Below are 72089 nucleotides of genomic sequence, written 5' to 3'. Positions count from 1 at the left end.
AGCCACTCCACTCCTGTAAAGAGTACAGCCTAGGAATCCTATGGGGCAGTTCAACTCTGTTGTATTGAGGTCACTATGAGTCAAATCCAACTCAATGGCATCTACCAACAACCTTTAATTTTAATTTCCCATTTTATGCTTTATGTTCAATGAACAAGGGCTTTCTTTTTTTTAGAGGCAAACACCTGACCCAGTGATCTGTGCAAGACACTTTATGCTTATAGCTGATGTGCTCTAAGTTCAAATTTCACTAAAGATTTTTAGAGGCAAAAATGATCTGGCCCCATTAAATGCTCCATTATCTGGAGGATATAGGATGGAAAAATGCTGAAGAACAAGTGAGGCAAGCGATGGGCAGTGCGATCAGACTGTATTCTAGAAAAAAGGGTGAAATAAATACAGAAAATCATCTAAAAGGAATATCTCCAACATGTAATAAAATGAGATGCACATGTAGCTTGATAAAACAGCAAATTTAGAATTATTTGTATCAGTTTTAAGGTGTCTGTTGTATTGGAAATATTCCTAGCTGGAAAAGATCTAGTTGACAGCATTAGTCTGGCATGCTTGGTTTCCAAGTTAGGGAGCCACTCAGCACCAGAAAAGTCAAATGAATGCTAACTCAGTATTTTTCTAATTTTTTTTTACTGTGACTCAGAATAAGTAATGCATTTTACATCATGACACAGTATACACACACACACACACACTTGGGCAAAAAACTTCACAAAAAAATGCTTATGATTACCATGAGAAATCTATTTTTTTTTATTGTACCTTAGATGAAGGCTTACACAACAAACTAGCTTTTCATTAAAAAAAAAAAAAAAAACAGTACATATATTGTTTTTCCCCCAAGTGTCTGCCAGTTTGTCAAACTGTGGGGGCTTCTGTGTTGCCGTGATGCTGGAAGCTATGCCGTCGGTATTCAAATACCAGCAGGGTCATCCATGGCCCACACGTTTCAGCTGAGTTTCCAGATTAGGAGGAAGGACCTGGCGGTCTACTTCTGAAAAGCATTAGCCAGTGAAAACCTTATGAATAGCAGCGCAACGTTGTCTGATATAGTGCTGGAAGATGAACCCCTCAGATTGGAAGGCACTCAAAAGACAACTGAGGAAGAACTGCCTCCTCAAAGTAAAGTTGACCTTAATGACATGGTTGGAGTTATGCTTTCGAGACCTTCATTTACTGATGTGGCATGACTCAAAATGAAAAGAAAGAGCTGCACGCATCCATTAATAATCAGAATGTGGAATGTACAATGTATGAATCTAGGAAAATTGGAAATCATCAAAAATGAAATGGAATGCATAAACATTGATATCCTAGGCATTAGTGAGCTGAAATGGACTGGTGCTGGTCATTTTGAACTGGACGATCATATGGTCTACTACGCCAGGAATGACAACTTGAAGAGGATGGCGTTGCATTCATCATTAAAAAGAACATTTCAAGATCTATCCTGAGGTACAATGCTGTCAGCGATAGGATAATATCCATACACCTACAAGGAAGGCCAGTTAATATGACTATTGTTTAAATTTATGCAACAACCACTAAGGCCAAAGATGAAGAAATCGAAGATTTTTACCAACCTCTGCAGTCTGAAATTGATCTAACATGCAATCAAGATGTGCTGATAATTACTGGTTATTGGAATGTGGAACTTGGAAACAAAGAAGGATTGGTAGTTGGAAAATATGGCCTTGATGATAGAAATGATGCCGGAGATTGCATGACAGAATTTTGCAAAACCAATGACTTCTTCAGTGCAAATACCTTTTCTCACCAACATAACTTGCAACTGTACACATGGACCTCACCGGGTGGAATTCACAATAATCAAATCGACTACTTCTGTGGAAACAGATGATGGAAAATCTCACTATCATCAGTAAGAACAAGGCCAGCAGCCAACTGTGGATGAGACCATCAATTACTCATATGCAAGTTCAAGTTCAAAATGAAGAAAATTAGAAGAAGTCAATGAGGGCCAAAGTACGACCTTGAGTATATCCCACCTGAATTTAGAGACCATCCCAAAAATACATTTGATGTGTTGAACACTAATTACCAAAGACCGAGCTGTGGAATGACATCAAGGACATCATCCATGAAGAAAGCAAGAGGTCATCAAAAGACAGGAAAGAAAGAAAAGACCAAAATGGACGTCAGAAGAGACTATGAAACTTGCTCTTGAATGTTGACTAGCTAAAGCAAAAGGAAAAAATGATGAAGTAAAAGAGCTGAACAGAAGATTTCAAAGGGTGGCTCGAGAAGATGAAATAAAGTATTATGATGACATGTTCAAAGACCTGGAGATAGAAAACCAAAAAGGAAGAACATGCTCTGCATTTCTGAAGCTGAAAGAACTGAAGAAAAATTCAAGTCTCAAGATGTAATACTGAATGATTCTATGGGAAAAATATTAAATGACACGAGAAATATCAAAAGAAGATGGAAGGAATACACAGAGTCATTATACCAAAAAGAATTGGTTGATGTCCAACCATTTCAGGAAGTAACATGATCAGGAACCGATGGTACTGAAGGAAGAAGTCCAACCTGCTCTGAAGGCATTGGTGAAAAACAAGGCTCCGAGAATTGACGGAACACCAATTGAGCTGTTTCAACAAAGGAATGCAGCACTGGAAATGCTCACTTACCTATGCCAAGAAATTTGGAAGACAACTACCTGACCAGCCAACTCGAAGAGATTCATATTTATGCCATTCCCAAGAAAAATGATCCAATCAAATTTGGAAATATTGAATAATATCTTTAATACCACATTCAAGCAAAATTTTGCTGAAGATCATTGAAAAGAGGTTGCAGCAGAACATAGACAGGGAACTGTCAGAAAATTCAAGCTGGATTTGGAAGAGGATGGTGGAACCAGGGATATCATTGCTGTTGTCAGATGGATCCTGGCTGAAAACAGAATACCAGAAAGATGTTTACCTGTGTTTTATTGACTATGCTAAGGCATTTGACTGTGTAGATCATAACAAATTATGGATAACATTGCAAAGAATGGGAATTCCAGAGCATTTAATTGTGCTCTTGAGGAATCTGTACATGGATCAAGAGGCAGTCATTAGAACAGAACAAGCAGATACTGCATCATTTAATGTCAAGAAATGAGTGCATCAGAGTTGTATCCTCTCACCATACCTATTCAATCTGTATGCTGACCAAATAATCTGAGAAGCTGGACTATATGAAGAAGAACTGGGCATCAGGATTGGAGGGAGTTTCATTATCAACCTGCAATATGCAGATGACGTAACCTTGCTTGTTGAATTGAAGAGGATTTGAAGCACTTACTGATAAAGATCAAAGACTACAGCCTTCAGTATGGCTTACGCCTCAACATAAAGAAAACAGAAATCCTCACAACTGGACCAATAAGCAACATCATGATAAATGGAGAAAAGATCGAAGTTGTCAAGGATTTTATTTTACTTGTGTCCACAATCAACACCCATGGAAGCAGAAGTCAAGAAATCAATAGATGCATTGCATTGGGCAAATAGGCTGCAAGAGATCTCTTCAAAGTGTTAAAAAGCAAAGATGTCACCTTGAGAACTAATTGCGCCTTACCCAAGCCACGGTGTTTTCAGTTGCCTCATACGTATGTGAAAGCTGGACGATGAATAAGGAAGACCGAAGAAGAATTGATGCCTTTCAATTGTGGTGTTGGCGAAGAATATTGAATATACAGTGAACTGCCAAAAGAATGAACAAATCTGTCTTAGAGGAAGTGCAACCAGAGTGCTCCTTAGAAGCAAGGATGGCGAGACTTCATCTTACATGCTTTGGACATGTTATCAGGAGGGATCAGTCCCTGGAGAATGACATCATGCTTGGTAAAGTTCAGGGTCAGTGAAAAAAAGGAAGACCCTCAATGAGATGGATTGACACAGTGGCTGCAACAATAGGCTCAAGCATAGCAAGGATTGTGAGGATGGTGCAGGCCCAGGCAGTGTTCTGTTCTCTTGTATGTAGTGCTGCTATGAGTTGGAACCAACTCAATGGCACCTAACAATAACAACAACACATACTGTTTTATAACATTTGTTAACAACTCAGCAGCATGTCAACAGTCTCCCTTCTCCACCTTGGGTTCCCTATTACCAGCTTTCCTTTCCCCTCCTGCCTTCTAGGCCTTGCACCTGTGCTGGTGTGCCCCCTTAGTCTCATTTTCTTTTCTGTGGGTCCGTCTAATCTTTGGCTGAAGGGTGAATCTCAGGAGTGACTTCATTACTGAGCTAAAATTGTATCTGGGGGCCATCCATACAATCGGGGAATCTCCAATCTCTGTCAGAATTTTGTGAGTTAGAATTTTGTTGTACATTTTTCTCCAGCTCTGTCCAGGACCCTCTATGGTGATCCCTGTCAGAACAGTCAGTGGTAGTAGCCAGGCACCATCTAGTTGTACTGGACTCAGTCTTGTGGAGGCTGTGGTAATTGTGGTCCATTAGTCCTTTGGACTGATCTTTTCCTTGTGTCTTTATTTGTCTTCATTCTTGCTTGCTCTTGAAGGGGTGAAACCAGTGTAGTATCTTAGATGGCCACTCACAGGCTTTTAAGACCCTAGAGGCTACTCACCAAAGTAGAATGTAGAAGATTTTCTTTATAAACTATGCTATGTAAATTGAGCTAGACATTCCCCAAGACCATGGTCCCTACAGCCCTCAGCCCAATAATTCGGTCCCGCAGGGAGTTTGGATACGTTTATGGAGCTTCCATGACTTTGGCTTGCACAAGCTGTGCTGGATTCCCTAGTACTGTGTACTGTCTCACTCTTCACCAAAGTTACCGATTATCTATTGTTTATTTAGTGTTTCCGAGAAATCTATTTTGTTATATTTTATTCCATTTCATTATATTCTACATTAAATTTTTTTATTTGACCATTTTTAAGTAAACAATTCAATGACAAGAATTACATTCACTATGCTGTGCCACCATCACCATTATGTATTTCCAAAAGTTTTTCATCACTCCAAACAGAAACTCATTACCTCATAAGCAATAACTCCCCATCCTCCATCCCCTCAGTTTCTTCTGTATGTTTAAACACTGATCATAACTACGAGTAGGTTGAAGACTGCAGTTTGAAAAGCACTGGTCTAGAGGGAAAGGCTGGGTTATAAGTTTGAGTACTCTGAAGATAGGAATGGACTAAACCAAGAGGCAAGGACCAAAGGCCGAAGTTGGTGTCAGTAACTCCTTAATAAAGTGTGAACAGCAGGCAACAAATAAATCAAGGTAGGACAGAGAGGAAACAAAGCTCAAGGAAGCAATATGATGTGCACATTCAGAGATAAAATCCTAGTGGGAGGCCAGGTGAGGCCCCTTGCAAGTAGGTGGGCCCTAATTCTATGCACACTGGCATTGTGTTCATGCATCATAGCCCAAAAAAGGGCTGGCTGACCTGACTTTGCTTTCATCTTCCCTGCTGGGTTTTCCGGGGACCGAGAGTTCATTTGAGAGATTTGCTGAAGACCTTAGAAACTGCTTGAGGTGGTAGAGGAGAATCTAGGAAAGTTCGACTGGCTAATGCAGAAAGACTAGGGAAGGAAGATGATATATAGCCTCCCCATTGAGGGAAGTTTCAGCAGTTGGGGCATCTAAAAGAAAGAAGCCACTTGGTTTATAGAAAAGCTTCCTCCAGTGTAGGATGCAGCATTGGAGGGCAGGGGCCAATGAAGGCTTATTTCCTAAAGGAGAAAAAATATACAAGTGTCCTAAGATTAATTATGTCTCTGATATAGCACAGGTGGACAAGGGGACTTACAGTACAGGGACCATCTGCAAAAGTATGAAGGATGCTATTTAATCTCTCTATGCCTCAGTTTCCTCAACTACAAAGTGTGGGTAATAATAGAATCTTCCCCATAGGATAATTAGAAGGATTAAATGAATTTCTATAAGAGTTTGGAAGAGTGCCTGGTACATGATAAGCACCAAGTAAGTGTTCTTGCTATGGTTATTACAGCAAAATTCAAAGTAGTAGAAAATCTTGATTCAAAATTTCCAGAAGTCTTTGGGACTCTTAGAAGATTGGGGTTCCTGAGAAATTTCAGCAATTTAGGCTTCAAACTCTAGTAACAACCTTGGCTTTTTCCCAACCCCTCACTCTTGGAGAAGAGGCATGTCTTGCCTAATTAGTGAGCTGGGAAAAAACAGCTCACTTAATGGGCCACCATGGCCCATCTCCTCTCTTTAACTTGTAGGGCCAGCTTGCCTTCAGGAAGCATGAACTCTCTGCTCCTCCATGTTATAGACCTGAAGGATTAGGCCTATGGTAGTCCGACTGGCTAGCTACTGGCTGGGGACATTTGTTGTGCTGGTTAATGTTATGTGTCAACTTGGCTAGGCTATGGTACCCAGTTTGATCAAACATTAGTCTAGACTCTGTTACAAAGTAGCTAAAAACCTAACCCATTGTCATTGAGTCAATTCCGACTCATAGCGCCCCTATAGGACATGGTAGAACTGTTCCATAAGGTTTCCAAGGAGCAGCTGGTAGATTCAAACCGCCAATCTTTTGGTTAGCAGACAAAGCTCTTAACTACTGTGTCATCAGGCTTCCATGAAGTAGTTACATGTGATTAAATCAATTGGCCTTAAGTAAAGCAGATTAAATTCCACAATGTGGGCTGATCTCAACCAATCAGTTAAAGATCTGAAGAGTAAAAATGGAGTTTTCCCTAGGTGTGCTTTTCCTTCAGACTATAAAAAGACATTTTGCCAGAACTTCCTCACTTGATCTAGGGATTTTGGGACACAAGGTAGCAGGAATCTCCAGCCTTCTGACTACAGATTTTGAACATGAATTTGCCAGCCCCACACAATCATGTGGGTCAATTACTTAAAATCACTTAATCTTTCTCTCTTTATCTCTATACATACATACATACATACATAGATGATAGACAGATAGATAGATGATAGATAGATAGATAGATAGATGATAGATAGATAGATGATAGATAGATAGATAGATAGATAGATGGATAGATAGATAGATAGATAGATAGATAGATAGATAGATAGATAGATAGATAGATAGATAGATAGATAGATAGATAGATAGATAGATGATAGATGGATGATAGCAGAGAAGTAGAGTGGTGCCGTGGGAGGAATGGTTGGTGTCAGAATTGATAAAGACGGCAGAGAGAGGAGGCTTGTCTGGCCTCCGACTCATGGGAGTCAGCATCATGCTGTTGATTTTGGCTATCTTTCCTCCTTGTGGTGTTGGAGGAGGTCAGAGATCTCTCCACCGTTTTTACATGTTTTGATCCTTTTGGATGTTTATATTTTTATTTCTTCGTTACACTGTATAGCTGACTAAGCCATTAGCAACTTTAATAAAGTGTTCTATTTTTACAAAGGTTGTTTTCTTAGCATGTGCTCTGTTCATGCCAATGAGTACTTGATAAAAAAAATAAATAAATTTTTTTTCCCAAAATTTGAGCCAATTTTAATAGCAGTCATTAACGACAACAGAACCATTTCTATCACATTCAACCCTATGTCTCAATTAATACCCCGACATATGGCGGCTTAATGAATCACTTGTTTCCATTAGAATGGTGTATCTGCCAAACCAGTGGTTCTCCACTAGAAGAGTATATCTGAGTCGCATTGGGAGCTTTCACAATCTACACAAGCACATGCTTCTCTGCTCTAGCACAAGGTTCTGGTAATGTTACAGTCAAAGTAATCTCCAATTAAGTCAGAAAACAGCCTGGTGGATTCTTAATTTGTCTGCTTTATTTACGTTTCCTGTGCTTGAACATGACTTCTAAATTTTAAACCTTTAAACTTGAGTTAATTATTATTTTATTCTGGCCTATTTCCTATTGCCAAATATATAGCAGACTGGGCTTTTGCTTGTAGGCATTGATACGTAACAACTAAGAGCTTAAAGAAGTCCCTGAGTGGTGCAAATGCTTGACGTGCTTGGCAGCTAACCAAAAGGCTGGAAGTTCAAGTCCACCCAGAGGCATCTCAGAAGATCTACTGATCATCTCCGTCTAAAAAATCAGCCACTGAAAACCCTATGGAACACAGTTTTACTCTGACACACATGGGGTCTCCATAAGTCAGAATCAAATCAATGGCAACTGGTACTGGTAAAAGTGTGACATTTTATAGTATTTGTGAGATGTGACAAAGCCTCTGCCGCGCCTCAAACATTCTCTTAATCAATCTTAACCCCCAATTTCCCAATCCAGATATGGGCACAATATCCCTCTCATAGGGGTATTTTGAGGAAGAGACCAAAAGAGATGATGCATATAAAATACTTAGCAAAATATGCAACCCAAATGTGTGAACTATAGGAGTGTTCAATAAAATGCTAGTTATTATTATTTTTATTATCTTGTGTTAATTGGAAGAAGAAAGAGTTTATTCTTTTTCTTTGGTGATTACCTTTATTATGTCTTTATTTCTATGATGCTGTCCAAACTTCAAGGGGATTTAAATGACAATTTCCATTTCTTGCTAGGAAAAATACTACTCTATCAGTCTTAATCGGAATTAATTAGTAACCTGTCAGCTATATGATAATGAATAATTCATTTCATATAATTCTTTCAATAATTATCTATAAGTGTCTGGTGATAGAGCTAGGTTCTATAAGACTCCTTTCCTTAAATTGTATTATTTATTTTTAAATATTTTACTATTTCAGACTGGCCTTCCTCTGTTATTCTGAATATTTCTCTCTGTATATTAAAAAAAAAATGTTTATTATTTTTTTTATTCTGAATATTTCTCTCTGTATAGAAAAAAATAAACTAACCTCATTAGAGCTATGATGAGTCATAGCATGGGAGAAGTTAGTGCCAATTTATTCATCCAAAAATTAATACTCCATATGAAATGTCACCCCTTTCCATTTCACATGCTTTACTAAGAATTAAGATTGCCAGAGAAAATATAAAAACCCAGTTAAATTTAAATTTCTGCTGAACAATGAATAATATTTCAGTATAATTATGTCCCAAATATTGCATGGGGCACATACTTCTGTTAGGTTGTTGTTGATAGGTGCCGTCAAGTCGGTTCCGACTCATTGAGACCCTATGCACAACAGAACAAAACACTGCCAGTGCTGTGCCATCCTTACAATCGTTGTTATGCTTGAGATCATTGTTGCAGCCACTGTGTCAATCCACCTTGTTGAGGGTCTTCCTCTTTTCCACTGACCCTGTACTCTGCCAAGCATGATGTCTTTCTACAGGGACTGATCCCTCCTGACAACATGTCCAAAGTATGTAAGACGCAGTCTCGCCATCCTTGCTTCTAGGACCATTCTGGTTGTACTTCTTCTAAGATAGATTTGTTTGTTCTTTTCACAGCCATGGTATATTCAATATTCTTTGCCGGCACCACAATTCAAAGGTGTCAATTCTTCTTCGGTCTTCCTTATTCATTGTCCAGCTTTCACATGCATATGATGTGAATGAAAAGCCATAACTTGGGTCAGGCGCACCTTAGTCTTCAAGGTGACATCTTTGCTCTTCAACACGTCAAAGATGTCCTTTGCAGCAGATTTACCCAATGTAATGCATCTCTTGATTTCTTGACTACTGCTTCCATGATTGTGGATCCAAGTAAAATGAAATCTTTGACAACTTCAATCTTTTCTCTGTTTATCATGTTGTTGCTCATTGGTCCAGTTGTAAGGATTTTTGTTTTCTTTATGTTGAGGTGCAATCCATAGTGAAGGCTGTGGTCTTTGATGTTCATTAGTAAGTGCTTCAAGTCCTCTTCACTTTCAGCAAGCAAGGTTGTGTCATCTGCATAATGCAGGTTGTTAACGAGTCTTCCTCCAATCCTGATGCCCCATTATTCTTCCTATAGTCCAGCTTCTTAGATTATTTGGTCAGCATACAGATTAAATAGGTATGGTGAAAGAATACAACCCTGACACACACCTTTCCTGACTTTAAACCAATCAGTATCCCCTTGTTCTGTACAAACAACCACCTCTTGATCTATGTAAAGGTTCCTCATGAACACAATTAAGTGTTCTGGAATTCTCATTCTTTGCAATGTTATCCATAGTTTGTTATGATCCACACAGACGAATGCCTTTGCATAGTCAATAAAATACAGGTAAACATCCTTCTGGTATTCTCTGCTTTCATCGAGGCTCCATCTGACATCAGCAATGATATTCCTGGTTCCACGTCCTCTTCTGAAACTGGCCTGAATTTCTGGCAGTTCCCTGTTAATATGCTGCTATAGCCGTTTTTGAATGATCTTCAGCAAAATTTTGCTTGCATGAGATATTAATGATATTGTTCTATAATTTCCACATTCGGTTGGATCACGTTTCTTGGGAATAGGCATAAACATGGCTCTTTTCCAGTCAGGTGGCCAGGAAGCTGTCTTCCATGTTCCTTGGCATAGACAAGTGAGCACCTCCAGCGCTGCATCTGTTTGTTGAAACATCTCAAATGACATTCCATTAATTCCTGGAGCCTTGTGTTTTGCCAATGCCTTCAGAGCAGCTTGGACTTTTTCCTTCAGTACCATCGGTTCCTGATCATGTTACTTCCTGAAATGGTTGAATGTCAACCAATTCTTTTTGGTATAATGACTCTGCGTATTCCTTCCATCTTCTTTTGATGTTTCTTGTGTCATTTAATATTTTTCCCATAGAATCATTCAGTATTACAACTTGAGACTTGAATTTTTCTTCAGTCCTTTCAGCTTCAGAAATGCAGAGCATGTTCTTCCCTTTGGATTTCTATCTCCAGGTCTTTGGACATGTCACCATAATACTTTGTCTTCTCGAGCCACCCTTTGAAATCTTCTGTTCAGCTCTTTTACTTCATCATTTTTTCCTTTTGCTTTAGCTAGTCAGCATTCAAGAGCAAGTTTCAGAGTCTCTTCTGACATCCATTTTGGTCTTTTCTTTCTTTCCTGTCTTTCTGATGACCTGTTGCTTTCTTCATGGATGATGTCCTTGATGTCATTCCACAACTCGTCTGGTCTTTGGTCACTAGTGTTCAACGTGTCAAATCTGTTCTTCAGATGGTCTCTAAATTCAGGTGGGATATACTCAAGGTCATATTTTGGCTCTCGTGGACTTGCTCTGATTTTCTTCAATTTCAGCTTGAACTTGCATATGAGCAATTGATGGTCTTTTCCACAGTCGGTCCCTGGCCTTGTTCTGACTGATGATATTGAGCTTTTCCATTGTCTCTTTCCACAGATGTAGTCAATTTGATTTCTGTGCATTCCGTCTGGCGAGGTCCATGTGTATAAAAAAAAAAGTCACCATTTATGTTGGTGAAAGAAGGTATTTGCAATGAAGAAGTTGTTGGCCTTGCAAAACTCTATCATTCGGTCTCCGGCATTATTTCTATTACCAAGACCATATTTTCCAACTACTGAGCCGCCTTCTTTGTTTCCAGTTTTTGCATTCCAATGGCCAGTAATTATCACTGCATCTTGATTGCATGTTTGATCAATTTCAGACTGTAGCAGCTGATAAAAATCTTCTATTTCTTCATCTTTGGCCCTGGTGGTTGGTGTGTAAATTTGAATAACAGCTGTATTAACTGGTCTTCCTTGTAGGCATATGGATATTTTCCTATCACAGACAGCGTTATACTTCAGGATAGATCTTGAAACATTCTTTTTGATGATGAATGCAACACCATTCCTCTTCGAGTTGTCATTTCCCAGCATAGTAGACTATGTGATTGTCCGATTCAAAATGGCCAATACCAGTCCATTTCATCCCACTAATGCCTAGGATATCAATGTTTATGCCTTCCATTTTATTTTTGATGATTTCCAATTTTCCTGGATTCATACTTCATACATTCCAGGTTCTGATTATTAACGGATGTTTGCAGCTGTTTCTTCTCATTTTGTGTTGTGCCACATCAGCAAATGAAGGTCCCCAAAGCTTTACTCCGTCCACATCATTAAGATCTACCCTACTTTGAGGAGGCAGCTCTTCCCCAGTCATCTTTTGAGTGCCTTCCACCTTGGGGAGATCATCTTCCAGCACTATATCAGATAATGTTGCACTGCTATTCATAAGGTTTTCACTGGCTAATGGTTTTCAGAAGCTGACTGCCAGGTCCTTTTTCCTAGTCTGTCTTAGTGTAGAAGCTCAGCTGAAACCTGTCCTCCACGGGTGACCCTGCTGGTATCTGGATACTGGTGGCATAGCTCCCATCACTACAGCAAAATGCAAGCCCCCACAGTGCAACAAACTGACAGACACGTGGGGGCACATACCTCTACTAAAACATTATTCATTGTTTATCTGAAATTCTGCTAACTAAAAAGTTGGAGGTTTGATTCCACCTAGAGTTGCCTTGGAAGAAAGACCTGGTGATTTATTCTTGAAAAATCAATAACTGAAAACCCTATGGATCACAGTAGGAATCGACTTGCTGGCAACTGTTACCTGAAATTCAAATTTAGCTGAGTGTTCTGTATTTTTATTTGCTAAATCTAGCTTTCCTGCTAAGGAGCTAATCAGAAAGGAGATTGAAAAGCTAAAAGAATGGTAATATATTTAAGCTATTGGCTAAACTGAGAGACTGTCAGGCCATTCTATTCTCCTTTGTTTGTCTGCATATTATTTCTTCTAACTTGATCAACCAGTTATTTGCTATCCTTGAAGAAAGCCTGCCTGTGTTCCTTCGCTTTGTGGTTAGAGGATACATAGCTCAGTCAGCACATGTAGGGCAGGAAGATTGTCCACTCTCAGGCTAACCCAAACCAAACCTGTTGCTCCTGAGTAGATCCAATGCATACCGACCCTAGAGGACAGAGTAGAACTGCCCCATAGGGTTTTCCAAGGTTAAAATCTTTATGGAAGCAGGCGGCCACATCTTTCTCTACTGGAGCAACTGGTGAGTGCAAACCACCAAACTTTGGGTTACTGCCTGAGCTCCTTAATCACTGCACCACAAGGGCTCCTTATTGTCATGCTTGTCAGGCTAATGGATGTAAAATCAAAGACCCAATTCAAGCCTGCTGTCCTTCCAGGAGCCATAAGCCCTGCCTGGCTCTCTTACCTTCCTGAACCCTGTCTGTGTACAATTCTTCCATTAATTTCTCAGGCTTTATCTGGAGTTCCACCTGGATAAAGTCAGCAGGATCAGATTAACACATCAAACACAGAAATAGCTCCATGCATAGATTGGAGAGTAAAGGCTATGAGATCAGTACTTAGCAGTAACTTTTGCCTATAATTTGGCTGTCAGCTTCATTTCTGTGAGCTCAGACTTAATGACCATGTAACATAAACCTCAATTTTAGAAGAAATTAATTTGGCTTTGTGCCTGTTTCTGTGAGTGGGAAAACAGAACTCCTTCTCTCCTTTCCGCAATGCAGTTTTGGCTTATATTCAGTAAATACTCACTCATCTTTACTGCCATTAAGGCATCTCTGCTTGGCCTTTAGTTTTGCCATGGAAACTGGTGCAAGGACCAAGTGAATGCATGGAAACTGCACACTGAGCTGGGAGAAAGACAGTAAAAGCCTTATCTCCTGAGTTCTGATAGAACTCTCAGCCAGGAGAACTGATCGGCCCTAAGTAATGGTGGACTACGTATTGTTCTTCTTCAGAAAATTAAGGGCATATTTCCTCTTTAAGTTTTCTATCTGGAGAAAAGGCATAAAAACATTTCCTACTAAAGCATTCTCCTGGAAAATACCTGCATTGCAAAGTGGACATCAATAAATACTCAGCAGTGCATTTGTAAAGGCATACAGACTGATACTGGCCTGCCTCTTGGGCAAAACTCCCGGTGATTCAAACAATACATCCTGAGGATTAGGTGGCTGAACCTGTTTCTACAAAATAATGCTAAAAGGGTGGGCGGGGCCAAGATGGCTGACTAGGCAGACGCTCCCTCAGATCCCTCTTGCAACAAAGACTTGGAAAACAAGTGAACCGATCACATACATGACACTCTACGAACCCTGACCATCAAACACAGATATAAAGAGTTGACCTGAGTGACAGGTGAGCGAAAAGCTGCGCCCTGAACCAGTGACCACTTCTGGAACCCGTGACTCACCCCACAGCCTTCAGCCCCTGAGGTTCCCTGGTGCTGAGTGGCGGGGCTGATTGTGGCTTGCTGAGGCGGGGCAGGCACGGGACACAGCCCTAACCCCTAGCCCCCTGGGGTAACCTCCATAGAGACTCAGCCAGTGCAAGCAGGCTGCACACTGACAGGGCTAACGAGAGAAGGAACGACCGCGGGGAAGCAGCGACTGTTTTCGGAGCCTGAAGCCAGCGTCCCAGTCAGAAAACCTTGGTGCCGGGCTTTGGACTGGGCTCAGGGGAGCTGAGCACGGCATCCTGAGATGGCGCAAACACGGAGCACAGCCCTAGCCCCCTGAAGTGACCCCGGGGGAAGCCCAGCCGGTGCATGCAGGAGAAGTCACCAGGAGGCAGCGACTGATTTTGGAGCCGGGAGTGCGACATCCCAGCCGGGGAACCTTGGCGCTGGGCTTTGGACTGGGAGCAGAGGAACTAACCACGGCTTCTGGGACAGCACAAGCACAGGACATGGGCCTGACCCTTGGGGGCAATCTCTACCCAGCCAGTGCACACAGTAGACACGCCCCTCGGGAATCTCAGATAAAACAGTCATCCCAAGCAAGATAAGTAACTTTGACTATATTTCTGGATGTACTATCTCCTATCTACCTGATCCCTCTCCGCCCCTTCCCATTAACATTGGCTTCATTAACATTGGAATTTCCTGGGCCAGAGAGTGAAGTGCTCTGCGGTTTTTTTTTCTTTGTTTGTTTTGTCTTTTCCTAACCCATTCTTCTGGCCTGAGAGAAGCAGCTACAAAAAACTCAGGGACCAAGAATCCTTCCCTGACTTCCCAAAATTGGACTAAAAATACAGAACCAGCTCCAGCCAAGCATTTGTGATCCACAGTCTTGGGCTTTCATCCCTACAGGGAACAAGGTGGCTATTATAATGCAAAGGCAATTCTGATAGGGATTTGACTGTAATTGTTTTAGCAGATTACTGGAAAGACTAGTTTCCCAGGTCTGATATCTCTGTGTATTCAACAGAGCCCTCACTGACCCACAACGGGGAACTGAGGGCTGAAGCTCCACCCAAAAAAACCTAACCTCTTGCCATAGGGGTCTGAGGATAGTGACATCTACCAGTCTGTAGAGGTACATGCATTGGGTGCCTAAGGTACAGCTGCAGAGCCCACCCACCAAAGTGCTTTAGGAATAGAGACACACCTACCTCACTGGCACTTGGGGGAAGCCTGTCAGCGTCCTGCCCCCTCCCCGAATGTGACCTCCTGCTGCTACTAGAATCTGGTGCACACAACTGTCACCACTACTCCTCTAAGCGAATAGGTGACAGTCTACCCCACACACTTGGTGACCCAAAATCAGATTCTACTCAAGAATAGTGAATAGACTCTTAGGCTTATATTTCTGGTACCGGCCCAAACCAGCTGGTAAGAGGGCATAAGTGATTCAAAGCCTACAACAATCAAGACAGGGTGATCTAGTATCCCATCTACGCACATTGAAAGAAAACAAAACAAGACTCAGTGAGCAAATATAAACTAAATCATTACAATATCTTATAGATGGCTCGGAGACAGCAGTCGATATCAAACCACATAAAGCAGCAGACCATGATTGCTTCTACAACTCCCCAAATTAATGAATCAAAATCATTCCCAAATGAAGATACAATCCTGGAATTGCCAGATGCAGAATATAAAAAACTAATTTACAGAATGTTTCAAGACATCAGGGATGACCTCAAAAATGAAATAAGGCAATCTACACAAAAAGCCAAGAAACACACTGATAAAGCTGTTGAAGAAACCAAAAAGATTATTTAAGAACATAGTGGAAAAATTAATAAGCTATAAGAATCCATAGAGAGACAACATTCAGAAATCCAAAAGATTAAGAGTAAAATTACAGAATTAGACAATGCAATAGGAAGTCAGAGAAGCAGAATCTAGGAATTGCAATGCAGAATGGGGGAGTTGGAGGATAAAGCAATTGACACCAATATAGTTGAAGAAAAATCAGATAAAAGAATTAAAAAAAAAATGAAGAAACCCTAAGAGTCATGTGGGACTCTGTCAGGAAGAATAACTTGCATGTGATTGGAGTTCCAGAACAAGGAGGGATAAGAAAAAATACAGAGAGAATAGTTGAAGATCTGTTGGCAGAAAACTTCTCTGACATCAAGAAAGATAAAAGGATATCTATCCAAGATGCTCATCGAACCCCATATAAGATTGATCCAAAAAGAAAATCACCAAGACATTATCATCAAACTTGCCAAAACCAAAGATAAAGAGAAAATTTTAAAAGCAGTCAGGGATAAAAGAAAGGTCTACTACAAAGGAGAATCAATAAGAACAAGTTCAGACTACTCAGCAGAAACCATGCAGTCAAGAAGGCAATGAGATGACATATATAGAGCACTGAAGGAGAAAAACTGCCAGCCAAGGATCATATATCCAGCAAAACTCTCTCTCAAATATGAAAAAAAAAATTTTTTTTATATGAAGGTGAAATTAAAACATTTACAGATAAACACAAGCTTAGAGAATTTGCAAAAACCAAACCAAAGGTACAAGAAATACTGAAGGAAATTGGTCAGAAAATCAATAACATCAGATAACAACACAACACAAAGACACAGAACAGAACATCCTGATATCAACTCAAATAAGGAAATCACAAAAACAAATTAAGATTAATTTTAAAAAGAAAAAAATGCTCAAAACAAGGAATCATTGAAGTCATTATGTAAAAGATCACAATAATCAAAAAGAGGGACTAAATACAGGAGGCATAGAACTGCCATGTGGAGAGGAAAACAAGGCAATATAGGATGATACAAGTTGGGTTTTTACTTAGAAAAATAGGACTAAATATTAAGGTAACCACAAAGAGGTCTAACAATTCTATAACTCAAAATAAAAACCAGGAAAAACATAGTGACTCAGCAAACATAAATTCGACTACTATGAAAATGAGGAACACACAATTTACAAAGAAAAACAGCACAAGAAAGTAAGTGGAAAAATGAAATTGTCAACAACACACACAAAAAGGCATCAAAATGACAGCACTAAACACATTCTTATCTATAATTACACTGAATGTAAATGGACTAAATGCTCCAATAAAGAGACAGAGAGTCTCAGACTGGATAAAGAAAAACGATCCGTCTATATGCTGCCTACAAGAGACACACCTTAGACTTAAATACACAAATAAACTAAAACTCAAAGGATGGAAAAAAATATATCAAGCAAACAACAATCAAAAAAGAGCAGGAGTAGCAATATTAATTTCTGACAAAATAGACTTCAAAGTTAGATCCACCACAAAGGATAAAGAAGGACACTACATAATAATTAAAGGTACAATTGACCAGGAAGATATAACCATATTAAATATTTATGCACCCAATGACAGGGCTGCAAGATACATAAAATAAACTTTAACAGAACTGAAAAGTGAGATAGACACCTCCACAATTATAGCAGGAGACTTCAACACACCACTTTGGAAGAAGGATAGGACTTCCAGTAAGAAGCTCAATAGAGAACGGAAGACCTAACTGCTACAATCAACCAACTTGACCTCATAGATCTATACAGAACACTCCACCCAACAGCTGCAAAGTATACTTTTTTTTCTAGTGCACATGGAGCATTCTCTAGAATGGATCCCATATTAGGTCATAAAACAAACCTTTGCAGAATCCAAAACATCGAAATATTACAAAGCATCTTCTCAGACCACAAGGCAATAAAACTAGAAATCAATGACAGAAAAACTAGGGAAAAGAAATCAAATACTTGGAAACTGAACAATACCCTCCTGAAAAAAGACTGGGTTATAGAAGACATCAAGGAGGGAATAAGGAAATTCATAGAATGCAACGAGAATGAAAATACTTCCTATCAAAACCTCTGGGACACAGCAAAAGCAGTGCTCAGTGGCCAATTTATATCGATAAATAAAAAGAAGAGCCAAAATCAGAGAACTGTCCCTACAACTTGAACAAATAGAAAGTGAGCAACAAAAGAATCCATCAGGCACGAGAAGAAAACAAATAATAAAAATTAGAGCTGAACTAAATGAAATAGAGAACAGAAAAACAAATGAAAGAATTAACAGAGTCAAAAGCTGGTTCTTTGAAAAAATTAATAAAATTGATAAACCATTGGCCAGACTGACTAAAGAAATACAGGAAAGGAAACAAATAACCCGAATAAGAGACTAGATGGGCCGTATCACAACAGACTCAACTGAAATTAAAAGAATCATATCAGATTATTATGAAAAATTGTACTCTAACAAATTTGCAAACCTAGAAGAAATGGATGAATTCCTAGAAAAACACTACCTATCTAAACTGACACAATCAGAAGTAGAACAACTAAATAGACCCATAACAAAAAAAAAGATTGAAATGGTAATCAAAAAACTCCCAACAAAAAAAAAAGCCCTGGCCCGGGTGTCTTCACTGCAGAGTTCTACCAAACTTTCAGAGAAGAGTTAACACCCCTACTACTAAAGCTATTTCAAAGCATAGAAAATGATGGAATGTTACCTAACTCATTCTATGAAGCCACCATATCCCTGATACCAAAACCAGGTAAAGACACCACAAAAAAAGAAAATTATAGACCTATATCCCTCATGAACATAGATGCAAAAATCCTTAACAAAATTCTAGCCTATAGAATTCAACACCATATCAAAAAAATAATCCACCACGACCAAGTGGGATTTATACCGGCTATGCAAGGTTGGTTTAATATTAGAAAAACCATTAATGTAATCCACCTTATAAATAAAACAAAAGACAAAAGCCACATGATCTTATCAATTGATGCAGAAAAGGCATTTGACAAAGTCCAACACACATTCGTGATGAAAACTCTCAGCAAAACAGGAACTGAAGGAAAATTCCTTAACATAATAAAGGGCATCTATACAAAGCCAATGTAAAAAAAAAAAAAATTTTTTTTTTTTTTTTAATACAAAGCCAACAGCCAACATCATTCTAAATGGAGAGAGCATGAAAGCATTTCCCTTGAGAACAGGAACCAGACAAGGATGCCCTTTATCACCGCTCTTATTCAACATTGTGCTAGAGGTCCTAGCCAGAGCAATTAGGCTAGACAAAGAAATAAAGGGCATCCGGATTGGCAAGGAGGAAGTAAAATTATCTTTACTTGCAGATGACATGATCTTATGCACAGAAAACACTAAGGAATCTTCCAGAAAACTACTGAAACTAATCGAAGAGTTAGGCAGAGTCTCAGGTTACAGGATAAACTTACAAAAATCACTTGGATTCCTCTACATCAACAAAAAGATCATCGAAGAGGAAATCACCAAATCAATACCATTCACAGTAGCTCCCAAGAAGATAAAATACTTAGGAATAAATCTTATCAAAGATGTAAAAGACCTATACAAAGAAAACTACGAAGTACTAGTGCAAGAAATTAAAAGGGACCTACATAAGTGGAAAAACATACCTTGCTCATGGATAGGAAGACTTAACATAGTAAAAATGTCTATTCTACCAAAAGCCATCTATACATATAATGCACTTCCGATCCAAATTCCAATGACATTTTTTAAAGTGATGGAGAAACAAATCACCAACTTCATATGGAAGGGAAGAAGCCCCGGATAAGTAAAGCATTATTGAAAAAGAAGAAGAAAGTGGGAGGCCTCACTCTACCTGATTTTAGAACCTATTATACAGCCACAGTAGTCAAAACAGCCTGGTACTGGTACAAAAACAGGCACACAGACCAATGGAAGTGAACTGAGAACCCAGATATAAATCCATCCACATATGAGCAGCTGATATTTGACAAAGGCCCAGTGTCAGTCAATTGGGGAAAAGATAGTCTTTTTAACAAATGGTGCTGGCATAACTGGATATCCATTTGCAAAAAAATGAAACAGGACCCATACCTCACACCATGCACAAAAACTAACTCCAAGTGGACCAAAGACCTAAACATAAAGACTAAAACGATAAAGATCTTGGAAGAAAAAATAGGGACAACCTTAGGAGCCCTAATACAAGGCATAAACAGAATGCAAAACATTACCAAAAATGACGAAGAGAAACCAGATAACTGGGAGCTTCTAAAAATCAAACACCTATGCTCATCTAAAGACTTCACCAAAAGAGTAAAAAGACCACCCACAGATTGGGAAAGAATTTTCAGTTATGACATCTCCAACCAGCGCCTGATCTCTAAAATCTATATGATTCTGTCAAAACTCAACCACAAAAAGACAAACAACCCAATCAAAAAGTGGGCAAAGGATATGAACACGCACTTCACTAGAGAAGATATTCAGACAGCTAACAAACACATGAGAAAATGCTCTCGATCATGAGCCATTAGAGAAATGCAAATTAAAACTAGGATGAGATTCTATCCAACAAGGCTGGTATTAATCCAAAAAACACAAAATAATAAATGTTGGAGAGGCTGCGGAGAGATTGGAACTCTTATACACTGCTGGTGGGAATGTAAAATGGTACAACCACTTTGGAAATCTATCTGGTGTTTTCTTAAAAAGTTAGAAAAAGAACTACCATACAACCCAGAAATCCCACTCCTTGGAATATACCCTAGAGAAATAAGAGCCTTCACACAAACAGATATATGCACACCCATGTTTATTGCAGCACTGTTTACAATAGCAAAAAGCTGGAAGCAACCAAGGTGTCCATCAACGGATGGATGGTTAAATAAATTATGGTATATTCACACAATGGAATACTACTCATCAATAAAGAACAGTGACAAATCTATGAAACATTTCATAACATGGAGGAACCTGGAAGGCATTATGCTGAGTGAAATTAGTCAGATGCAAAAGGACAAATATTGTATAAGACCACTATTATAAGATCTTGAGAAATAATATAAACTGAGAAGAACACATTCTTTTGTTTTTACGAGAGAGGGGAGGGAGGGAGGGTAGGAGAGGGTTTTTTACTGATTAGTTAGTAGATAAGAACTACTTTAGGTGAAGGGAAGGACAATACTCAATACACGGAAGGTCAGCTCAACTGGACTGGACCAAAAGCAAAGAATTTTCCGGGATAAACTGAATGCTTCAAAGGTCAGCGAAGCAAGGGCAGGGTTTTGGGGACTATGGACTAAGGGGACTTCTAAGTCAGTTGGCAAAATAATTCTATTATGGAAACATTCTGCATCCCACTTTGAAATGTGGCGTCTGGGATCTTAAATGCTAACAAGCGGCCATCTAAGATGCATCAATTGGTCTCAACCCACCTGGATCAAAGGAGAATGAAGAACACCAAGGTCACACGATAACTCTGAGCCCAAGAGACAGAAAGGCCACGTGAACCAGAGACTTACATCATCCTGAGACCAGAGGAACTAGATGGTGCCTGGCCACAACTGATGGCTGCCCTGACACGGAACACAACAGAGAACTCCTGAGGGAGCCGGAGAACAGTGGAATGCAGACCCCAAATTCTCATAAAAAGACCGGACTTAATGGTCTGACTGAGACTAGAAGAATTCTGGTAGTCATGGTCCCCAAACCTTCTGTTGGCCCAGGACAGGAACCATTCCCGAAGACTACTCATCAGACATGGAAGAGACTGTACAATGGGCTGGAGAGAGATGCTGATGAAGAGTGAGCTACTTGTATCAGGTGGACACTTGAAACTATTGGTGTCTCCTGTCTGGAGGGGAGATGGGAGGGTAGAGAGGGTTAGAAACTGGCAAAACGGTCATGAAAAGGAGAGACTGGAAGAAGGGAGCAGGCTGACTCATTAGGGGGAGAGTAAATGGGAGTATGTAAGTAAGCTTATATGTGACAGACTGACTTGACTTGTAAACTTTCACTTAAAGCACGATAAAAATTATTTAAAAAAAATTCTAAAAGTTGAAATTTCACAGAGTTATATTATAGAGGGGAAAAGTGATTGGTTTACATAATTCATACACATCAAATATATCAAACTTGCTGTTTGCATGAAGATCATATAATTAACAAAAAGTGATGATAAAAAGGTCATTGATCAGCAAAATTTGAAGATCATAAGAAAGGAAGGACTGGTGTATATATATAGATATATATGTGGTTGTTGTTAGGTGCTGGCAAGTCAGTTCTGACTCACAGCAACCCTGTGTTGAACAGAACCAACCAACGCCTGGGCCTGTACCATCCTCACAGTCGTTACTCTGCTTGAGCCCATTGTTGTGGGCACTGTGTCAATTCATCCCCGTTGAGGGTCTCCCTCTTTTTCACTGACGATCTACTCAACCAAGCATGATGTCTTTCTCCAGGGACTGGTCCCTCCTGATAACATGTGCAAAGTATGTGAGATGAAGTCTTGCCATCCATACTTCTAAGGAGCGTTCTGGCTCTACTTCTTCGAAGATAGATTTGTTCTTCTGGCAGTCCATGGTTTATTTAGTATTCTTTGTCAACACCATAATTCAAAGGTATGAATTCTTATTCATCGTCCAGCTTTCACATGTGTATGAGGCAATTGAAACACCAGGGCTTGGGTCAGGCCCACCTTAGTCCTTAAAGTGACGTCTTTGCTTTTTAACACTTTAAAGAGGTCTTTTGTAGCAGATTTGCCCAGTGCATTTTGTCTTTTGGTTTATCGACTGTTGCTTCCTGGAAGACTGTTTCCTGTAACTTGTTGGATGTTTTGCAATGCGTGTTTTTGATTGTGGATCCAAGTAAAATGAAGTCCTTTACAACTTAAGTAATTTTCTCCATTTATCATGATGTTGCTTATTGGTTCAGTTGTGAGGATTTTTGTTTTCTTTATGTTGAGGTGTAATCTATACTGAAGGCTGTGGTCTTTGATCTTCGTCATTAAGTTCTCTTCACTTTCAGCAAGAAAGGCTGTGTCATCAGCATAATGAAGGGTGTTAATGCATCTTCCTCCAATCCTGATGCCCCATTCTTCTTCATATAGTCCAGCTTCTATGGGAGCAGTTCTATTCTGTCCTGTAGGGTCGCTATGAGTCCGAATCGACTCGATGGCAGTGGGCTGGGCTCTTGGATTATTAGCTCAGCACAGAGATTGAATAAGTATGGTGAAAGGATACAATCCTGATGCACACTTTTCCTGATTTTAAACCACGCAATATCCCCTTGCTCTGTTTCAGTGACAGCCTCTTGCTCTAAGAACAGGTTCCTCATGAGGACAATTAAATGTTTTGTAATTTCCATTCTTTGCAATGTTATACATAATTTGTTATGATCCACATAGTTGAATGCCTTTGCATAGTCAATATATACTATATATATATATACAGGGTTCAACTACAGAAAAGTGAAGGATGAAGATAATACTATAGTTAAAATTTGCATCATATTTTTATAGATAATTTAATATATACTGAGCCATAAAATGTATATACCCTTTAACACATGAAAGACACATTGTATAACCGAAGCATATTCATGGCACTTTTCATAGAAGTGTGTATGTGCATGTGTATTCAATAGAACATTTTACTTTAAGACAGGGGTCAGCAAACTACAACCCACAGCTGGGTGCCTGTTTTTGTAAATAAAGTTTTATTTGAACACAATGGCACCCATTTATTTATGTATTGCCTGTGGCTCCTTTCGTACTGCATGCCGTGATTAAGTAGTTCCCTCAGAGACCTGTGGCCCACAAAGCCTAAAATATTTACCAATTACTTTACCTAAACTTTACAGAAAAAAGTTGCCAATTCCTGTTCTAAGACACGGTAATGGTATCTATAAAAAGATCATGCCTGGTTTAACAATTTAGTTCTTCAGTGTTGGCAGAGAAAGAGGAAAGAATGCTAGCTGTTGGGTAAAGATTTTAAAGGTGTGCGGAAATAAGCAGAAGAAACTTTCCTATTATCTCTATTTCAGTTTGCTTCTTTTCTTCATAATTTCTTCTTCTCTTCGTAATTTTCCTTGCCTAATTTTTTTCTTCATTTTTATTATTCTCTTATTTTTAATCCATTTTGCACATATATTTATATAGTGGTAATTTTGGTGTTCATATGAAGCATAAGGACTTTCGCATAGAAGAACTCGTCATTCATATCCATATAAGCAATGTTAAAGACTTTTCACTTTCAATGAACAATAACAACAAAAAAATACTGAGTAAGGTTAATAGGAATCTGGATTTTTTTCCTGGAACTTGCTGGATGTTTTGCAATGGCAAAGCAGGAAGAATTCTGTTTGGTTCAACATGCCTGTAATAAGCTTTGACTGTGGCCTAGGTAGTTTTTCAGACACTGGGATTTAAGACTGAGTGTGAAGGATGAGCTGAAGGTAACACTATTGTTTGGTTTCTGTGTATTGGAAAATAGTGCTGGAACTTTCCAAATATGGAAGACAGGGTGGAACCAATTAATGTTGAATGATAAAGGAACCTCCTTTTGGCAGGAAAAAATATGGGTAAATGGTTAAAACACAGATTGGATACGGTTGTTCTTTACAAATGCACTTCAAACTTTAAGTACTTCAAGACTAGGATTTTTGAGCTGGTGAAAGTATCTTAGGCTGGGTTCTCTAGAGAAGCAAAACCAGTAAAGTGAATAAATATATATAGAGAGAGATTTATATGAAGGAAATGGTTCACATGATTGTAGAAGCTGGACTGTCCCAAGTCCATTGGTCAGGATAGAGACTTCTCTTGATTCATGTAACTGCCGGGGCTGGCGAACTCAAGATCAGCAGGTAAGACAGCAGGGAGGGCTCTTGCTCATAGGCTGCAAAGATCGATGAATCACAGGATCGGCAGACGAGACCAAAGGTGAGCTGCTAGCTCAAGCCCCAAGAACTGGAAATCAGATGAACAGCAGCCAGCTGTGGGATCCCGCATGAGCAAAAAGCCCTCAAGCCTTGCCACGATGTCCGCTTATGTTTGATGCAGTCCACAAGCCCAAGGAAACTCCTTTTCAACTGATTGTCTACTACTCACAGCAGATCCAATCGTGGAGGTGATCACAACATCATATGACTGCCAAACCACTGAGGATCATGGCCCTGTCAAGCTGATGCACAACTTTAACTATCACAGAGAGCCAATGTGTTATAAATTACTTGTCATTAATATTCCATTAATACTGAGAAATTGCAATGTTAAGAGTGGGAAATGTCACAGTGAAAAAGAGAAAAATAAGTCTCTTCAATTAAGGGTTTCTTGTTTGAATTGACCATTACACCATAAAATTATCTGCTGAAGTCTTGCAATATTATGCTTCCTAAATACAATGAGTTGCTAGAACAGACATCTGAGTAAATTAAAATCATTTTGTTTCCACATTTGTTGAACCAGGTTATAGACTAAGTGCACTTCAGTGGGGCTTCTTTCTTTTCTTTTAATAAGTTGATAAACTGGATATAATAACATGAATCAAGACACCTAAACACAAATAGAATTCTCAACACAAACAACTCTCTATTTCCTAAGATTATGGGAGAAGAAATATTCCAAATAAAATACACAGATAATTCAAAATCAATACTTAAATTGATAATAAAAGTTTCTTTCTTTGATAAATTTTTTGATAGAACTGGGAATCAAATCAGATTTGAACTTCAACTCTTCAGCCATCAAACAAATAAACATTACCAAAAAACAAATCAAACCTGTTACTGTCCAGTCAATTCTGACTCATAGTGACCCTATAGGACAGAATGGAACTACTCCATAGTGTTCCCAAGGAGCAGCTGGTGGATTCAAACTGCTGATCTTTTGGTTAGCAGCTGAACACTTAAACATTAATATTACCAAAATGCAGAAGGAAGTGGGAAGAGGGAAGAAAAACAAAGTAATTTTACTTGGTAGCATCCTAATATTTAATTTTTCTTTTTCTGTTTTGAAAAAAAGAGTGTTGATCATTTTTGTGTAGCAGAAAACTAGATATTTATGTAATTGCTCAATTTTGGGATATGAAAGTCACAAACCTAGAAATAAATGCCTCTCCAACCCAGTTTGGTTCTTTGCCACACAGTAGTTACCACCATTTCCCTTCCCCTCAGGTGTGCCTCTTGTTCCTTAACTACTAGCCTTGACCCTAATTCCCAGCCCAAATTTGACCTCATCTACTTAAGCAGCTCCAACCTGCTTCTGAGCTTTATCCCAGTTAAGTAATTGGGATTCTGTCTTGTCCTAGAAGCTAGCCCTGTCAATTCACGATACGTACTTTTGGCATCATTACATATTCTGTGGACAAAATGATGAATAAAACTGACACCCTAGCTTGGCACAATCTATAAAGAAAGAAATACTGAAACATTAATAATAATACTTGGTGATAATTGTATTAATAGAAGTGTGTGCCCATAAGAGTGATTACATTTGCGTTATGGGTACTAGAAAGGCTTTATAGAAGAGGTCATATCGAGATTTTGTTTTCCAAGGCTAATTTGAGTTCTTAGGATTCAACAGAAGGGAGTATGGAGAAATTGTTAACGCTGAGGAAATTCTAGGTGGAAGGAATTAAAAAAAGGTATGAAAGAATTAAAAAAGCTTGCCATGTTTCTTATAACTAGACCTCTGTGTTGGTTCCTCTTCCCATGTCCCCATCCTTGTAACTCACCTAAAGTCTCATCCCACTAATGAACTCTGCCTTAATATTGGAATTCTTTTTTCAGAAGGATGGAGTCCTGTATCTGAATATTAGTCTTTTTTGATAGTGGTCATTAGATTTAGATTTTTCTGATGCTGCCTGCCTGCCCCAGGTCCTGATTCTGAATGCCACCCACCCCAGCTCCCCCATTACTGCATCTTACTGCTGCCTTGGATACTTACTTGGCTGAGGTGAGATCTACTGTGGTTTTGATTCTTGGATACTGAGTTTTATCTTTGTTGTAGAGCAAGATCCCTCAGAAATAGAACCTTAGTTTATTCGAGAACATAATGAAAAATTTAATAGGCTGCAAGGATCCATAGAGAGACAGCAGTCAGAAATTCAGAAGATTAACAATAAAAGTTCAAAATTAGACAACTCAATAGAAAGTCAGAGGAGCAGAATTGAGGAAATGGAAGGGAGAATTAGTGAGATTGAACATAAAACAATTGGCATCAATATATTCAAAGAGACACCAGATAAAAGAATTAAAAAAAAATGAAGAAACTCTAAGAATCATGTGGGGCTCTATCAAGAAAACTAACCTATAAGTGATTGGAGTACCAGAACAGGGAGGGATAACAGAAAATTCAGAGAGAATTGTTGAAGAGTTGCTGGCAGAAAACCTCCCTGGTATTGTGAAAAATGAGAAGATATCTATCCAAGATGCTCATCGAACCCCACATAAGGTAGATCTCAAAAGAATGTCACCAAAACATATTATAATCAAACGATGGCACTGGTTTTGGTTTAGGGATAAACAAAAAGTCACCTACAAAGGAGAGTCAATAAGAATAAGCTCGGACTACTTGGCAGAAACCTTGCAGGCAAGAAGGCAATGGGATGACTTACATAAAGCATTGAAGGAAAAAAATTACCAGACAAGAATCATAGATTCAGCAAAATTGTCTCTCAAGTATGAAGGTGAAATTAGGACATTTCCAGATAAACAGAAGTTTAGGGAATTTGTAAAACCCAAACCAAAACTCCAAGAAATACTAAAGGGAGTTCTCTGATTAGAAAATCAATAATATTAGATATCAGCCCAGGACTAGAACACAGGACAGAGCAACCAGATATCAACCCAGATAGGGAAATCACAAAAATAAATCAAGATAAAAAAACGCTCAAAACAGGGTGAGATAAAGCGTCCACTACAGCCTCTCTGACTGAGTTTTCCTGGCTAGCCTAAGGGAAGCAAGAGGCAGGGTCACATTTCCTGGACATCATTCCGTGCCTATGAAAACGATACTGAGTGGGAAGAGATGCTTCAGGTCTCAGAATCTCCTCAGCCTTCTTAGGGCTATAATTAGCTGAGCTCTTCTGTGCCAAGTCTCAACATATAATGTCTGCATTCTGGGAAAGCTATAGACTTATTAAAGATGGAAAAATAAACTGAGAATGTTCTTGCTGCTTAGGAGGCTAGTAGAGTCTCAGATGACCAGAGAGCTCTTGGTTTATATCAAAACATCCTTCCATGTTGAACATAGAATTTGAAACTTTAATTGCACAAAAGAAAAACAAAGTAGAGCTTTGGATTTGAAAAGCATAGGCTGCTTCCCGATCACCAGGATTCAAAGGCAAGAGAAAAGTACTGCCAGGATATTTTGTATTCAAATTTATCAAGATTCAAATTCAATCTTTTTTTATTAGAAGCGTTATAGATTGAATTATGTCCCCCCAAAATATGTGCTGAAATCCTAACTCTTGTACCTCTAAATATAACCTTTTTTGGAAACAGAGGTTTCATTTGTTTTGTTAATGAGGTCATAACAGAGTCCAAACCAAACCAATTACTGTCAAGTCAATTTAGACTCATAGCAAACCTATAGGACAGAGTAGAACTGCCCCATAGGGTTTCTAAGGCTATAAATCTTTACAGAAACAGACTGTCACATCTTTCTTCCACAGAGAGGATGATAGGTTCAAACTGCTGACCTTTTGGTTAGCAGCTGAATTCTTTAACCACTGCATCGCCAGAGCTCTTCACACCAGAGTAGGGGGCCCCAAATCTAATGACTTTTGAGTTATAAAAAGAGCAGAATATGTGTAGAGACATACACTAAGGGAAGTCCGACACCAAGGAAGGCTATGCAATGCCAAGGAATGGCAAGAAACTCTTAATAATGTCAAGAACTCCCAGGAACTCTTGAAGCTACTGGCGAAGAAGGATCCTCCCCTAGAGCTAATGCCCTAATTTGGACTGGTCACCAAAACTTTGAGACAATAAAATCCTATTCTTTAAAGCCATCAACTTATGGTATATTTTGCTATGACAACACTAGGTAACTAAGTTTTATGATTGCTACAATATAAAAGCAAGTGTAGACATAGGTATACTGCTTAGATAATTTTTTCAACTTTCACCAGAATTTTTGAATATTGTAAATGCTGATTCTTACTTGAACTATATGATTAATAATTAGAAGTAATTTAGAAAAAACCAAAAATCTACATGTGCATTTTTCTCTATTATTCTTATTTGGAATTTACCATTACAGTGATTTTCTCTTCTTTTATCCCATTTCTTTGAAATAAAATATTTTAAGAGCTCAAATTATAGAACTTATAAAACGTACATTTGTATATATCTTATGAGGAAGAGAAAAATAGTAATAATGTATTCATATGGCAAACATTTGTTGAAATGAAGAACTATCAGGTCAAATCAGAGAGCTAGCATTAATTCAAACCAGAACCTAACATCACTTCCCACTCCTAAATTATAGCAATTGATATTCATAATTACTACTGTGGCATAGTTACTGTTGTGAACCAAATGAACTAAATTATGCTTACTATTGTATAAATATATTCTATTTTTGCTGTATTTCTTGGAAAATTTGTAATCTATATACAATAATTCTCAGCTAATGAGACTGTTCAATTATCTATTTCCCTGTCATTCTGGAAAAATGGGCACTGGCTATATCTTTGTTTCCATCATACCATGTTTGTGGTGACGTCATACTCCAATTTTAAAGATAATTTTATTTATCACACCAGAATTGACCAATGCCTGGAAAGGTTACATCTGCAAAGTAAACATAAAACACTATGGAGCCAAGTGGAGCCCAAATGATTTGTTTACATTTAACATTGATTTTTTAAAACCTCATTTCCCTGTTTTGTTACAGATGGCAGTGGAAAAAACAATAGAATCTCCGAATAAAAATATCCCCAGATTACTATGTTGTAAAAGGGAGTCCTTGACATTCTTCCTGTTCGTCTAGGGAGATGCTGACATCCACTACGCTATCTTTGCCTCTGGAGGTAGGAGTGAAGGTCACCCATGCCTTGATGCTTACATATTTCTTCAAACACAAAATGCTAGCAAATCAAAGGAAATGACATGTGGAGTTGGCATGGCTGGTAGCTTTCAATGGGAAAAGAGAAGAGTAGTTACCTTAGATTATACTACTTTTATATATTTCGTCTCTGACTATATGTTATTTTCCTCCATGTTCTAGTTGGGTAACTTCATTCAAATAGCAAATAAAAAATTAGCATTTTCCTTTTATTCAAAAATGTTTAAGACATTATTGTGAGGGCAATGCTGCCTTTGACTTGTTACCTTATTCCACTTGAACAATAATAAAAATATAGATGATTATATGAAGTTATCTGGATTTAATATATGATAGTTAATAATTAATGTACGGTGATTACTCACACATATTATCACTTACCTTGGCCATAGAGTATGAGTTAGTTGAGAGACTTTCAAGAAAGGTCTGTGAAGTTTTCTTCATAATCTTGTTGGGTCATCATTCATAGGCTGAGTTCATCAAGTGATTCTTGAGTGAAATGGCCTGAAAATTAAAAAAAAATTAAATACATGGGTGGATATTTTTTATTTATTCTTTTTAGTGGACGGATCTTCATTTGGCCTTTAATATAAAGGGCTACAGAAATGAAGAGAAATGATCCATTTTCCTAGTATTCCTGGACAATGTATTAAAATTTAAATGGAATAGAATTTCACAAAATACCAGACAGTTTTCTTTTGGTTGAATCCAAATGTGGTCCATAGGCGGCGTTTCTTTAGCAGTTATTATGGATATGAGGTTGGATATTGACTTACTGATACATTTTCTTGTTAATGATATCTTCTTTATGTATTTATTCAGAAACATGACATGTTCTAAGAAGGACTCATTGGTACCTGGAGAGCTAGGATTTTAATTTAATTTCTCTACCAAGGGATATGTCCAAGTGAGTCCTTCTGGATCATACTTTGCCTCCCAATCATTTTTGGAATAATTTGAATAGCAAAAGCTCTATTTTAAGCTATTGACATATGACCTCACAGAGGCAAGTCTCAGTGCTAGACTTTACTAGACTTCTTTAGTATTTCTTTAGAGGCAGTTTCCCTGGAAAGTGCTTAAGAGCGCAGATTGTCATTTCCAACAGCCAGTTCATCAGGGATTCTTGTTGACTTCATCTAGAAAATACATCCAGAATCTGACAATTTCTTAGCATTCTTACCACCTTCCTCCAGGACACCATCACGCTCACTTGAATTACTGTCATAGACTCCTGACTGGCTTTCCTGCTTCTATGCTCCTTCCTTTTAGCTTCATTTTCAACACAGCAACAAGAATGAGCTTTTAAAAACATAAGTCAATGTTGCCCTTTGCTTAAAGCCTGCAATGACAGCCTATTTCACCTTGAATGAACCTCAAATCCTTACTACGATCTTCAATGCCCTCCATGACCTGTTCCCCTCCCCTCATTACCTCTCACACATTTTATCCCTTGAGCTCCTCACTTGGCCATGCTCTCTCTTCCACAGATCTACCGGACTCCTCACTCTTCCTGCCCCAGAGCTGTCTCCTGTCTGGAGTCTCTTCTTTCAGATATCTCCATGACCTACTCCCTCATTTCTTTCAGCTCTTTGCTCAAATGTATGTCCTCAGTGAGGCTGCCTCTTATCTTCCTATTTTACTCCACTTTCCTGCTGGATGCTCTTGATCCCCTGATTCTACACTTTTTTCCCCATACCACTTGCTTGTTATTTTTATATCCTCCTCCTCCTCCTCCATTAGAATGAGATCTTCATGAAGACAGGGATTTTATCTTTTGTGTTTACTGATGTATTCTCAGGGCCTAGCACATTTTAGATTCTCGATAGACATTTGTTTAACGAATAAGTGAATAATCTGTTGCTATTTCACAGCAGTGGCAGAAAAGAGTGTTTTGGGCTACCATAACATGAAACACTGCCTTCTGCTGAAATGTGTTGGTATCTTTGAGATGGCACCCAATAAATAGCTCCCTTCCTGCCTGGTCCAGGTCTAAACCAATTGCCAAATAAAACTAAATTTCAACAGACATAGAAAAAAATATTGCCTTATTTCTGAAGCAACTAATTGAAAGATCATGCTTATATCTGTAGACAAGTCAGTTACCTGATAGTGAACTCCCAAATTAGACAGATATATCTACAAAACAGCCCTGAACCAATGCAGATTTCTCCCAGCAGGAGCAAAATGAGTCCCTAGAGGAGCACAGCAGAATTTCTATTCCCCAGAATAAGGAAAGAGGAAGGAGCTGGGCTATCCATGCAGTTTCTTCTTCCAAATTCATCAATAGCATTTTTTTCCCCTTGGGGGTGTGTGGGAGGTGAAGCAATTAGGGAAAGAGTAGAATATGTGGTGAGGCTGTGGGAAGGGACTGGGAGGATTACTCTAATGAATATTCCTCCATATACAAGAAAACCTTAGAATGGAGAAGAGGCATTATCCCCTAATGATATCTATATCATTCCTCTTTTGAAATGTCTTATTTTCAGTTAAAAATAACATCTCTGAGATATTATGAATTATTACTTTTGCCTTCAGTAAACCCACAGAGACAAAAAAATCACTCCACATGGTCGAAATGGAAATAATTGATCAAAATGTTAATATAAAACCGGAATCTAAACCATCAGCAAACAGGGAAGAGTTAGGAGAAGGCTATGCTTTTTAAGAGAGATCTTTCAATGGCTCCTCAACCTTAATAATATTGCAAATTTCTTCTGATCACAGGCCTTTCCTTTTGGGTTTTCTTCAAGGTAATGACAGACTGTTGTTGTTGTTGTTAGGTGCCATCGAGTCGGTTCCGACTCATAGCGACCCTATGCACAACAGAACAAAACACTGCCCAGTCCTTACAATCCTTACAATCGTTGTTATGCTTGAGCTCATTGTTGCAGCCACTGTGTCAATCCACCTTGTTGAGGGTCTTCCCCTTTTCCACTGACCCTGTACTCTGCCAAGCATGATGTCCTTTTCCAGGGACTGATCCCTCCTGACAACATGTCCTAAGTATGTAAGACACAGTCTCGCCATCCTTGCTTCTAAGGAACATTCTGGTTGTACTTCTTCTAAGACAGATTTGTTTGTTCTTCTGGAAGTCCATGGTATATTCAATATTCTTCACCAACACAATTCAAAGGTGTCAATTCTTCTTCGGTCTTCCTTATTCATTGTCCAGCTTTCACATGCATATGATGTGATTGAAAATACCATGGCTTGGGTCAGGTGCCCCTTAGTCTTCAAGGTGACATCTTTGCTCTTCAACACTTTAAAGAGGTTTTTTTTTTGCAGCAGACTTACCCAATCCAATGTGTCCTTTGATTTCTTGACTGCTGCTTCCATGGCTGTTGATTGTAGATCCAAGTAAAATGACAGGCACATCATTAAAAAAAAATCACGGATATTTTTGACTGTTTATTATGCACTCTATTAGTATTTTAGGGCTGCCATAAAAAAAGTACCACAAATTGGCTGGCTTATAAAAACAGAAATTATTGTCTCATAGTTCTGAAGGATAGAAGTCTGAAATCAGGGTATCGGCTATGTTGATTCTTTCGGAGGATTCTGAGGAAGAATCTGTTACATGCTTTTCTCCTGGTTTTTGGCATTCCTTGGCTTGTAGATCAATCTCTGCCTCTGTGTTCACATGGTTATCTCCTCTCTGTGTCTCTCTGTGTGTCTCTTCTCCTTATTTATAAGAACACTGCTCATATTAGATTAGGACCCAGCCTACTCAAGTATAACCTTACATTACTTAACTGATAACATCTGCAAAGACCCTGTTTCCAAATAAGGTCACATTCATAGGTTCTGGGTGTTAGGTTTCAACATATCTTTTTGGAGACACAGTTCAATCCCTAACATGTACCAAGCACAGGGGATCCAATAGTACACAAAATAAATATAGTTCTTTCCCTCACATAATCTATTAGGGAAGAAATATAAGTAAATGTAGAGTGAAAACAGAAAATAAAATGTACCAGACAGGTACGCATATTGAGGGTACCAGTACCAATACCAGTTGCCAAAGAGGTGATTCTGACTCATGGAGGACCTGTGTGTGTCAGAGTGGAACTCCATAGGTTTTTAATGGCTAATTTTTCAGAAGTAGATTGCCAGTACCTTCAGTAGATTTCTGAAGACCTAGGTGGACGTGAACCTCTAACCTTTCAGTTAGCAACTGAGAATGTTAACCATTTGTACCACCCAGGGACTCTATAGTGAGGGTTGTTGTTATTGTCAATTCTGACTCATAGCAACTGAATAGTACAGAGTAGGACTGCCCCATACTGAGGGTAAAGGTGGGGAAATACATGCATCATGTACTCATTCATTCAGTCAATGTTTACAGGCTGCCCATATGTTTCAGGCACAATACTAAGTGCAGGGAATATAAAGATAAGATGTAGCTCTGACTTCAATATCATAGATTTTAACATGGGAGAAATAGATGTAAGTAGACAATTAAAGTACAGTATAAAATGTACTACATTTTGGCATGTACTGGGAGCTACAGTGACCCAGAAAAAGAAAACTTAATTCAAATTTAGGTTTCAAAAAAACTACTTGGAAGAGGTAAATTCAAGCAATAGAATAGAAATATCTGAGGAATAAAAAAAGAATGGATTGGAAGATAGGTTTTAGACACTCAGTCAGAATATATCAGAGTGAATGATAAAGAGATGAAAATATGGAATGAGAAATTAAGATATATGTACATATGTTTAGTTATAGTAAAAGGAGGAGAGAATAGATGGAGTGGAAAAAGGTAAAAGCTCAGATCTGTCTAGAGTAAAGTGACTGGAGTTCCTTAGATTTAAAAATTACACTCTGTCCTCATAGTAAAACTACATAAGAATGAAATTTCAGAGCAATAAGAAAAAAGTGAAAATTAAAAAAATCTAGTAGAGAGGAAAAACAGATTACTTACAAACAACAATTGGATTAATATCAGAATTTTAATGCGTTATGATCCATACTAGAAAACATTAGAATCTTGTCTTCAAAGTGGTGTGGAAAAATAACTGTCAGGTTAGAATTCTATTCTCAGACAACCCTTTCATGACTTCTGGAATATACAGTATCCTGTCCAATTTTTATGCCTCTGGAGTTCTTTGGGAGTATACTTTTCCTCTGAAAGTATTTGCTTCCCTCCAGTGGGGACTTGTGTAATGGTGAAAGGTGAAAGAAACATTCGTTGACCTCAGCTATTTCGCTGAGGTCAAAACCAGAGGTGCCCTATGTACCCAAATGGAAGGCACCCTGCAATAAAGCCTGCTACCCAAGACTTGTGGGCCAAACAGGCTTCCACAAATCATATATTTCTACATATTTCTCAAAATCTATATTAATCCTACTGCCGTCAAGTTGATCGTAACTCATAATAACCCTATAGGACAGAGTAGAACTGCCCCATCGGGTTTCCAAAGGCAGCTGGTAGATTCAAGCTGCCAACTTTTTGGATCACAGCAAAGCTCTTAACCACTGCAGCATCACGGCTCCAGAATCTTTATTGCCAACCAAAAATTTAAAGACACTCAATGACTCAGCATGAATTTCACTAGTGAAAACTCACGGTATCAATAAAACATTCAAAGTGGAAAATAATTGAGTCTTGAAAGGAATAAGTTATCATTCAAAAGTGAGGATGAAATAAAACCATTTTCAGATATACAAGGACTAAGTGTTTATTGCCCACGGACTATCAAAGAAAGTACTCTAAAGAAGGATATTCAAATAGAAGGAAAGGGTGAGTGGAAAGGAACCAAGAAATGCTGGAAGTTTGGTGTGCTTTAAGGCCTGGGTGGAAGGGACAGGTTGAGAAGAATGTAGAGGAGAGGTAAATAGAGGCTTTGTAGACTGGGTCATTCTTTTTTTTTTTTAACTTTATTTTGTTTTAGGTGAAAGTTTACAGCACAAATTAGTTTTTCATTAAAAGTTTTATACAGAAATTGTTTTGTGACATTAGTTGCAATCCCCACAGTGTGTCAGGATTCTCCCCCTTTCCCTTTCCACCCTGGGTTCTCCATGACCATTCATCCAGTTTTCCTGTCCCTCCCTGCCTTATCTTTGCTTTTGACCAGGTGTTGCCCATTTGGTCTCGTATACTTGACTGAACTAAGAAGCACATTCCTCATGTGTGTTATTGTTTGCTGTACAGGCTGGATTTCAGGAATGGCTTTGGTTCTGAGTTATACGGGTGTCTGGGGGGCCATATTCCTGGTGGTTGCTCTGGTCTCTCTCAGACCAGTAAGTCTGGTCTTTTTTTTTTATGCATTTGAATTTTGTTCTGTATTTTTCTCACACTCTGTCCAAGGCCCTCTATTGTGATCCTCATCAGAATGGCCAGTGGTGGTAGCTGGGCCATTTACTTCTTCTAGGGTCAGGCTGGTGGAGGCTGTGGTTCATGTGGTCCATTAGCCCTTTGGACTAATATTTTCCTTATGTCGTTGGTTTTCTTCGTGGACCAATAGATGTATCTTAGATGGCCATTCATAACTTTTAAGATCCCAGACATTACTCAACAAAGTAGGATGCAGAACATTTTCTTTATGAGCTATGTTATGCCAATTGACTTAGATGGCCCAGAGGGCATGGTTGCCAGCCCTCAGGCCTAGTAACTTGGTGCCTCAAGGTGTTTGGATATGCCTAGGAAGATTCTGTAACTTTGCCTTTGTCAAGTTGTGCTGATTTCCCCTATAATGTGTATTGCCTTTCCTTTCACCAAAGTTGATACCTGTCTACTATCTAGTTAGTGATTTCCTCTCCCCACTCCGCCCTCCCTCTTAACCATCAAAGATTGTTTTTTTCTGTGTGTAAATTTTGTCTTGGGTTTTTATAATAGTGGTCTAATGCAATATTCCCCCACATGTCTGTCCATCATACTTTGGGGCTTGTGTGTTGCTGTGATGCTGGAAGCTATGCCACCGGTATTCAAATACCAGCAGGGTCACCCATGACAGACAGATTTCAGCTGAGATTCCAGACTAAGACAGACTATGCGGAAGGACCCAGCAGTCTACTTCTGAAAAGATTTAGGCAGTGAAAACCTTATTAACAGCAGCGAAACATCGTTTGATATAGTGTCAGGAGACGAGCCCCTCAGGTTGGAAGGTGCTTAAAAGATGACAAGGGAAGAGCTGCTTTCTCAAAGTAGAGTCAACCTTAATGATGTGGATGGAGTTAAGTTTTCCGGACCTTCATTTGCTAATGTGGCATGACTCGAAATGAAGAGAAACAGCTGCAAGCATCCATTAATAATCAGAACGTGGAATGTACAAAGTATGAATCTAGGAAAATTGAAAGTCATAAAAATGAAATCAAACACATGATCATTGATAACCTAGGCATTAGTGAGCTGAAATGGACTGGTATTGGCCATTTTGAATCAGACAATCATATGGTCTACTGTGCCGGGAATGACAACTTCAAGAGTAACAGCACTGCATTTGCTGTCAAAAAGAACATTTCGAGATATATCTTGAAGTACAATGCTGTCAGTGATGGATAATATCCATACACTTACAAGGAAGACCAGTTAATATGACTATTATGCAAATGTATGCATCAACCAAAAAGGCCAAAGATGAAGAAATTGAAGATTTTTTTACCAACTTCTGCAGTCTGAAATCGATCGAATACACAATCGGGGTGCATTGATAATTACTGGAGAATGAAATGTGAAAGTTGGAAACAAAGAAGGAGGGGTAGTTGTAAAATATGACCTTGGTGATAGAAACGATGCTGGAGATCACATGATAGAATTCTGCAAGACCAATGGCTTCTTCATTACAAATACCTTTTTTTCACCAACATAAATGGTGGCTATACCCTTGAACCTCACCAAATGGAATATGCAGGATTCAAATTGACTACATCTGTGGGAGGAGATGAAGGAAAATCTCAATATCATCAGTCAGAAAAAGCCAGGGGCCAATTGCAGAAGAGACCATCAACTGTTCATAAGCAAGTTCAAGCTGAAATTGAAGAAAATTAGAACAAGTTGATGAGAGCCCAAGTATGACCTTGAGTATATCCCACCTGAATTTAGAGACCATCTCAAGAATAGATTTGACACATTGAACACTATTGACTAAAGACCAGAAGAGTTGTGGAATGACATAAGGGGCATCATATATGAAGAAAGCAAGAGGTCATTAAAAAGACATAAAATAAAGAATAGACCAAAATAGAAGAGACTCTGAAACTTGCTCTTGAAAGTCGAGTAGATAAGGCAAGTGGAAGAAATGAAGAAGTAGTAGAGCTGAACAGAAGATTTCAAAGGGTGACTTGAGAAGACAAATTATAATAATGACATGTGCAAAGACCTGGAGATGGAAAACCAAAAGGGAAGAATATGCTCTGCATTTCTCAAGCTGAAAGAACTGAAGAAAAATTCAAGCCTCTAGTTGCAATATTGAAGAATTCTATGGGGAAAATATTAAATGATTCAGGTATCATCAAAAGAAGATGGAAGGAATATAGACAGCCACCATACCAAAAAGGGTTGGTTGATGTTCAACCATTTCAGAAGGTACTATATGAGCAGGAGTCAACGGTACTGAAGGAAGAGATCTAAACTGTACTGAAGGTATTGGTGAAAAACAAGGCTCCAGGAATTGACAGAATATTAATTGAGATGTTTCAACAAATGGATGCAGTGCTGAAAGTGATCAGTCATCTATGCCAAGAAATTTGGAAGACAGCTATCTGGCCAACCAGCTGGAAAAGATCCATATTTATACCCAATTCCAAGAAAGGTGATTATCAAACAATATCAACATCATATGCAAGTAAAGTTTTGCTGAATTCAGAAGAGGATGTGGAACGAGGGATATCATTGGTGATGTCAGATGAGTCCTAGCTGAAAGCAGAGAATACCAGAAAGATGTTTACCTGGGTTTTATTGGCTATGCAACAGCATTCAACTGTGTGGATAATAACAAATTCTGGATAATATTCAGGAGAATGGGAATTCCAGAATAATTAATTGTGCTCATGAAGAACCTGTACATAGATCAAGAGGCAGTCATTCAAACAGAACAAGGGGATACTGCATGGTTTAAAGTCAGGACAGGCCTGCATCAGGGTTACATCCTTTCACCGTACCTATTCAATCCGTATGCTGAGCAAATAATCCAAGAGGATGGACTGTATGAAGAAGAATGGGGCATCAGGCTTGGACGAAGACACATTAACAACCTGAGTTATGCAGATGGCACAACCTCGCTTGCTGAAAGTGAAGAAGACTTGAAGCACTTACTGATGAAGATTAGAGACCATGGCCTTCAGTATGGATTATGCCTCAACATAAAGAAAACAAAAAACCTCATGACTGGACCAACAGGCAACATCATGACAAGCGGAGAAAAGATTGAAGTTGCAAGGGTTTCATTTTACTTGGATCCACAATCAACAGCCATGGAAGCAGCAGTCAAGAAATCAAAAGACACATTGCATTGGGCAAATCTGCTGCAAGAGATTTCCTTAAAGTGTTGAAAAGCAAAGATGTCACCTTGGAGACTAAGGTGCACTTAACCCAGGCCATGGTGTTTTCAATTGTCTCCTATGCGTGTGAATGCTGAATGATGAGTAAGGAAGATTGAAGAATTGATGTCTTTGAATTGTGGAGTTGTCAAAGAATATTGAATATACCATGGACTACCAAAAGAATGAATAAATCTGTCTTGAAAGAAGTACAACCAGAATGTTCCTTAGAAGCAAGGGTGGTGAGACTACATTTCACATACTTTGGACATGTTGTCAGGAAGGATCAGTCCCTGGAGAAAGACATCATGCTTGGTACAGTAAAGGGCTAGAGAAGAAGAGGAAGACCCTCAACAAGGTAGATTGACACGGTGACTGCAACAATGGGCTTAAGCATAACAACGATTGTGAGGATGGTGCAGGACCAGGCAGTGTTTCATTCTGTTGTACATCAGGCTGCTACGAGTTGGAACTGGCTTGATGGCACCTAAGATCATTTTTGTTTTTTTAAGATCAATGCTATTTTTGTCCTTTTGTGATTGACTTATTTCACTTGTCATAGTGCCCTCCAGATTCATCCATATTGTGAGATGTTTCAGGGGTTCATCATTGTTCTTTCTTATTGCATAGAATTCCATTGTGTGTATGCACCATAATTTGTTTATCCATTCATCTGTCGATCGGCACTTAGTTTGTTCTTATCTTTTTTTGAATAATGTTGCAGTGAACAGGGGTGTGCATGTATGTCTATTCATGTGTTGGCTCTTATTTCTCTAGGATATATTCCTAGGAGTGGGATTGCTGGATCCTGTGGTATTTCAATTTCTAGCTTTTTAAGGAGACACCATATCATTTTTCATAGTGGCTGTACCATTTACGTTCCCACCAGCAGTGGATAAGAATTCCAATCTCCCCGCAACCTCTCCAACATTTGCTATTTTGATTTTTTGATTACTGCCAGTAATGTCAGGGTGAGATGGTATCTCATTGTAGTTTTGATTTGCATTTCTCTAATGACTAAAATCATGAACATTTCCTCATGTGTCTGTTAGCCTCTTGAATGTCTTCTTTGGTGAAAGTATCCTTTGACCATTTTTAAATTGGGTTATTTGTCTTTTTGTTATTGAGGTGTTGAAGTGTTCTGTACGCTTTAGAGATTAGGCCCTCGGATATGTGATATCCAAATATTTTTCCCAGTCTGCAGGTTCTGTTTTTGCTCTTCTGGTGAAGTCTTTAAATGAGCCTAAGTGTTTAATTTTTAGGAGGTCCCAGTTATCTAGTTTATTTTTGGTATTTGTGCATTGTTAATTACGGTTTGTCTTCTCTTTATGCCATGTAATAAGGCCCCTAGTGTTGTCCCTATTTTTTTTTTCATGAATTTTATCATTTTAGGTTTTATATTTAGATCTTTGATCCATTTTGAGTTAGTTTTTGTGTATGGTGTGGGGTATGGGTCCTGTTTCATTTTTTTTTTTTTTTAAAGATGGACATACAGTTTTCCAGCACCGTTTTTTTTTTTTTTAAGACAGCGTTCCCTCCATTTAATGGACTTTGGCCCTTTGTCCAAGATCAGCTGGCCATGGTTGGATAGATTTACATCTGGGTTCTCAATTCTGTTCCGTTGGTCTGTACGTCTGTTGGTGTGTCAGTACCAGGCTGTTCTGACTACCATAGCTGTATATTAGGTTCGGAGATCAGGTAGTGTGAGGCCTCCTACTTTGTTCTTTTTCTTTGATAACGCTTTTCTTGTCTGGGACCTCTTTCCTTTCCGTCGGATCATTCTTGTAGTGGCTAGTAACTGGACTTTTCCAGAAAGTTTTGGAGAATGACCAAAGTATCTTAGCAGGATGGTGATACATTTAGATTTGTGCTTCGGTAAGAACACTTTAAGGAGCCCAGTGGCTCAGTGGTTAAGAGCTGGACTGCTGAAACCAAAAGGTCAGTGGTTCAAACCCACCCAGCAGCTCAGTGGGAGACACGGCCTGGCAATCTGCTCCCGTAAACATTGATGTCCTCTCTCTTTCTCCCACATTTACTGAGTCCTGAGGTCTTACTTCCTTAATAGCTACAGAATCTGACCACTTTCCTTCTTGTCTTACCCTAGGAAATGCTATGGGGCAGTTCAGCTCTGTCCTACAGTGTTGCTATGTGTTGGAATAGACTTGACGGCAAAGAAGTTCAACGGGTTTAAGATCACTTTGGTAAGAGGGCAGAGACTATATCAGAGAGGAATAAAACTAATGCCTCTGAGTCCAGCTAAGGGGTCCTGTATATAATTTAGGTAAGAAGTGATTAGGGCCTGAACAAAAGTGAGTCAAGGGGAAAAGTGGTCAGGTTCTACAGTTATTAAGGAAGTAGGACCTCAGAACTCAGTAAATGATTAGATGTGGGAGAAAGAGAGAAGGTATCAAAGATGTAACTGTTTTGCCAGAGCAGTTTCAAGGATGTGGGGGAAGCCCAAGTGCAGTGACGGTCATGAACGGGAGGTGAGAGAGTGGAAACCCTGGTAATCCGGTTAAGAACTCATCTGTGAATGGGTGGTAAGTCTTGGATTAGTAGTCAGAGGAAGAAGAGAGTGAAGAAAGCTTTCAGGGTGGGAGATTTATTCACAAATGAAAATGCTAATAGAGGGCAACAAAGAAGGAGGTCAAAGTTGAAGATACAGAGAGCCTAGAAGACACCTGCTAGAACAAGGACTCTGGAGCCTAGCTGCCTCCAACTGCCTCATGCATAATGGAGCCAGGAGGAGGTAGAGATCCTATACACAAGGAAAGTTAGGGAGTCAGTCAGATATTAGAAAAATCACAATTTTCCTGTCCTCTTAAGTGGCCCCAAGAGAGTCACATAACCAATAATAAATAAGTGCCAAGTGAATTAATCAATCAATGCATGAAAAAATGGATAAATGATGAATACATTCAAGCAGGCCAAAAGTATAGCTGTACCGAATGCCAGCATGTTCTCCAGATAGGTATGGGCGTCCTCTAGTGGCCAGAAAGAAAATTCAGAAATGTAACAGCTGAGAAGAAAATATAAATAAGAAAGGTCTAGGTAAATTTATTTGCAAAAGAATAAACACATAATAGCATTTTTCTACAAAGATAATGTCATACCTACCCTTTGTTGTGCTCTGTTTCTAATTTTTAGAGATTAATGGCATATGTATAATCTGTTCACTTTTATAATTAATTACTTAGAGAGACTGGCTTATGGAAAGGAAGCCAATAATCTCTTAATTATGATCAAGACTTTTTTTTTTAAATACCTGCAGGAAGAACTAATTATTCATATGTGGAATTTGGTGATACGTGCTAGGTAAAATAAAACACTTACTCAGTTTCAAACAGAGACAGGGAAAAGATACAATTTCAAGCTTACTGAGGTCTTAAATATGACACAAAGGGTTGTGTTTATATGCAATACCTGCATCAAGTGGGTTTTGAAAAATTAAGTAAAGATATAAAACCACAAAAAGAAGGACAACGAAATATTTTTATTTTTTGAAATTAATAATAATGCCCTAATGTTAAATTACCTTGAGTAAGCTCAAGGAAGAATTATTTATTGATACAAACTCTGATTATTTTATGAGCCTGAGTGTCTTTTAATGGGGAAACCCTGGTGGCGTAATGGTTAAGTGCTACGGCTGCTAACCAAAAGGTCAGCAGTTCTAATCCACCAGGAGCTCCTTGGAAACTCTACGGGGCAGTTCTACTCTGTTCTATTGGGTCGCTGTGAGTTGGAATCGACTAGACAGCAGTGGGTTTGGGTTTCTGGTTTCCTAATGGAGATCAGGTTGAGTTTATTTTCAAGTTAATAGCAATCAAATATGTCTGGCATGTACTCCAGCATAATTAAACCACAAGGGACTTCCATTTTTTTTGGGTCAGGAAGATGTTTTAGGCTACTTCAGTTTTTTTCACTGGATTTTTAAAGTAAATCCATTTAAGAATATAATTATTCACTGGAGTTATATGCATATGTGGTGACGGATAGGATGAGACAGTAAAGAAACGTTGGACGTAAGAGTAGTTTAGATGTGGAAACTTCTCTAATCCATCACTGCAAAACTCAAAAGGATTGAAGAAGTTATGACATTTTGCCTGAGTTTGCAGAATTGAAATTAGCTCAGTCTTTTGCATTTCTTGTTTGATCATGAATCTTTTTTTAAATGATCAAGGCAATACCACTCTATTTGAGAAAAAACACTTCTTAAAATGTCATAAATTGGTTGCCAGGTGTTGTAGAGGATGAGTAAGTGAAGCACAGGACAATTTAAGGGCGGTGAAACTACTCTGTACTATAATATATGGATGACTACGTGACATTATGCATTTGTCAAAGCCCATAGACTGTACAGCACAAAGGACGAACCCTAAGGTTAACTATGGACTTTAGTTAGTAGTAATTTCTCAGTATTGGTTGATTAGTTATAACAAACATACCCCACAAATGCAAGATGTTACTTATAGGAGAAACAGTGTGCAGGAGGGAGAAGGGCATAAAGGAATTCTGTATTTTCTGCGCAATTACTGTAAACCTAAAACTGCTGTATAAAATAAACTAAAAAGAAAAAAAAATCATAATTATTCTTTAGAATATTTTAAGGTGCCATTTAGAGAGTGCCTTCTTAATCGGCTTTAGTCATCAAGCATGGTTGTACATTTAAATAATAAGGAAGTTTGGTATTTGATGGGAATATAAGCAGGAATCAGGAAGCAAGTAAAAAAAGATTTCCAGGCAATTCTGACTCCTAGTGACCCTATAGGATGGAGTAGAACTGCCCCACAGGGTTTTCAAAAAGCCTCTGGTGGATTTGAACTGCCGACATTTTGGTTAGGAGCTCTAATTTTAACCACTAGGCCACCAGGGCTCCATAAGCAATATTTAGGCACCTATAATAAAAATATTTTTAAAAGTAAAGGTCATCCACACAAAGAATAAGAGTGGTTATCTCTGGAATTTTTTATAGTTGATTTTAGTTTGCTTTTCTTCTATTGCCACTGTGTGTCCCAAGCTTTCTGCATTGAGCATGCCTGGCAGTTGTCATTTTTAAAATACTATGTTAAAGTGTTCTTCCTTGTTTACCAGAAAATATAGTGCTGCTGCTACAGAAGCTGTTGTGTCTTTGTGGACAAGTTCTACAGTGACTCTTGACATCCTGACAGTCAAATTCTCTGGAATAGTGTGATGACGCCAGTCTCTGTTTAAATATTTTTTCAATTAAGAAAAAGAGGGAAGTAGGGAATGCTAAGGGGTAGCTATCAATTAGATCAAGACTCACAGAGAACAGCTGGGAATACCAGGGACAAGAAAGGAGACAACTGAAGAAAGTTTCACGTTTGATTCAACATATTTCTAACCTCAGGAAATTCAGACTCTTGCAAACACATATCAATGTGCAACCATATCCATGCCCAGATATAGGACTGATATTATTCTGGCAACATTGGTGTCATGGATTGAATTGTGTCCCCCAAAGATATCTGTCAACTTGTTTAGGTCATGATTCCCTTGTGTGATTGTCTACCATTTTATCTTCTGATGTGATTTCCCTATGTGTTGTAAATCCTATCACTACGATATAATAAGATAGATTAGTGGCAGTTATATTGATGTGGTCTAAAAGATTAGGTAGTGTCTTAATGAAGATGGAAGGAAGGATGAAGTAAAAGAGCTGAACAGAAGATCTCAAAGTGCAGCTCTAGAAGACAAGATAAAGTATTATAACAAAATGTGCAAAGACCATAGAACAATTAAATAAAAAGAAGAGATGGAAAAGGTAATTTAAAAACTCCCAACAAAAAAAGCCTTGGCCCAGACAGCTTCACTGCAAAGTTCTACCAAACTTTCAGGGAAGAGTTAACACCACTACTACTAAAGGTATTTCAGAGCATAGCCAAACTCATTCTATGAAGCCAGCATATCCCTGATACCAAAACCAGCTAAAGACACCACAAAAAAAGAAAAACACAGACCTATATCCCTCACAAACTTAGGTGCAAAAATCCTCAACAAAATCCTAGCCAAAAGAATTCAACAAGATATCAAAAAAAATAATTCACCATGACCAAGTGGGATTCATACCAGGTATGCAGGGATGGTTCAACATTAGAAAAACAATTAATGTAATCCATAGTATAAATAAAACAAAAGACAAGAAACACATGATCTTATCAATTGTGCATATATCTGTTCCTGTAAATGCTCTTATATGTCTAGGATATATTCCGAGGAGTGGGATTGCTGGATCATATGGTAGTTCTATTTCTAGCTTTTTAAGGAAGAGCCAAATTGATTTCCAAAGTGGTAGTACCACTTTACAATCCCACCAGCAGTGTATAAGTGTTCCATTCTCTCCACAACCTCTCCAAAGTTCATTATTTTCTGTTTTTTGGATTAATGCCAGCCTTGCTGGAGTGAGATGGAATCTCATTGTAGTTTTGATTTGCATTTCTCTAATGGCTAATGACGGCAGTGAGTTTTTTGGTTTTAATGGCTAATGATTGTGAGCATTTCCTTAGCTACCTGAATGTCTTCTTTAGTGAAGTGACTGTTCATATCTTTTGCCCATTTTTTACTTGGGTCATTTGTCTTTTTGTTGTTGAGTTTTTGCAGTATCATGTAGATTTTAGAGAGCAGGAGCTAATCAGAAATGTCATAGCTAAAAACTTTTTCCCAGTCTCTAGATAACCTTTTTACTCTTTTGCTGAAGTCTTTGGATGAGCATAGGTCTTTGATTTTTAGGAGATCTGAGTTATCTAGTTTCTCTTCTGCATTTTTAGTAATTTTGTACACTGTTTATGCCATGTGTTAGGGCTCCTAACGTTGTCCCTATTTTTTCTTCCATGACCTTTATTGTTTTAGATTTTATATTAAAGGTCTTTGTTCCATTTTGAGCTCGTTTTTGTGCATGGAGCGAGGTATGGGTCTTGTTTCATTTTTTGCAGATGGATATCCAGTTATGCCAGCACCATTTGTTAAAAAAGACTGTCTTTTCCCCATTTAACTCCTTTGGGGGCTTTGTCAAATATCAACTACTCATACATGGATGGATTTATGTCTGGATTCTCAATTCTGTTCCATTGGTCTATGTATCTGTTGTTGTACCAGTACCAGGCTGTTTTGACTACTGTGGCAGTATAATAGGTCCTAAAATTAGGTGGAGAAAGGCCTCCCACTTTGTTCTTTTACAGTGATACTTTGCTTATCCGGGACCTCTTTCTCTTCCATGTGAAGTTGGTGATTTGTTTCTCCATCTCATTAAGAAATGTTGCTGGGGCAGGGCCAAGATGGCGGACTAGGTAGACGCTACCTCGGATCCCTCTTGCAACAAAGACTAGGAAAAACAAGTGAATCGATCACATACATAACAATCTACGAACCTTGAACAACAAACACAGATTTAGAGACAGAGAACGAACAAATACAGGGAAGCAGCGACTGTTTTTGGAGCCTGGAGCCAGCGTCCCAGTCAGGTAACCTTGGGACCGGGCTTAGGTCTGGGCCCAGGGGAGCTGACCACAAAATCTTGTAACGGCGCAAACAAGGGGCACAGCCCTACCCCCTGAACTGACCCCAGAAGGGGGCCCAGCTGGTCCACACGGGCGGCGTGGCGACACGGCTTGTGGGAGAAGTCCCCGGGAGGCAGCGACTGATTTTGGAGCCTGGAGTGCAGCGTCCCAGGAGGGGAAACTTGACACTGGGCTTTGGACTGGCAGCGGAGGATCTGACCGTGGATTCAGCGGGTCAGACCCTCGGGGACAATCTCCACAAAGCCAGCACACATAGGCGACATGCCTCTCGGGAATCTCAGATAAAATGGTCATTCCAAGCAAGATAAGCAACTTTGGCTATATTCCAGGGTGCTACTCTCCTGTTTCTCTGAACCCTCCCCCACCCTTCCCAGGCGGCTTCATTAACATTGGAATTTCCTGAGCCAGAGGGAGAACGGCTCCGGCTCTGCAGCGGCTTTGCTTTTCCCTTTTTTTTTTGGTCTTTTCCTAACCCATTCTTCCGGCCTGAGAGAAGGAACCACAAAAAACCCAGGGACCAAAATCCATCCCTAGTTGGACTAAAAACACAGAAACAGCTCCAGCCAAGCATATATGATCCAAATCTCGGACTTTCATCCTTACAGGGAACAAGGTGGTGGTTATAATCCAAAGGCAGTTCTGATAGGGATCTGACTGCATTTTTTTTTTTTTACCGGATTTTCTGGAAAAACAAGTTTCCCAGGTCTGATATCTCTGCTTATTCAACAGAGCCCTAACTGACCCACAACAGGGAACTGAGGACTGAAGCTCCCCCCAGACCACCTAGCCTCTTGCCTTAGGGGTCTAAGGAGGGTGACACCTACCAATCTGTAGAGGTACTTGCATTGGGGGCCTAAGGTACAGCTGCAGAGCCCTCCCACCAAGTTGCTTTAGGAATAGAGACACACCTAGCTCACTGACACTTGGGGGAAGCCTGTCAGCATCCTGTCCCCTCCGGAGTGTGAACCCCAGCTCCTAATAGAATCTGGTGCACACAACTATCACCACTACTTCTCGAGGTGGATAGGTGTTAGGGTGCAGCACACACTTGATGATCCAAAATCAGATTCTACTCAAGAATAGTGAATAGACTCAGGCATATATATCTGGCAACAGCCCAAACCAGCTGGTAATAGGTCATAAGTAAGTCAAGGGCTACAACAAACAAGACAGCACAATCTAGTAGCCCATCCACGTATATTGAAAGAAAACAAAACAAGATAAGACTCAGTTCAGTGAGCAATTATAGAACAAATCACTACTATATCTTAGTGATGGCTCGGAGACAGCAGTCGATATCAAACCACATAAAGAAGCAGACCATGACAGCTTCTACAACCCCCCAAACAAAAGATCAAAATCTTTCCCAAATGAAGATACAATCCTGGAATTATCAGATACAGAATATAAAAAAGTAATTTACAGAATGCTTCAAGACATCAGGGATGACCTCAGAAATGAAATAAGGCAAACTGCAGAAAAAGCCAAGGAACACACTGATAAAACAGTTGAAGAACTCAAAAAGATTATTCAAGAACATAGTCGAAAATTAATAAGTTGCAAGAATCCATAGAGAGACAGCATGCAGAAATCCAAAAGATTAACAATAAAATTACAGAATTAGACAATGCAATAGGAAGTCAGAGGAGCAGACTCGAGCAATTAGAATGCAGACTGGGAAATCTGGAGGACCAGGGAATTAACACCAACATAGCTGAAAAAAATCAGATAAAAGAATTTAAAGAAATGAAGAAACCCTAAGAATCATGTGGGACTCTATCAAGAAGGATAACTTGCGTGTGATTGGAGTCCCAGAACAGGGAGGGAGGACAGAAAACACAGAGAAAATAGTTGAAGATCTGCTGACAGAAAACTTCCCTGACATCACGAAAGACGAAAGGATATCTATCCAAGATGCTCATCGAACCTCACTGAAGATTGATCCAAAAAGAAAAACACCAAGACATATTATCATCAAACTTGCCAAAACCAAAGATAAAGAGAAAATTTTAAAAGCAGCCAGGGAGAAAAGAAAGGTCTCCTTCAAGGGAGAATCAATAAGAATAAGTTCAGACTACTCAGCAGAAACCATGCAGGCAAGAAGGCAATGGGATGACATATACAGAGCACTGAAGGAGAAAAACTGCCAGCCAAGGATCATATATCCAGCAAAACTCTCTCTGAAATATGAAGGAGAAATTAAGATATTTACAGATAAACACAAGCTTAGAGAATTTGCAAAAACCAAACCAAAGCTACAAGAAATACCAAAGGAAATTGTTTGGTCAGAAAACCAATAATATCAGATACCAGCACAACACAAGGTCACAAAACAGAACATCCTGATATCAACTCAAATAAGGAAATCACAAAAACAAATTAAGATTAATTAAAGAAAAAAATGCTCATAACAGGGAATCATTGAAGTCAATATGTAAAAGATCACAATAATCAAAAAGAGGGACTAAATACAGATGGCATAGAACTGCCATATGGAGAGTGATACAAGGTGATATAGGACAATACAAGTTAGGTTTTCACTTAGAAAAATAGGGGTAAATATTAAGGTAACCACAAAGAGGAATAACAACTCCATAACTGAAGATAAAAGCCAAGAAAAACGTAACGACTCAACAAACATAAAGTCAAACACTATGAAAATAAGGATCTCACAATTTACTAAGAAAAACATCTCAGCACAAAAAAGTAAGTGGAAAAATGAAATTGTCAACAACACACATAAAAAGGCATCAAAATGACAACACTAAACACTTATTTATCTATAATTACGCTGAATGTAAATGGACTAAATGCACCCATAAAGAGACAGAGAGTCTCGGACTGGATAAAGAAACACAAACCGTCTATATGCTGACTACAAGAGACACACCTTAGAGTTAGAGACACAAACAAACTCAAACTCAAAGGATGGAAAAAAGTATATCAAGCAAACAATAAGCAAAAAAGAAGAGGAGTAGCAATATTAATTTCTGTCAAAATACACTTTAGACTTAAATCCACCACAAAGGATAAAGAAGGACACTGCATAATGATAAAAGGGACAATTGATCAGGAAGATATAACCATATTAAATATTTATGCACCCAATGACAGGGCTGCAAGATACATAAATCAAATTTTAACAGAACTGAAAAGTGAGATAGACACCTCCACAATTGTAGTAGGAGAGTTCAACACACCACTTTTGGAGAAGGACAGGACATCCAGTAAGAAGCTCAATAGAGACACGGAAGAACTAATTGCAACAATCAACCAACTTGACCTCATTGATTTTTACAGAACTCTCCACCCAACTGCTGCAAAGCATACTTTTTTTCTAGTGCACATGGAACATTCTCTAGAATAGACCACATATTAGTTCATAAAACAAACCTTTGCAGAATCCAAAACATCGAAATATTACAAAGCATCTTCTCAGACCACAAGGCAATAAAACTAGAAATCAGTAACAGAAAAACTAGGGAAAAGAAATCAAATACTTGGAAACTGAACAATACCCTCCTGAAAAAAGACTGGGTTATAGAAGACATCAAGGAGGGAATAAGGAAATTCATAGAATGCAACGAGAATGAAAATACTTCCTATCAAAACCTCTGGGACACAGCAAAAGCAGTGCTCAGAGGCCAATTTATATCGATAAATAAAAAGAAGAGCCAAAATCAGAGAACTGTCCCTACAACTTGAACAAATAGAAAGTGAGCAACAAAAGAATCCATCAGGCACCAGAAGAAAACAAATAATAAAAATTAGAGCTGAACTAAATGAATTAGAGAACAGAAAAACAATCGAAAGAATTAACAAAGCCAAAAGCTGGTTCTTTGAAAAAATTAACAAAATTGATAAACCATTGGCTAGACTGACTAAAGAAATACAGGAAAGGAAATAACCCGGATAAGAAACGAGATGGGCCACATCACAACAGACTCAACTGAAATTAAAAGAATCATATCAGATTATTATGAAAAATTGTACTCTAACAAATTTGAAAACCTAGAAGAAATGGATGAATTCCTGGAAAAACACTACCTACCTAAACTAACACATTCAGAAGTAGAACAACTAAATAGACCCATAACAAAAAAAGAGATTGAAACGGTAATCAAAAAACTCCCAACAAAAAAAAGCCCTGGCCTGGATGGCTTTACTGCAGAGTTCTACCAAACTTTCAGAGAAGAGTTAACACCACTACTACTAAAGGTACTTCAAAGCATAGAAAATGACGGAATACTACCCAACTCATTCTATGAAGCCACCATCTCCCTGATACCAAAACCAGGTAAAGACATTACAAAAAAAAGAAAATTATAGACCTATATCCCTCATGAACATAGATGCAAAAATCCTCAACAAAATTCTAGCCAATAGAATTCAACAACATATCAAAAAATTAATCCACCACGACCAAGTGGGATTTATACCAGGTATACAAGGCTGGTTTAATATTAGAAAAACCATTAATGTAATCCACCACATAAATAAAACAAAAGACAAAAACCACATGATCTTACCAATAGATGCAGAAAAGGCATTTGACAAAGTCCAACACCTATTTATGATAAAAACTCTCACCTAAATAGGAATTGAAGGAAAATTCCTCAACATAATATAGGGCATCTATGCAAAGCCAACAGCCAATGTCACTCTAAATGGAGAGAACCTGAAAGCATTTCCCTTGAGAACGGGAACCAGACAAGGATGCCCTTTATCACCGCTCTTATTCAACATTGTGCTAGAATTCCTAGCCAGAGCAATTAGGCTAGACAAAGAAATAAAGGGCATCTGCATTGGCAAGGAGGAAGTAAAATTATCTCTATTTGCAGATGATATGATCTTATACACAGAAAACCCTAAGGAATCCTCCAGAAAACTACTGAAACTAATAGAAGAGTTTGGCAGAGTCTCAGGTTACAAGATAAACATACAAAAATCACTTGGATTCCTCTACATCAACAAAAAGAACATCGAAGAGGAAATCACCAAATCAATACCATTCACAGTAGCCCCCAAGAAGATAAAATACTTAGGAAGAAATCTTACCAAGGATGTAAAAGACCTATACAAAGAAAACTACAAAGCTCTACTACAAGAAATTCAAAAGGACATGCTTAAGTGGAAAAACATACCCTGCTCATGGATAGGAAGACTTAACATAGTAAAAATGTCTATTCTACCAAAAGCCATCTATACATACAATGCACTTCCGATCCAAATGCCAATGTCATTTTTTAAGGTGATAGAGAAACAAATCACCAACTTCATATGGAAGGGAAAGAAGCCCCGGATAAGCAAAGCATTACTGAAAAAGAAGAAGAAAGTGGGAGGCCTCACTCTACCTGATTTCAGAACCTATTATACAGCCACAGTAGTCAAAACAGCCTGGTATTGGTACAACAACAGGCACATAGACCAGTGGAACAGAATTGAGAACCCAGATATAAATCCATCCACATATGAGCAGCTGATATTTGACAAAGGCTCAGAGTCAGTTAATTGGGGAAAAGATAGTCTTTTTAACAAATGGTGCTGGCATAACTGGATATCCATTTGCAAAAAAATGAAACAGGACCCATACCTCACACCATGCACAAAAACTAACTCCAAGTGGATCAAAGACATAAACATAAAGACTAAAACGATAAAGATCATGGAAGAAAAAATAGGGACAACCTTAGGAGCCCTAATACAAGGCATAAACAGAATACATTACCAAAAATGAGGAAGAGAAACCAGATAACTGGGAGCTCCTAAAAATCAAACACCTATACTCATCTAAAGACTTCACCAAAAGAGTCAAAAGACCACCTACAGACTGGGAAAGAATTTTCAGCTATGACATCTCCGACCAGCGCCTGATCTCTAAAATCTATATGATTCTGTCAAAACTCAACCACAAAAAGACAAACAACCCAATCAAGAAGTGGGCAAAGGATATGAACACACACTTCACTAAAGAAGATATTCAGGCAGCTAACAGATACATGAGAAAATGCTCTCGATCATTAGCCATTAGAGAAATGCAAATTAAAACCACAATGAGATTCCATCTCACTCCAACAAGACTGGCATTAATCCAAAAAACACAAAATAATAAATGTTGGAGAGGCTGCGGAGAGATTGGAACTCTTATACACTGCTGGTGGGAATGTAAAATGGTACAACCACTTTGGAAATCTATCTGGCGTTATCTTAAACAGTTAGAAATAGAACTACCATACAACCCAGAAATCTCACTCCTTGGAATATACCCTAGAGAAACAAGAGCCTTCACACAAACAGATATATGCACACCCATGTTTATTGCAGCTCTATTCACAATAGCAAAAAGCTGGAAGCAACCAAGGTGTCCATCAACGGATGAATGGGTAAATAAATTGTGGTATATTCACACAATGGAGTACTATGCATCGATAAAGAACAGTGACAAATCTATGAAACATTTCATAACATGGAGGAACCTGGAAGACATTATGCTGAGCGAAATTAGTCAGACGCAAAAGGACAAATATTGTATAAGACCACTATTATAAGATCTTGAGAAATAGTATAAACTGAGAAGAACACATACTTTTGTGGTTACTGGGGGGGAGGGAGGGACGGTGGGAGAGGGTTTTTTACTGATTAATTAGTAGATAAGAACTACTTTAGGTGAAGGGAAGGACAATACTCAATACACGGAAGGTCAGCTCAACTGGACTGGACCAAAAGCAAAGAAGTTTCTGGGATAAAATGAATGCTTCAAAGGTCAGCGGAGCAAGGGCAGGGGTCTGGGGACCATGGTTTAAGGGGACTTCTAAGTCAATTGGCAAAATAATTCTATTATGAAAACATTCTGCATCCCACTTTGAAATGTGGCATCTGGGGTCTTAAATGCTAACAAGCGGCCATCTAAGATGCATCAATTCGTCTCAACCCACCTGGAGCAAAGGAGAATGAAGAACACCAAGGTCACACGACAACTAAGAGCCCAAGAGACAGAAAGGGCCACATGAACCAGAGACCTACATCATCCTGAGACCAGAAGAACAAGTTGGTGCCCGGCCACAATCGATGACTGCCCTGACAGGGAGCACAACAGAGAACCCCTGAGGGAGCAGGAGATCAGTGGGATGCAGACCCCAAATTCGCATAAAAAGACCATACTTAATGGTCTGACTGAGACTAAAGGAATCGCGGCGGTCATGGTCCCTAAATCTTCTGTTGGCACAGGACAGGAACCATCCCCGAAGACAACTCATCAGACATGAAAGAGACTGGTCAGTGGGTAGGTGAGAGATGCTGATGAAGAGTGAGCTAATTATATCAAGTGGTCACTTGAGACTGTGTTGGCATCTCCTGTCTGGAGGGGGGATGGGAGGATAGAGAGAGTTGGAAGCTGGTAAAATTGTCAGGAAAGGAGAGACTGGAAGGGCTGACTCATTAGGGGGAGGGCAAGTGGGAGTATGGAGTAAGGTGTATATAAACTTATATGTGACAGTCTAACTTGATTTGTAAACGTTCACTTGAAGCTCAATAAAAGTTAAAAAAAAAAAAAAGAAAAAAATGTTGTTGGAATTTGGATTGGAATTGCATTGTATCTATAAATGGTTTTTGGTAGAATAGACATTTTTATAATGTTAAGTCTTCCTAAACATGAGCAAGGTATGTTTTTCCACTTTTGTAGGTCTCTTTTGGTTTCTTGCAGCAGTGTCTTGTAGTTTTCTTTGTATGGGTCTCTTACGTCTCTGGTAAGGTTTATTCCTAAGCGTTTTATCTTCTTGGGGGCTACTGTAAATTGTCTATGTATCTGTTGTTGTATCAGTACCAGGCTGTTTTGACTACTGTGATGTTATAATAGGTACTAAAATCAGTGCTGCAATGAACATGGCTGTGCATATATCCGCTCGTGTAAATGTATGTATCTTGCAGCCCTGTCACTGGGTGGATAAATATTTGATATGGCTGTATCCTCTTGGTATATTGTCCCTTTAATCATTAGTGTCCTTCCTTACCGTTTATGGTGGATTTAAGCTTAAAATCTGTTTTGTCAGAAATCAATATTGCCACTCCTGGTCTTTTTTGATTGTTGTTTGCTTAATATATTTTTTTCCATCCTTTGAATTTTAGTTTGTTTGTGTTTCTAAGTCTAAGGTGTGTCTCTTGTAGGCAGAATATAGACAGATCTTTTTTTTTTTTTATTCCATTCTGCCACTCTCTGTCTCTTTATTGGTGCATTTAGTCCATTTACATGCAGTGTAATTATGGATAGGTACAAGTTTAGTGCTGTCATTTTGATGTCTTTTTCTGTGTGTTGTTGACAGTTTCTTTTTTCCACTTAATTTTTTGTGCCAGGTAGTTTATCTTTATATATTGTCTTTTCCTCTTCTTTGTTGATGTTGATTTTGTTTCTGCTGAGTCTCTAGTTTTTTCTTGAATTGTATTTTGATGAGTAGGATTGTTAGTCTCCTTTGTGGTTGCCTTAGTATTTACCCCTATTTTTCTGAGTTTAAACCTAACTTTTATTTCTTTATATTGACTTGTCTTCCTCTCCATATGAAAGATCTGTAACTACATTTCTTAGTCCCTCTTTATTGTTTAATGTTGCCTTTTTTTACATAACAACATCGCTGTTTCCCTGATTTCAGCATTATTTTATCTTGATTTTTTTGTGATTTCCCTATCTGGGTTGACATCTGATTGCCCTGTTCAGTGTTCTAGTCTTGGGTTGGTACCTGATATTATTGATTTCTTAACCACAGAAGTCCCGTTAGTATTTCTTGTAGTTTTGGTTTGTTTTTTTTGAATTCCCTAAGGTTCTGTTTATCTGGAAATGTCCTAATTTCACCTTCATATTGGACAGACAGTTTTGCTGGATATATGATTCTTGGTTGGCAATTTTTTTCCTTCAGTGTTTTATATAAGTCATCCCATTGCCTTCTTGCTTGCATGGTTTCTGCCTAGTAGTCTGAGCTGATTCTTATTGACTCTCCTTTGTAGGTGACTTTTCGTTTATCCCTAGCTGCTCTTAAAATTTTGTTTGTCTTTGGTTTTGGCAAGTTTGATTATAATATGTCTTGGTGACTTTCTTTTAAGATCTACCTTATGTGGAGTTTGATGAGTATCTTAGATAGATATCTTCTCATCTTTCATGACAACAGGGAAGTTTTCTGCCAAAAAATCTTCAACAATTCTCTCTGTATTTTCTGTTGTCCCTCCGTGTTCCAGTACTCCAATCACTTGTAGGTTAGTTCTCTTGATAGAGTCCCACATGATTCTTAGGGATTCCTCATTTAAAAAAAATTCTTTCATCTGATATTGGTGTCAAGTGCTTTATCTTCAATCTCACCAATTCTGCCTTCCACTTGGTCAATTCTGCTCCTCTGACTTTCTACTGAGTTGTCTAATTCTGTAATTTTATTGTTAATCTTCTAAATTCCTGATTGCTGTCTCTCTAGGATTCTTGCAGCTTATTAAATTTTTCACTATGTTCTTGAATAACCTTTTTAATTTCTTCAGCTGCTTTATCTGTGTGTTCCTTGGCTCGTTCTGTGTATTGCCTGATCTTCATCCTGATGCCTTCAAGGGTTCTATATATTAATCTTTTGTATTCTGCATCTGGTAATTCCAGGAAAGCACCTTCTTCCAAAAGATCCCTTGTTTTGAGAACTTGTTGAAGTGATCGTGGTCTGCTTCTTTATGTGATTTGATATTGACTGTTGTCTCTGGAGCCATGTATAAGTTATTGTATTAGTTTATTTTATGTTTGCTTATTGTATCCTAGCTTCTTGCTTTGTTTTTTTTTTTTTTTATTATAATAACTTTTATTAAGCTTCAAGTGAACGTTTACAAATCCAATCAGTCTGTCACATATAAGTTTACATACATCTCACTCCCTACTCCCACTTACTCTCCCCGTCTTGAGTCAGCCCTTTCAGTCTCTCCTTTCTTGACAATTTTGCCGGCTTCCCTCTCTCTCTATCCTCCCATCCCCCCTCTAGGCAAGAGTTGCCAACACAATCTCAAGTGTCCACCTGATATAATTAGCTCACTCTTCATCAGCATCTCTCTCCCACCCGCTGACCAGTCCCTTTCATTTCTGATGAGTTGTCTTCGGGGATGGTTCCTGTCCTGTGTCAACAGAAGGTCTGGGGAGCATGGCCGCCGGGATTCCTCCAGTCTCAGTCAGACCATTAAGTTTGGTCTTCTTATGAGAATTTGGGGTCTGCATCCCACTGATCTCCTGCTCTCTCAGGGGTCCTCTGCTGAGCTCCCTGTCTGGGCAGACATCGATTGTGGCCGGGCACCAACTAGTTCTTCTGGTCTCAGGATGATGTAGGTCTCTGGTTCATGTGGCCCTTTCTGTCTCTTGGGCTCTTAGTTGTCATGTGGGCTTGGTGTTCTTCATTTTCCTTTGCTCCAGGTGGGTTGAGACCAATTGCTGCATCTTAGATGGCTGCTTGTTAGCATTTAAGACCCCAGACGCCACATTTCAAAGTGGGATGCAGAATGATTTCATAATAGAATTATTTTGCCAATTGACTTAGAAGTCCCCGCAAACCATGTTCCCCAGACCCCCGTGCTTGCTCCGCTGACCTTTGAAGCATTCATTTTATCCCGGAAACTTCTTTGCTTTTGGTCCAGTCCAATTGAGCTGACCTTCCATGTATTGAGTGTTGTCTTTCCCTTCACCTAAAGCAGTTCTTATCTACTGATTAATCAACAAAAAACCCTCTCCCACCCTCCCTCCCTCCCCCCCTCGTAACCACAAAAGTATGTGTTCTTCTCAGGTTTACTATTTCTCAAGATCTTATAATAGTGGTCTTATACAATATTTGTCCTTTTGCCTCTGACTAATTTCGCTCAGCATAATGCCTTCCAGGTTCCTCCATGTTATGAAATGTTTCAGAGATTCGTCACTGTTCTTTATCGATGCGTAGTATTCCATTGTGTGAATATACCACAATTTATTTACCCATTCATCCGTTGATGGACACCTTGGTTGCTTCCAGCTTTTTGCTATTGTAAACAGAGCTGCAATAAACATGGGTGTGCATATATCTGTTTGTATGAAGGCTCTTGTATCTCTAGGGTATATTCCTAGGAGTGGGATTTCTGGGTTGTATGGTAGTTCTATTTCTAACTGTTTAAGATAACGCCAGATAGATTTCCAAAGTGGTTGTACCATTTTACATTCCCACCAGCAGTGTATGAGAGTTCCAATCTCTCCGCAGCCTCTCCAACATTTATTATTTTGTGTTTTTTGGATTAATGCCAGCCTTGCTGGTGTGAGATGGAATCTCATCGTAGTTTTAATTTGCATTTCTCTAATGGCTAATGATCGAGAGCATTTTCTCATGTATCTGTTAGCTGCCTGAATATCTTCTTTAGAGAAATGTGTGTTCATATCCTTTGCCCACTTCTTGATTGGGTTGTTTGTCTTTTTGTGGTTGAGTTTTGCCAGAATCATGTAGATTTTAGAGATCAGGCGCTGGTCGGAGATGTCATAGCTGAAAATTCTTTCCCAATCTGTAGGTGGTCTTCTTACTCTTTTGGTGAAGTCTTTAGATGAGCATAGGTGTTTGATTTTTAGGAGCTCCCAGTTATCGGGTTTCTCTTCATCATTTTTGGTAATGTTTTGTATTCTGTTTATACCTTGTATTAGGGCTCCTAGGGTTGTCCCAATTTTTTCTTCCATGATCTTTATCGTTTTAGTCTTTATGTTTAGGTCTTTGATCCACTTGGAGTTAGTTTTTGTGCATGGTGTGAGGTATGGGTCCTGTTTCATTTTTTTGCAAATGGATATCCAGTTATGCCAGCACCATTTGTTAAAAAGGCTATCTTTTCCCCAGTTAATTGACACTGGTCCTTTGTCAAATATCAGCTGCTCATACGTGGATGGATCTATGTCTGGGTTCTCAATTCTGTTCCATTGGTCTATGTGTCTGTTGTTGTACCAATACCAGGCTGTTTTGACTACTGTGGCTGTATAATAGGTTCTGAAGTCAGGTATGGTGAGGCCTCCCACTTTCTTCTTCTTTTTCAGTAGTGCTTTGCTTATCCGGGGCTTCTTTCCGTTCCATATGAAATTGGTGATTTGTTTCTCTATCCCCTTAAAATATGACATTGGAATTTGGATCGGAATTGCGTTAAATGTATAGATGGCTTTTGGTAGAATAGACATTTTTACTATGTTAAGTCTTCCTATCCATGAGCAAGGTATGTTTTTCCACTTAAGTATGTCCTTTTGAATTCCTTGTAGTAGAGCTTTGTAGTTTTCTTTGTATAGGTCTTTTACATCCTTGGTAAGATTTATTCCTAAGTATCTTATCTTCTTGGGGGCTATTGTGAATGGTATTGATTTGGTAATTTCCTCTTCGGTGTTCTTTTTGTTGATGTAGAGGAATCCAAGTGATTTTTGTATGTTTATTTTATAACCTGAGACTCTGCCAAACTCTTCTATTAGTTTCAGTAGTTTTCTGGAGGATTCCTTAGGGTTTTCTGTGTATATAATCATGTCATCTGCAAATAGTGATAACTTTACTTCTTCCTTGCCAATCCGGATACCTTTTATTTCTTTGTCTAGCCTGATTGCCCTGGCTAAGACTTCCAACACGATGTTGAATAAGAGCGGTGATAAAGGGCATCCTTGTCTGGTTCCCGTTCTCAAGGGAAATGCTTTCAGGTTCTCTCCATTTAGAGTGATATTGGCTGTTGGCTTTGCATAGATGCCCTTTATTATGTTGAGGAATTTTCCTTCAATTCCTATTTTGGTGAGAGTTTTTATCATGAATGGGTGTTGGACTTTGTCAAATGCCTTTTCTGCATCAATTGATAAGATCATGTGGTTTTTGTCTTTTGATTTATTTATGTGATGGATTACATTAATGGTTTTTCTGATATTAAACCAGCCTTGCATACCTGGTATAAATCCCACTTGATCAGGGTGAATTATTTTTTTGATGTGTCGTTGGATTCTATTGGCTAGAATTTTGTTGAGGATTTTTGCATCAATGTTCATGAGGGATATAGGTCTATAATTTTCTTTTTTTGTAATGTCTTTACCTGGTTTTGGTATCAGGGAGATGGTGGCTTCATAGAATGAGTTGGGTAGTATTCCGTCATTTTCTATGCTTTGGAATACCTTTAGTAGTAGTGGTGTTAACTCTTCTCTGAAAATTTGGTAGAACTCTGCAGTGAAGCTGTCCGGGCCAGGACTTTTTTTTGTTGGGAGTTTTTTGATTACCGTTTCAATCTCTTTTTTTGTTATGGGTCTATTTAGTTGTTCTACTTCTGAATGTGTTAGTTTAGGTAGGTAGTGTTTTTCCAGGAATTCATCCATTTCTTCTAGGTTTTCAAATTTGTTAGAGTACAATTTTTCATAATAATCTGAAATGATTCTTTTAATTTCATTTGGTTCTGTTGTGATGTGGTCCTTCTCATTTCTTATTCGGGTTATTTGTTTCCTTTCCTGTATTTCTTTAGTCAGTCTAGCCAATGGTTTATCAATTTTGTTAATTTTTTCAAAGAACCAGCTTTTGGCTTTGTTAATTCTTTCGATTGTTTTTCTGTTCTCTAATTCATTTAGTTCAGCTCTAATTTTTATTATTTGTTTTCTTCTGGTGCCTGATGGATTCTTTTGTTGCTCACTTTCTATTTGTTCAAGTTGTAGGGACAGTTCTCTGATTTTGGCTCTTTCTTCTTTTTGTATGTGTGCATTTATTGATATAAATTGGCCTCTGAGCACTGCTTTTGCTGTGTCCCAGAGGTTTTGATAGGAAGTATTTTCATTCTCGTTGCTTTCTATGAATTTCCTTATTCCCTCCTTGATGTCTTCTATAACCCAGTCTTTTTTCAGGAGGGTATTGTTCATTTTCCAAGTATTTGATTTCTTTTCCCTCGTTTTTCTGTTATTGATCTCTAGTTTTATTGCCTTGTGGTCTGAGAAGATGCTTTGTAATATTTCGATGTTTTGGACTCTGCAAAGGTTTGTTTTATGACCTAATATGTGGTCTATTCTAGAGAATGTTCCATGTGCGCTAGAAAAAAAAGTATATTTTGCAGCAGTTGGGTGGAGAGTTCTGTATAAGTCAATGAGGTCAAGTTGGTTGATTGTTGTAATTAGATCTTCCGTGTCTCTGTTGAGCTTCTTACTGGATGTCCTGTCCTTCTCCGAAAGTGGTGTGTTGAAGTCTCCTACTATAATTGTGGAGGTATCTATCTCTCTTTTCAGTTCTGTTAAAATTTGATTTATGTATCTTGCAGCCCTGTCATTGGGTGCGTAAATATTTAATATGGTTATGTCTTCCTGATCAATTGTCCCTTTTATCATTATATAGTGTCCTTCTTTATCCTTTGTGGTGGATTTAAGTCTAAAGTCTATTTTGTCAGAAATTAATATTGCTACTCCTCTTCTTTTTTGCTTATTGTTTGCTTGATATACTTTTTTCCATCCTTTGAGTTTTAGTTTGTTTGTGTCTTTAAGTCTAAGGTGTGTCTCTTGTAGGCAGCATATAGATGGATCGTGTTTCTTTATCCAGTCTGTGACTCTCTGTCTCTTTATTGGTGCATTTAGTCCATTTACATTCAGGGTAATTATAGATAAATAAGTTTTTAGTGCTGTCATTTTGATGCCTTTTTATGTGTGTTGTTGACAATTTCATTTTTCCACATACTTTTTTGTGCTGAGGCGTTTTTCTTAGTAAATTGTGAGATCCTCATTTTCATAGTGTTTGACTTTATGTTAGTTGAGTCGTTACGTTTTTCTTGGCTTTTATCTTGAGTTATAGAGTTGTTATACCTTTTTGTGGTTACCTCATTATATACCCCTATTTTACTAAGTAAAAACCTAACTTGTATTGTCCTATATCGCCTTGTATCACTCTCCATATGGCAGTTCAATGCCTCCTGTATTTAGTCCCTCTTTTTGATTATTGTGATCTTTTACCTATTGACTTCCATGATTCCCTGTTATGTGTATTTTTTTTTTTAATTAATCTTAATTTGTTTGTTTTTGTGATTTCCCTATTTGAGTTGATATCAGGACGTTCTGTTTTGTGACCTTGTGTTGTGCTGATATCTGATATTATTGGTTCTCTGACCAAACAATATCCTTTAGTATTTCTTGTAGCTTTGGTTTGGTTTTTGCAAATTCTCTAAACTTGTGTTTGTCTGTAAATATCTTAATTTCGCCTTCATATTTCAGAGAGAGTTTTGCTGGATATATGATCCTTGGTTGGCAGTTTTTCTCCTTCAGTGTTCTGTATATGTCGTCCCATTCCCTTCTTGCCTGCATGGTTTCTGCTGAGTAGTCAGAACATATTCTTATTGATTCTCCCTTGAAGGAAACCTTTCTTTTCTCCCTGGCTGCTTTTAAAATTTTCTGTTTATCTTTGGTTTTGGTGAGTTTGATGATAATATGTCTTGGTGTTTTTCTTTTTGTATCAATCTTAAATGGGGTTCGATGAGCATCTTGGATAGATATCCTTTCGTCTTTCATGATGTCAGGGAAGTTTTCTGTCAGAAGTTCTTCAACTATTTTCTCTGTGTTTTCTGTCCCCCCTCCCTGTTCTGGGACTCCAATCACCCGCAGGTTATCCTTCTTGATAGAGTCCCACATAATTCTTAGGGTTTCTTCAGTTTTTTTAATTCTTTTATCTGATTTTTTTTCAGCTATGTTGGTGTTGATTCCCTGGTCCTCCAGATGTCCCAGTCTGCATTCTAATTGCTCGAGTCTGCTCCTCTGACTTCCTAGTGTGTTGTCTAATTCTGTTATTTTATTGTTAATCTTTTGGATTTCTACATGTTGTCTCTCTATGGATTCTTGCAACTTATTAATTTTTCCAGTATGTTCTTGAATAATCTTTTTGAGTTCTTCAACAGTTTTATCAGTGTGTTCCTTGGCTTTTTCTGCAGATATCCTAATTTCATTTGTGATATCATTAAGCATTCTGTAAATTAGTTTTTTATATTCTGTATCTGATAATTCCAAAATTGTATCTTCATTTGGGAAAGATTTTGATTCTTTTGTTTGGGGGGTTGGAGAAGCTGTCACGGTCTGCTTCTTTAAGTGGTTTGATATGGATTGTTGTCTCCGAGCCATCACTGGGAAACTAGTTTTTCCAGAAAATCCGCTAAAAAAAAACTGCAGTCAGATCCCTATCAGAGTTCTCCCTCTGGCTCAGGCTATTCAGATGTTAATGAAGCCGCCTGGGGAGGGTGGGGGAGGGAACAGAGAGATAGGAGAGTAGCACCTCAGAATATAGCCAGAGTTGCTTGTCTTGCTTGGAATGACTGTTATATCTGAGATTCCCGCGGGCGCGTCGCCTATGTGTGCTGGCTGTGTGGAGATTGCCCCCAGGGGGTCTGGCCCGCTGGAGTCACGGTCAGATCCTCCGCTTCCAGCCCCACGCCCAGCGTCAAGGCTCCCCTACTGGGACAGTGCACTCTCAACTCCAAAATCAGTCGCTGCCTCCCGGGGACTTCTCGTCTCTCCAGCCGTGTGGCCGTACCGCCCCCGTGAACCAGGTGGGCCCCCTCCCGGGGTTAGTTCAGATGGGTGGAGTAGCTCCCCGTGCTTGTGCCGCGACCGAGTGTCCCGGCTGGAACGCTGTTCTCCCCACTCCAATACCAGTCGCTGCCTCCCGGGGACTTCTCCTACCGGCTGCGTCCCACGCCGCCCGCGCGACCCGGCTGGTCCCCTTCCCGGGGTTAGTTCAGGGGGTGGAGCAACTCTCCGTGTTTATGGCGTACCTGCGTGCAGTCCAAATCCCTGCGGGACGGTTCTCCGGCTCGGATGCTGCTCTTTCTGCTCCAAGATCAGTCACTGCCTCCCGGGGACTTCTCCTACCAGCTGCGTCCCACGCCGCCCGTGGAACCGGCTGGTCCCTCTCCCGGGGTTAGTTCAGGGGGGTGGAGCAGGTCTCTGTGCTTGTGCCGTACCTGACTGGTACTCTGGCTCCAGGCTCTGGAAACTATCGCTGCTTCCCCGTATTAGTTCGTTCTCCGTCTCTAAATCTGTGTTTGTTGTTCAGGGTTCGTAGATTGTTATGTATGTGATCGATTCACTTGTTTTTCCGTGTCTTTGTTGTAAGAGGGATCCGAGGTAACGTCCGCCTAGTCCGCCATCTTGGCTCCGCCCTCCTTGCTTTGTTTTAATATGCCCAAATAGGTTGCTTGAATGACCTAGTTTGATTATTTTCACCTTTGAAGCTCTAACATCCTGTCAGCAGATGGCTAGAGCTGTTAACAGGTATATGAGCCTAGGAGTCCATTCACTTTTCTCTTATGGATTCAGCTTGGACGTCCAGGTAGTTGGTCATCAAGTGTGTGGTACAGGCTCTGTCCTACAGTCTTAGAGGGGCGGGCAGGGGTGACTGGCGTAGGTACTGGTATCTGGTTGTGCTTGGACAGGAGCTGCTTCTGTCCTGAGATCCTCAGGTTGGTGGATCTGGCAGATCATCTTTTCCCCCAATTGAGAATTTATTCCTTCTCCAAGGCCAGGAGAATGGCTCAGAGCACTCAGTAGGACCTATCTCAGTCTCAGGGTAATTAATAGCCACTGAAGCCAGCTTTGGGGCAGAGGGCATGGTAAAAACATATGCAAGTACTTCACTTTTGCCGAAAGCGCTGTTCTTCTCTGGTTCCGGAGGTGTGAATAGGCTGTGCGGCTGGCTGTTTCTCCCTGAGGAAACTGTAGCCGAATGCTACCACCAGCTGCTGCAGTCGCTCCCAGGAATGGTGCCTGAGGGTTCCTTGTGATTCAGGTCTGGCAACTCCTCTCCACTTCTGAACTGTGTCTCCCTCCCCCTGCTGTTCAGTCCATGTTCTAACTTTGCCTTTGATGTTCAGGGCTCCTAGCTTGTTATATATATAATCGTTTCACTTGTTTTTTGGGGGTTTTTGTTGTAAGAGGGATCACCGGAAGTGTTTGACTATTCTGCCATTCTGCCCCACTCCACCCCCGGAGCCTTCCTTTTTGCCATTTCCTTCAGTGCAGCTTGGACTTCCTCCTTCAGTTCCATTGAGCATATGCTACCTCCTGAAGTAGTTGAACATTGACCAATTCCTTTCATCACAGTGACTCTGTGTATTCCTTCCATTTACTTTTGATTCCTCCTGTGTCATTCAATATTTTGACCATAGGATCTTTGAAAATTGAAACTCAAGACTTTAATTTTTTCTTCAGTTCTTTTAGCTTGAGATATGCTGAGCTTGTTCTTCCCTTTCGGTTTTAACCCCAGGTCTTTGCATATTTCATGATAATACTTTACATTTTCTTCTTAAGCCATTCTTTGAAATATTCTGTTCAGCTCTTTTGCTTCATTGTTTCTTGCATTCCACTCTGCTTTCAGAAGCAAGTTTCAGAGTCTCTTCTGACATCCCTTTCAGTCTCTTTTTTTCTTCCCTGTCTTTTTAAAGACCTTTTGCTTTCTTCATGTATCATGTCCTTGATGTCATCCCACAAGTCATCCAATATTCCATCATTAGTGTTCAGTGTGTCAACTCTATTCTTGAAATGGTCTCTAAATGCAGGTGGGATATACTCAGGTATGTATTTTGGTTCTTGTGGACTTGTTTTAATTTTCTTCATCCTCAACTTTCACTTGCATATAGGTAGTTGATGATCTGTTCTGCAGTTGGCTCCTGGTCTTGTTCTGACTGATGATATTGAGCTTTTCTATCATCTCTTTGCATAGATGTAGTTGTTTTGATTTCTGTGTTTTTCATCCAGTGTGGTCCACATGTATAGTCACCATTTATGCTGTTGAAAAAGGTATTTGCAATCCATAAGTCATTGGTCTTGTAAAATTCTATCATGCAATCTCCTGTGTCATTTCTATCACCCAGGCCATATTTTCCCTCTACTGATCCTTCTTTTGTTTCCAACTTTTGCATTCCAATTGACGGTAGTATCAATGCATCTTGATTGAATGTTTGATCAATTTCAGACCGTGTAAGTTGGAGAAAATCTTCAGTTTCCTCATCTTTGACATTAGTAGTTAGTGCATAAACTTGAATAAATAGAGCCTTATTAACTAGTCTTTATCGTTGGTGTATGGATAGTATCCTATCACTGATGGATTTGCATTTTAGATTAGATCTTGAAACCTTCTTTTTGATGGTGAATGCAATGGCATTCCTCTTCAATTTGTCATTCCTGGCATTGTAGCCCATATGATTGGCTGATTCAAAATGGCCAGTACCAGTCCATTTCAACTCACTAATGCCTAGGATATCCATCTTTATGCAGGCCATTTCATTTTTGAGGACTTCTAATTTTCCTAGATTCATGCTTTATATATTCTACATTCCTATTATTAAAGGATGACGGCAGGTGCTTTTCCTCATTTTGAGTAGTGCCACCTCAGAAAATGAAGGTCCTGAAAGCTTTCCTCCATCCATGTCACTAAGATTGACTTTACTTTGAGGAGGAAGCTCTTCTGCAGTTGTATTTTGAGTACTTTTGAACCTGAGGGGCTCATCTTCTGGAACTATGTCAGACAAAGTTCCGTTGCTATTCATAAGATTTTCACTGGCCAGTTTTTTTCAGAAATAGAACGCCATGTCCTTCTTCTTAATCTGTCTTAGTCTGGAAGTTCCTTAGAATCCTGTTCACCATGGTTGGCCCTGCTGGTATCTGAAATACTGATAGCGTAGTTTCCAGCATCACAGCAACACTCAGGTCACCACAGTATGACAAACTGATAGGTGCATGGTAGGAGAGTTCCTATACGGAATATGATATTCTTACCAAAGGGGGGATGCAGGAAATGTTGGCTGTGGACAAAAAACAGAAATAAAATTATCAGAGGGCACTTCTTTATTGGCATTCTGTCATGGAGAGTGAACCCATCAGTGTTTTCAAATTTATTTTGGGTGAAAACATAAAAAAAAAAAAAAAAAAAATACACAGCAAAAAACACATCATTTCAACAATTTCTACATTGATTTCACTCTTCAAGTTATATAACCATTCTTGGTATATTTTTCCATATTATTGCACTACCATTAACATAAACTTACTGCCCCTTAGGCTTCTATCTAAACTTTCATGTTGCTGTTGTCAATTTGATCCAGGTAGATAAGTATTTAAAAGAGCATAATGCTCAAGGCAGACATATTTTACTAATTAAGCTAAACTGTTTTATTGTTAGGTTCAAAGAAGTCTTCAGGAACAGTTCTAGTTTGAGGTTTAAGGTTTAAAGATTATCTTAGAGCAATTATTTTGGGGGCTCATCCAGCTCACTGGCTCCAGAAAGTCTGGATTCCATTGAGAATTTAAAATTCTGTTCTGCATTTTCCTCCTTTTCATCAGGATTCTTCTATAGAATCTTTGATCAAAATGTTTAGTAATGGTAGTTGGGCACCATGCAGTTCTTCTGATCTCATGGCATAGGAGATAGTTGTTCATGGAAGCAACAAGACATGTATTCCAGTTTCTGCTCCAATTCTCGACTCTCCTTCTTCCTTTGCTACTCCAGGTGAATGGAGAACAATTGTACTTTGGATGGCTGCTTGCAAACTTTTAAGACCCCAGACACAACACTACAAACTAAGAGGTAGAACAGAGGTACTGAAAAACAGTATTAGGCCATGCCTTAGTCATCTAGTGCTGCTGTAACAGAAATACCATAAATGGATGGCTTCAACAAAGAGAAATTAATTTTCTCACAGTCTAGTAGGCTAGAAGACCAAATTCAGGGCATCAGCTCCAGGGGAAGGCTTTCTGTCTCTGCTGGCTCTGGAGGAAGGTCTTTCTCATCAATCTTCCCTTTGTCTGGGAGCATCTCAGCACAGGAACCTCAGGTCCAAAGGACACGCTACCCTTCCAACATTGCTTTCCTGGTGGTATGAGGTCCCCACTCTGCTTCCTTCACTTTCCTTTTATCTCTTGTAAGATAAAAGGTGATGCAGGCCACACCCCAGGGAAACTCCTTTTACATTGGATCAGGGATGTGACCTGGTAAGGGTGTTACAATCCCACCCTAATCGTCTTTAACATAAAATTACAATCACAAAATGCAGGACAACCACAAAATACTGGGAATCATGGCTTAGCCAAGTTGACACACACATTTTTGGGGGGACATAATTCAATCCACAACAGGCCAATTAACTGCAGAGGTCCATGAATTCATGACCCTAAACTTCCAAACCAAGAAAACAAATTCCTTGAGGAATCACATCAACATTTATTCTTTCTTTCCCTCTGCTATAGAACACTAATGTAATAAAAGAAGAAAAACATCTGTTCTTAGCAGTCACTGGGAAAGTTTCATTTCCTCCTAAAATCAGTCTTTGGAACAGAATCGATTATGCTATAAGGCTCATTCTACAGCCTAATTTATTTTATTTTAGAACTTCCCAGAATTCAGGGGAATCAAAGGTAGGAAGACAAGGTGAATTGGGACCAAACTCTGGAGGGCCTGGCTAAGAGATTGGGGAATTTGTAGTAAGAAAATAAAGTAATATAAGTTAATTGTGCTTCCGTACCGTTAGTCTTTTTTTTTTTTTGTACCCCATTTCATTTCTATTCCCTCTCTCAGGAATGCATCTACTCTCCAAATTTGCTTTTAAAGTCTGTTTCTTAAGAGGCATTTGTCTAAAGATTACTCTCCCAGGAGTAATTCTGGGTTACTTCCTTTTTGCTAATAATGTATGGCCAATGTTAAAGAAGAATGGGAAAACCTGAGGGAAGTAGAAGTTACTTCCAGTAACTCTTAGTTATACCATGCCATATGCACAGATACCTTATTTCCCCCACTTGAAAAATGGGCTAAAATTACCTCCTGTACAAGTTTTAATGGTATAACTTAGTTTTCCTTTGTAGATTGATTTTAGAGTTTTTATTGAGTTAAAGATACACATACATTTTGTAAATACTTTTTTCAAGATATTTTTAGAAAACTTTTTTCTGACAAAAAAGTAATGTGTGTGTAAAAACAAATAATGTATAACTGAGTAAAAAAAAAAGCAAACAAACAAAATCCCTCATCCATTTAACCATTTATTTAACCAAGTGTTGTTAAAATTTTGAACCATGTATTCATTATCTTCTTTTCTTTTAGAAAAAACTGTGTCACTTAGGAATGGTTAAGTTGCAAGTAAAAGAAAAACTGTCCCAACTTATTATTGATTCACAGAGTTGAAAATGCTAGAGATAAGGCAACCTTGAAGAGTGATATTAGGTACAGGTTTGTGGTGTTATCTCAGCTGCAATTGCATGTCTCTGGGATTCTCTCTGCTTTCCCTCCTCACTGTGTTGTTGCTTTTGCCTTTAAACTGGCTTTTCTCAAGGTAGCAAAACGGCTGGAGTTGTTCCATAGCTCATCTATCATCCAGAGTAAGAGAGAATGTCCCAGCATTCTCAACAAGTGTTCCAAGATCCAATCTGAGGCAGGTTTAGGTCACACATCTGAACTAATCACCGTGTGAACCAGTCACTTAATCATGGTCACATACTGCACAGTACATCAGGAGAGGAGTCATCTTCCCCAAAACTATGTAGATCCTGTTTTAGTTATCTAGCACTACTATAACAGAAATACCACAAATGGATGGTTTTAACAAACAGAAATTTATTTTCTCACAGTTTAGGAGGCTAGAAGTCCAAATTCAGAGCACCGGCTCAAGTGGAAAGCTTTCTCTCTTTGTCGGCTCTGGAGACAGGCCATTGTCTCTTTAGCTTTTGCTTCCTGGTTCCTTGGAGAACTCCATGTGTCTTGGCATCTATCTTACCCCATCTCTCTCTCTGATCATGTGCTTAATTTCTTATTATATTTCAAAGAGATTGGTTCAAGATACACCCTACACTAATCCTGGCTTATTAACAACATAAACAACACATTCCCAAATGGGATTATGACCGCAGGCATAGAGGTTAGGATTTACAATATATATTTTATATTTGGGGGGGGCATAATTCAATCCATAACAGATTCTCAAGTGTAAATCAAGTGCTATTAGAAAAAGTGGAATTGATTCTGGAGTCAAACCCAAATGTCCTCTTTAGTTTACTCCTTAGGCTACCTGACAACTGTACATATTCTCCTTTCACCACATCTTCAAAAATGCCCCAAATAACATGGAAGGCACACACTTTATCTCAAAAAACACAACTGAAAGATTGATCCAGTCACTGAATCTAAATTCTAGGAACTCTAATGAAGACCGAGAGCATATACAACCACAGAGATTACGGTCTACATTAACATGATGCTTGCATTAGAGATTCACGGAGAATTCTTGTCTGGAAGATGAAGTGAAAAATAACTTTTCTCAACTTGCCCTTATCAGGGTATCTCAATAGATCACTCAGCTGAGCTCACTGAATGACTATTTATTCCCCAACACTTGCTTCAAAACCCTTACCTTGCTAGGTCCACCAATTCTAAACTACTATATAAGGAACTTGACCTAATTCCAGTCAGGCTCACACACTGGTGTATCCTCTCAGCCTTAAGCCATAACCCACACTCTAATAAATATCCTGCTTTTGACCTTGTCACTCTGAAATGCTGTTAAGATTCTGTCAAGGTAATGGTTCCCTTTACTGTAGTAAGCAGTAAATTGCCTTTGCTTTGTCAGTAGGTTGTTTTGTTGACCTCTTCAGAGAGTGAACGTTGACTCCAGGGTAGGTGCATTTATTTTTATTCAGTCTAAATATAGTTTCTCATGATTCATTGGTTCATGGCTAAGTGAAAAGTTACCTATACACAAAGCATATAGTAATACAATGGTGCAAAAAGAAAAGAATAACAAAAACTCCAGATAGGAAAAGAGGAGGCATCACATAGAGGTCACTGGTCCAGAGCAGGGTTTCCTTGGAAACCCTGGTGGCACAGTGGTTAAGAACTATAGATGCTAACCAAAAGGTTGGCAGTTCAAATCCACGAGGTGCTCCTTGGAAACTCTATGGGGCAGTTCTACTCTGTCCTATAGGGTCACCATGAGTCAGAATTGACCTGACGGCAATGGGTTTTTTTTTGGTCCATAGCAAATATAATACTCATTTGTACAGGACTCCCTGACCTGTGTATTTCTTAGTTTGCCCACCTGGTCACTTCTGATTTGGCTCTGTACAAAGATGCTTCTTATTTACTATTGTCCTAAGCCATCTCTAAGATGGGATTGAGGCTATCACCCTTCTTCCTTTGCTCCTTAATGACTCTTTTCCTATTGCTGTGAGTTAAGAAACCTAGAAATTAGCTCTACAATAATAGTAGGAGACTTCAACACACCATTTTCAGTGAAGGACAGGGCATCCAGAAAGAAGCCCAATAAAGACACGGAAGATCTAAATGCCTCAGTCAGCCAACTTGACCTCAGAGGCGTATATAGAACACTCCACCTAACAGCAGCCAAGTATACTTTCTTTTCTATTGCACATGGAACATTCTCTAGAATAGACCACATATTAGGTCATAAAGCAAGCCTCAGCAGAATCTGAAACATCAAAATATTACAAAGCATCTTCTCTGACCATAAGGCCAGAAAAGTAGAAATCAATAACGGAAAAACCAGGGAAAAGAAATTAAACACTTGGAAACTGAATAGTACTCTGCTCAAAAATGACTGGGTTATAGAAGACATGAAGGATGGAATAAAGAAATACATAGAATCCAACGAGAATGAAAACACTTCCTATCAGAACCTTTGGGACACAGCAAAAGCAGTGCTCAGAAGTCAATTTATATCAATAAATGAACACATACAAGAAGAAGAAAGGGCCCAAATCAAAGAATTGCCCTAGAACTTGAGCAAATAGAAAGACAGCAACAAAAGAAACCTTCAGGCACCAGAAGAAAGCAAACAATAAAAATTAAAGCAGAATTAAATGAAATAGAGAACAGAAAAACAACTGAAAAGAGTTAACAAGACCAAAAGCTGGCTCTTTGAAAAAATTAATAAAATTTGTAAACCACGGGCCAAACTGACAAGAGAAAAACAGGAGAGGAGCAAATAACCCAAATAAGAAAAGAGATGGGCGATATTACAACAGACCCAACTGAAATGAAAAGAATCATAACAGATTACTATGAAAAATTGTACTCTAACAAATTTGAAAACCT

The sequence above is a fragment of the Loxodonta africana genome, chromosome 5 (genome assembly GCF_030014295.1).
Source record: "Loxodonta africana isolate mLoxAfr1 chromosome 5, mLoxAfr1.hap2, whole genome shotgun sequence".
Classification (NCBI taxonomy): domain Eukaryota; kingdom Metazoa; phylum Chordata; class Mammalia; order Proboscidea; family Elephantidae; genus Loxodonta; species Loxodonta africana.
Note: the sequence above shows the minus strand (reverse complement) of the source record.